This window comes from Cibotium barometz, chromosome 12 (assembly GCF_041138505.1).
Source record: "Cibotium barometz isolate CiBa-2024 chromosome 12, ASM4113850v1, whole genome shotgun sequence".
NCBI classification, from domain to species: domain Eukaryota; kingdom Viridiplantae; phylum Streptophyta; class Polypodiopsida; order Cyatheales; family Cibotiaceae; genus Cibotium; species Cibotium barometz.
In genome coordinates this window covers 14,599,479-14,671,567 of record NC_141057.1, presented here as the reverse complement: position 1 = coordinate 14,671,567, position 72,089 = coordinate 14,599,479, and the positions used below count along the sequence as shown (strand labels likewise).

Below are 72,089 nucleotides of genomic sequence, written 5' to 3'. Positions count from 1 at the left end.
AATTTTTTTGAGAATTTTTGGAGCTAATGGCGGTGAGATATGAATTTTCTATTGGACCCCAGTCTGCCCACTTTTTGGCAAGGTACACCTAGTCTCTTCTCACCTCCCTTACACATTCATCACCTACACACTTACTCATTCCTTTCTCACTCCATCAAACCTGCAAACTTCATGTCCTCTCTCACCCTCTCCACCTTTGCCCTCTCCTTCCCTCTCCATTTGCTCTCATATCTACTCTACATCCATACCTCATCTCCATTTCTCTCCCTACTACTCCCATATTACTAAATTATTTTCCCAATCTCAAAAAATACATAAAAATTCAGCATGAATGTATCCTATTAACCTCTGAAAATATGGGGTTTCCATCTACAAAAACCCCCATGTTCTTCACCTCAATCAACTTTTGTGGCGTCAAATGCAAGAAGGAGACCGGTGGTTAACTTAAAGATCTACACATGGGAGAATCCAAGCTTCTTCGAGCTTTCAACCACACAAAGGATCTTTCCAAATCTTTACTCCTCTTACTCAATCTCTCAGTCCTTCTCACCCATTTTGTACATTGTATTACTAATCCTATGTGATGGCTACTCGGGTTACTTTCAAATTGGGATTGCATTGGAGGATCAATTGAAAACAACCTTCATTACTCCTTGGGGTTGTTATGCTTTCAAAGTCATTCCATTTGGTTTAACCAATGCTCCAGCGACATTTCAACATTTCATGAACATGGTGTTTCAAGCATTCTTTGGGAAATCCATTAGAGTGTTCATAGATGATTTTTGCATCTATAGCTCTAAGTCATTGCATGTGCAGAGGGTGGAAGAAGGCTTGAAGAAACTCTACGACATGGGGGGCCAACTCAATCCCGACAAATGTCATATTGGTGAGGATGAAGTAATCTTGCTTGGTCATAAGGTTTCTTCCAAAGGCATTGAGGTGGATCCTACAAAGGCAAAGGCTCTTATCGACCTACCATCTCCAAAGAGTCTCAAGGAGGCCATCTCATTCATTCAAAAGGTGAAGTACATGTCACGCTTCATTCACCTAGCCTCAGAGTTACTTCACCCCTTACAAAAATTGACTCAACAAGCAGAGTTTGCATGGTCTAATGAGCTTGAGGAGTACTTTTGTAACATTAAAGTCATTTTGTCAGAGCTACCAACACTCATGCCTCCCTGTTGGGAGTACACTTTCTTTGTTAGCTCTAGTGTTGGAAAGGAAACAGTGGGTGCAGTTTTGTTACAGCAAGATCCGCACAGTACTAGGATGCGGCCCATCTACTTTGTTAGTAGGGTCATGAATGTCTTGGAGAAAGGCTACACGGAAGCAGAACTCATGATGCTTGCTCTCATCTTTGCGGTGAGAAAATTTAGATCCTACTTGTTACCAAAACCTTTTGTAATTCTCACTATAGAAAATTTGTTTCCTTGGGTGTCTTCTCAAATGACTATCAGTGCTAGAATTACAAAGTGGGTTATGGAATTACAAGAATTCCAATACTCTTTCAAGGTAGAAGATAGTGTGCGTGCACAATTGGCAGGGATTCTCACTTATAGAGTGCATGAAAAGTAGATTAAGGTGCCTGAAGTAAAGACCCTACCATTGCCACCACCCAAAACTATAGCTAATGCATTTACCTTGTTCTTTGATGGAGCTTTTAGAAAAGCCACAGGTAAAGCAGGGGGAGGGCTGGTGCTGCTCAACCCAGATGGAGAGGTGGTTATGAAGGAGAAGGTCAACTTGCCAAGTTCTACTAGCAACAATGAAGCAGAGTACGACATACTACTTCATGGTTTGAAGGTGTGCATCAATCAAGGGATACAACGTCTCCTGGTAAAAGGGGATGCACTTCTATCCGTAGGCTGTTTAATCAATTTGAGGAAGTGCAATTGTATCATATTCCTAGGAAACAAAATGAGGACGCTGATCTACTTGCACAACAAGCTGTTGCATGTGTTAAGAAGGAAATGCAAGTAGTCTTGGCTGCAGTGGCTATTAAGCAACCACGGTATCAAGGAATGGAGACACTGGCTCCCATTGTGAGCTACATCTTGGAAGGTGAATTCCCACAAGACTTCACAAGGGCACAAAAGAGGAGGCTGATGAAGAGGGCAAGTTCTTTCTTGTTCTTAGAAGTTGCCCTCTACCAAAGACGAAAAGATCAAGTGTGCAGAAGAGTACCAACAACCAAGGAGATTCCAGCCATTTTAGAGGGTTTGCATGAAGAAGCTTGTGGTGGCCATTTTGCTCAAGAACTAACTGTGAAAAAAGATTTTGCTTGCTGGGTATGTTTGGCCAAGCTTACATGTGGATGTCCAACATTGGTGTAGGAGCTATCATAACTGCCAAGTCAATGGTAATAAGAGGTTGCTACATGGTCCACGCCAATTAGTCATTGCAAGTGGTCCATTTGAAAAATGGGGCATTGATGCTATGGGTCCACTACCTAGAACTAAAAATGGAAAATTGTACATCTTAGTGGCCATAGACTACATGACTAGGTGGGTGGAGGCTCAAAGTGTGGCAAGGGTGAATGGAAAGACTGTAAGCAAATTTGTTTGCACTCATATATGTTGCAGATTTGGAACCCCCTTGGAGATTGTTTCTGACAATGGTCCAAGTTTTAGAAAAGGTTTGCTCACCGAAGTTTGTGAAGAGCTTCATATTTCACATCATCATAGCACACCCTACTATCCCCAATCAAATGGGTTAGTAGAGAAGGCGAATGGTATCATTGCAAGAATCATAAGGAAGATGGTGGAGAACAAGACAAAGCTTTAGGATGAGTTCCTTGATGGAGCACTATGGGCATACCGGACTACCTACCGAGAAGCAACGGGGTTTACGCCCTTTCACTTGGTTTATGGTCAAGAAGCATTGCAGCCTATTGAGCTCAACATTCCAACAATGCGGCTACATGGAAAAGGTGGACTAGGAGATCAAGATGCATGGGTAGATCAACTTCTCACTTTAGTTGAGCTAGAGTGGAAAAGAGAAGCTACATATGAGTGTTATAGAAGAAAAGCCATGCAAGCAGCAGAGAAGTTCAATGCAACTTTGAAAGACGAGGGCATCAAAGAAGGAGATCTTGTGCTAAGGTATGACAATCGACTTGATAATCGGTTTGATGCCAAGTTTGAAACTAGATGGCAGGGACCATACATTATCAAGAAGGTTTTCAACTCTAGCTATTATCAGCTCATGGATTTGGATGGCAAAGAACATTCTAAGAAGGTTAATGGCTACAGACTCAAGCCATACTTGAGTCGCATTCTACCGACAGACTTACAAAAGCAACCACAAAAAGGAGATAAAAGGGCATGTAAGTTATGTGGTTTGAGGGATGGATGTGGTGCAAAACACAAGGAACAGAAGAAAGATGGACAAGAGAACCACATTACACCACTTGCTTTAGAAGGCCTACATTATGATGGTACATGAATATACCATCATCTAGGGGGAGGGCTAAATGATAGCCGTTTTTTCGGCTATCCACATTACCACAAGGAGCTACCTCGGCCAAGGAAAATCACATAAACTCTTTGTCATAAATACCTTTCCACTGTAAATAGGCGTGTGTGCGTTAGGGACTTTACCCATATCTTCTATATATTTTTTATATTATTTAAGAAATTTTTTTTTTGCTAAGCTACTCATCAAAAATAAATAAAATTATTACGGTCCATTTTGTGTAAATATTTCATTTTATATAAGGGCCTAAATATGGGGGTCTCTATTTTCTCTAGTTATGTAAATACTTCATTAGTGTGTGTATTACAAAACCTAAATATATTTTTATTTATTTATTACTATTATTTATATTCTTCATAATACTTTTGGACCATCATTGTACATATGCTTCAACTTCACCATGTATAAGTAAATCCTGTGCCCTCACATTTCTACCCACACCATGTAGAAAGCCTACTACCCAAATCACTTTTTCCCCTAGACTATTTCATCTTTTATTCTCTCATCTACCCTAAAATAATGAGGGTCTCCCTCCTTTTTGACTTCTATAGTTTAGTATTTTTGTATATATTTTTTACTATTAAATATTTTATATATTTTCATTAAATACTTTTTCATATATCAATTATTTTTGTATATTTTATTCACAATTAGATCTCTTTGTTTATTTTATTTTCCTATCATAATAACCATATTGTCATGATATGTTGACTAGTTAAATACTAGCTTGTTTTTTCTTATTATGTAAATCCTTTATAAAATAGAAAAAATCTCCTCCATGCAAGTGTCCACATACACTTGAGTCTCTAAGGTCAGGGTATGATGTATTGGGGGGCTTACTCTTGGAGCTATCAAGAAATTCCACCAATGGGAACCCACACAAAGATTTTAAAAATTCAAAAAATACATGATTCTGCTGAATTTTTTGCGCCCGCCTCCACTCCGAATTTGGACTGGTCATCAAAAAACATAAGTTAGCTCGCGAGCTCAAAAATATGCTCAATTTTTTTGAGAATTTTTGGAGCTAATGGCGGTGAGATATGAATTTTTTATTGGACCCCAGTCTGCCCACTTTTTGGCAAGGTACACCTAGTCTCTTCTCACCTCCCTTACACATTCATCACCTACACACTTACTCATTCCTTTCTCACTCCATCAAACCTGCAAACTTCATGTCCTCTCTCACCCTCTCCACCTTTGCCCTCTCCTTCCCTCTCCATTTGCTCTCATATCTACTCTACACCCATACCTCATCTCCATTTCTCTCCCTACTACTCCCATATTACTAAATTATTTTCCCAATCTTAAAAAATACATAAAACTTCAGCATGAATGTATCCTATTAACCTCTGAAAATATGGGGTTTCCATCTACTAAAACCCTCGTGTTTTTCACCTCAATCAACTTGTGTGGCGTCAAATGCAAGAAGGAGACCGGTGGTTAACTTAAAGATCTACACATGGGAGAATTTAAGCTTCTTCGAGCTTTCAACCACACAAAGGATCTTTCCAAATCTTTACTCCTATTACTCAACCTCTCAACCCTTCTCACCCATTTTGTACATTGTATTACTAACCTTTTATAGTGATTACTAACTACTAATAACCACTAACATTTGTAAATAAGCACCCACTCTACTACTTTTGGAGTAGGCATTACTACAAGTTATTTGCTCAAACCTCTACATCACACTCTCCTCTCATCTTCAATAATTCTCTCACCTTGGGCCCATATCCATGTGACTCAAGGGATAAGAAGAGGCCCACTCTCATTTCAAAATAAAAAATCCATAATCTATGATTTTCCATAATAAGATTGATTAGGCTTAATCCTAATTGGGGCTTCTCAAACCTATAAATAGAGCCCCCTCCATTCCTTGTAAAGAGGGGAGATTACACACACTGTACACCACTCCCAACTCTAGTGTGTAAGGAGATAGTGAACTTGTGAGCTCTCTCTATACATCAATACCTTTGATTGCATAGAGAAGCTTGAAACTTGAAGCTAGTTATGGCATTGTGAGGGCTTGAGTGATGCCATACTCCCTATCATAATTGTATCTTGCCTTTGTGCATAAATAAGATTAGTAGTTTGGGTGCAATTGTATACAAAATCTTGGACTCCTACATCTCCAAAGTTGATTTAGCAAAGCGGTCCGATGTTTGATTTAAGGTAAATTCGATCCTTGTATTTTTGTGGTGTGATTTTATGCTTGGCGACTTGAAGGCATGTTTTTGATTTGTTGCCTTGTATGGTGAGAGGGCTCCCGTAACCTTAAGACCATGTGTATACCGACAACAAAATCAAGCTTATATTGTGTCTCTAAGTTCTTCTCCAAGTTTGGTATGCATCTATTTGTGTTATGCAAATCTCCTCCACACACGATACCATATGTTATGAGTGTTTGTTGAAGGGGTGTGTGCCTTCTGATTGATGTATATGGTTAGCTTGTATTGATTGGCTACAAGGAAAGATCTTTGGTGTCCTAGTTCACACACATAACTAGGTGGTGCCCCTGTCTTGTTGAGTGTGTGGTTTTGGGGTTCTTATGTTTGTGTTGCGTTGTGCCCCAAGCCCATTGAGCAACAAGGGAGCCTTGAGGAGTGCTTAGAGACCGCTCTTCTTGTTGCCTGCCCCGGACTGCCTCAATTTTGGTGCCCCCACTGAGGATCGAGCAGTTTTTGAATGGGTATTTAAGGTACATCGATCTCTCTAACACATAAATTTCCTTGTTTGCTTGTTGGGTATCATATTTTAAGAAGGAAAGTGGTACTTTTGTGTGATCTTTCATGAACAATCCACCTCCTCCTAATCCTCTTAGGATTCAATTCAACCAGTTTCATTGGGTGCACTCCATTAGAGTGAATGTTTGCATTGATAGAAAGATTTTCTACCAACAACGCATGGTTCTTCTTTTTGGTCCAGAAAGACTAAGTGAGATTTTAGCATCACCTAATCCTGTCATACTTCCCATTGTAGATTACACCATTTCCTTTGATGTGCATATTTTCATCTTGTTTTAGCTTAGTTTTATGAATCAAGAAGACTTATACCGTAGGCCAATCTCTTATGCTAGGCAAGAAATACACATAGTTGTTGGTAGTAAGTTACAATTTCAGCATGTCATTCGTCGTATGTTTGGACCTAGGCAAGTAGCAGCCATTAATGCCTCAGTTAATCCATTTATTTTGCCTTTTGACATAAGCTTTGACATCTACATTTTCATTCTACTTTGAAAAAGAAAAAAAAAGAAAAAAAGAAAAAAGAAAAAAAGGAGTGAGAGAGAAAGAGAGTGAAGGAAGACCTTTGTGCAATCATATTTGTGCTTCTTCTTCTTAAGCATGGATACAACTAGGCAAATGAGTGGCTACCCCTGATTCTTTGGAGAGCCCGGTGAGGATGCCGAGTTGTTCTTATCAAACTTTAGAATGGCACTCCACATAAAGAGAGTGGTAGGAGACCAAGAATGCTTAGACATGTTTGAGTTGGTCCTATGAAGAGATGCTTCCACTTGGTTTCAATCTCTACCTGCACCCGCACGAGTAGATTACAAGGAGGTCATGCAACTTTTTAGAGACAATTACTTCACTCCTTTGAACACACAAAAGCTATGGCAAGAAATAGTTGCTCATAAGCAAAAGGATCTAGAGGACTACTTGAGTTATAAGCAGTTGTGGAACAGAAGGGCCAAGCTAAAAGGGTTGAAGAACGAGAGCAATGACCTAGGCGACTCTTGCAATGTTGGAATTGCGGAGAGTCAGGGCATGGGATGTATTATTGTCCTTGGCCTCAACAACAGCAAAACAAGTATTGCTGCATACTGTGCACAATTGTTTGCCCCATATACTGTGCACAATTGTTTGCCCCATCATGCATGTTACTAGCGCCTAGCTATGGCCTAGCGATCTGGAGTGGACTCCCAAGCGCCAGCTCGCTTATTAGGACTAGTCGAGTAAAATCATTGGCAACGTCCTATCAAAAGCCTTTGTCCCTTATATGGGACTCCACCGTCGCATTCGCGGGCTCCAATATTGGCTAACGCCGAGTAGAATTATTTATTGACAACTCCCTGTAAAGAGCTCTTCCTACTACAAAGGTTACACACAAGTATACCTTTACCACCACCACTAGTCAAATATCGCTTCAAAACTATAACCATTCACTCTAAGAACATCCTTCAAAAAGCCTCTCTCTTTCCTACAAAAGTTACAAGTACACCCTTACTACACTCATAGATAGAGTTTCAAGAAAAAACACGCCATTAATTTCAAGGCGAACACACCTGGAGAGAATTACATTACCTTGCTTTGCTTTCTTGGAATTCTTAAAAATCGATAGTTATTAGCTGATGCTTGACAATAGTTTAATCTTCTATTCCATTTGTGCCATCATGCATCTCTTATTATTAGGAAATTAAATAATTCAATAGTGTATGTAATTTTGCCGTTTCACTTTTTAAATGACAAATCAATCTTGTTACTAAATGTATGTCAATATCTTTGGAATGCCTCCTTAGCACATGATCCTTCCGCTTTGATTAGACAAGCTAAGAGAAACGCACATGTATCCTCTAGTGTCTACCTTGGAGCTATCTAGTTATACCAACCATACATGATAGCCTTGAGAACGACCTCATTTAAAGTTTTGAACAAAGACATAAATGTTTTTAGTTTTGCCTTTTCTTTCTTTCCTTTCACTACAAGGGAATGGCCCACATAGTGATAGTGCAATATATTATTTTTGGCTTAGTGCATATGTATGCACCATTTTGGAATTAATATAGTTGGGATCATTGTACATAGTTATTGGGAAAATGATTTATTATCGTAAATACCTTAGACTTTGGAAAAAAGTCACTCTTGTAGTAAAAAAAAGCCCAATCTTGGAAAATGCATTCTTCTAATAGCTTCAAGGGCTATTTTTGTTAATATGATCTAAATATTGTGTGTGTGGCAGGAGGAGCCACACATGTCGAGGAGGATATTACATCCAATATTATGTTTCTTGTTTAATATCTTGATTTTTGGATTATTCTTTTAGTTTATTTGGACAACATGAATCTCCATGTGCAAGATCTTTTACATTCGTATCAAAGCATAAACAAATTCAAAGAAGAATTTGAGCATGGAGGTTTGTGAAGAAAAATAGAAAAAATATCTTTTGGAGGAAGCATTATAGGCGGACTTCAAAAATTTGGGAGCTTCAATATATTTAGAATTCTATGTGAAGGGAAGAAGCCTGCAAGTTATGTAAAAAGTGAGTTCTCTTGAATTTTGCTATAAGATTGCTGTGCAAGATTATTATTTTTGTTCATAGAACATGGATTTCTATTATTCTATTAGTTTTCTTGGGCGCCACAAATCTCCATCTGCAAAACCTTTTACACTAGTTATTATTAACACTCATGTTGATGCTTATACAAAATCTATTGTTTTGCTGTAGAATGGGATATATTGGGGTTGGTAGAGTTGCTAGCTTAGTCTATCTATTTTTGCCACCATTGGTACCACAACATGTACTCAAATTTAAGAGATACTGAAGGGAAGGTGTTCGAAAGAAAGACATCCTTATACACACAAATTTGATTATATTGATATTGCTAAGAGCATCATTTACATCACTATGTTGCAAAAAAAAATCACAAAAAATAGACTATCTAATCGTCATTATTTCCTCCTTCCTCTTTTGGAATTCCCTACAAAAATATAGGTAGACCATAAGCTTTATACTACCAAACCACACACATCAATCCACATTCATTTCATAAGTATTCCCATTCTCATCTAATCACATCTTTTTCTATCTCATCCAAGTTATATGCTTTCAAATGTAGTTAGCAAATCATTATTCTTATGGGCCCAATTAATTGAATGCCCTTTTCGCTTCACAAACTTCTTGAGGAGTGGAGATGTTATGTGCCTCCATGTATAGTCATACTTACATCTAGGCACAACCGGTGCTTTCTTTTATACACATTCATGAAAAACAATTGAGCACACATATGGTACAAGGCTATGCATAAACCCACGGAGTAACTATGAGGGATTCACTCACGAAGCATGCATAGAAGCATCCAATGTTGTTGTTGCCAAGGTGAGAAGCCCCCAAACCTTTGAGTCACGCTCTAGCTATCTTCAAATGTTGCTTATAAATGGCTAGGCTTATACAACATCGAGATATGAAAAAGGTTGTGGATAACACAGATTTTCCAATCCAAACAATATCAATGGAAATTGTGGAGAATTCGAAGGCATCATTGGGTGTTGTCAAATGAGTGCAAAGTGGTGATAAGTTAGATGCAAAGAGAGTAGAACACCGCATGATTGCCAACAAATCAATGGTAAAATAATATAGTGGTAGAGCAAAGTCGCTAAAGCCCTTGGTATTTAACCACCATGACATTGGAAGAAGCATCATGTCGACATAGAAGGAGCAGATTTCAAATGGGCTAATGGAGGTGGAAAGCATAGGAAAGATTTTATGAGTTTCAAGGTTGTTCAATGTGTCATCAACTTCTAGAAAGACAACACTAGCACTACTACACAATGATCCATTTTGGACGCCTAGTTTGGATGGTGGCTACGCCTTCGAAATGAGCATCAATATAAACATATCCAATGTACGCACATAACTCTAGTGTCTACTTTGGAGCTATCTAGTTATACCAACCATACATGATAGCCTTAATACAACCTCATTAAAAGATTTGAAGAAAGACCTAAATGTTTTTAGTTTTGCCTTTTCTTTCTTCCCTTTCACTACAAGGGAATGACCCACATAGCGATAGTGCAATATATTATTTTTGGCTTAGTGCATATGTATGCACCATTTTGGAATTAATATAGTTGGGATCATTGTACATAGTTATTGGGAAAATGATTTATTATTGTTAATACCTTAGACTTTGGAAAAAAGTCACTCTTGTACTTAAAAAATCCCAATCTTTGAAAATGCATTCTTCTAATAGCTCCAAGGGCTATTTTTGTTAATACAATCTAAATATTGTGTGTGTAGCAGGAGGAGCCACACATGTTAGGGACGATATTATGTTCAATATTATGTTTCTCTTTTATTATCTTGAATTTTGGATTATTCTTTTAATTATTTGGACAACATGAATCTTCATGTGCAACATCTTTTACATTCGTATCAGAGCATGAACAAATTCAAAGAAGAATTCGAGCATGGAGGTTTGTGAAGAAAAATAAAAAAATAATCTTTTGGAGGAAGCATAGGAGGACTTCAAAAATTTGGGAGCTTCAATATATTTAGAATTCTTCTTTATGTGAAGGGAAAAAGCCTGCAAGTTATGTAAAAAATGAGTTATCTTGATTTTTGCTATAAGATTGCTGTGCAAGATTATTATTTATGTTCATAGTACTTGGATTTATATTATTCTATTAGTTTTCTTGGGCGCCACAGATATCCATATGCAAGACCTTTTACACTAGTTATTATTAACACTCATGTCAATGCTTATACCAAATCTATTGTTTTGCTATACAATGGGATAGATTGGGGTTGGTAGAGTTGCTAGCTTAGTCTATCCGGTTTTGCCACCATTGGTACCACAACATGTACTTAAATTTGAGAGTTACTGAAGGGAAGGTTTTCTAAAGAAAGACAACCTTATACACACAAATTTGATTATATTGATATTGCTAAGAGCATCATTTACATCACTATGTTGCAAAAAAAATGACAAAAAATAGACTATCTAATTGTCATCATTTCCTCCTTCCTCTTTTAGAATTCCCTACAAAAATATAGGGAGACCATAAGCTTTATACTGCCAAACCATAAGTTATATGCTTTCAAATGTAATTAGAAAATCATTATTCTTATGTAGTTAATAACATGGGCCCAAATGATTGAATGTCCTTCTCGCTCCTCAAACTTCTTGACCAATGAGATGTTATGTGCCTCCATGCATAGTCATACTTATGTCTAGGCACAACCGGTGCTTTCTTTTTTTCACATTCATGAAAGACAATTGAGCACACATATGGTACAAGGCTATGCATAAACACATGGAGTAACTGTGAGGGATTCACTTATGAAGCATGCATGGAAGCATCTGATGTTGTTGTTGCCAAGGTGAGAAGCCCCTAAACCTTTGAGTCATGCTCTAGGTATCTCCAAATATGGTTGGCTAGGCTTATACAATATCCAGATATGAAAAAGGTTGTGGATAACACAGATTTTCCCAGTCAGTCAATATCAATGGTTTGGAAATTGTGGAGAATTTGAAGACATCATTGGGTGTTGTCAAAGGAGTGCAAAGTGGTGATAAGCTAACTGCAAAGAGAGTAGAACTCCACATGATTGCCAACAAATCAATGGTAAAACAATATAGTGGTAGCAAAGTCGCTAAAGCCCTTGGTATTCAACCACGACATTTGAAGAAGCATCATGTCGGCATAGAAGGAGTAGATTTCAAATGGGCTTATGTAGGTCGAACGCATAGGAAAGATTTTCTGAGTTTCAAGGTTGTTCAATGTGTCATCGACTTCTGGAAAGACAACACTAGCACTACTACAGGATGATCCATTTTGGACGCCTAGTTTAGATGTGGGCTACGCCTTCAAAATGAGCATCGATTCAAACGACGCCAATTGACATAAAAATAGGTGTTGAAATAACTGTTGGAATAACAGTCAAAGTAATCGTAGAAAAGCACGTCAAAACATTTTTTGACTTCTAAACAAATTTCAAGTGTGCACTTATTCTCACAGTCCTTATCAACCCAGATTTTAGGTACTTTTCAAATAATAGAATATTTATAAAATTAAAAAGCTAATATTTGTTTGCCAAATCGTGCACTAATGATCCTAAATACAAGGATATATGTAGAAATAATTATAAAAAATATGGCAATTCTCTCCTAAGGCCCCCATTAATAGTCCCAAACAAGAAAATAGTGACAACAACCAAGTATTGCTTGGTAAATAAAAATGAAATAAAATGTTATAGCTCATCATTGACTCAACTAGATCCATGACTCCACATACATCTATTTCTAGAAATACCTCTCCATCTACATTTTGTCAAATTATGGGTGCAGCCACCTTTATTAGAGTAGAATGTAGTTCATCTGTATCGTCCTCTTCTATTTTAGGCATGAGAGGTGGTTGTGTTGAAAGCTGATCTTTTATTTCTTCTTTAAATTCTAGATTAGCTGTTGTGTTTGAATTTGGTTCAAGTTCTAGTTATTGAATAACTATACCTTCATTTGATCCTTCTTCTAGTTGTTCAACTAGATAAATATATGTTTCATGTGCTTCCTCAACCTCTACTTCATGTGATGTTTCCATATCTTAAAATATTTGTTTATTGTGTTGATCAATTTGGATTACAAATAACCACCAAGGATCTCTTGGGTCCACCTTAAAGACGAATTTCTCATCACAATGCTCTGGTAGCACAAATGTGTCCCTTTGGTTTGTCCATATCTTTGTGGAGTCTACTTGAAAAAATTTGTTATTATCTCTGCGTATGGTTGCTTATGGTCCTTGAGACACTACCTTGAACCACTCCACATCAAAAATGAATATAGAAAACTTTATGAACCCAACCTTGAGAATGTCTTATATCGTTCCACAGTAATCGAGCATGTTAACTTCACTACTTAGGTCAGTTGCACTTGAGCGACTTTCTTGCATGAAAATTTCCTTGACACCGCAATCAAATATTGTTCTCTTCTTATCTATTCACTTCACTCGAAAGTGACAACCGCATGACCAAAGTGTAACAAGTTTGTGATATTGTAAGAAAAAGAAGATCATAAAATTGCATCAAGAACAAAAACTTTTACAAGACCTATGTCTTACAGTTTCTTGTTTACATATAAAATCTCACTTACATGGTAACAACAACCATATGCAAGATCCTCCTCCTCATTGCTTATAACCTCGCCACTATGCTTTGCTTGTTGTATGGTTTGCTGAAGCCATCTACTAGAAGGAAAGTCTAGAAGCTGAGTGAGTGAATATAGCTATTGCAATGCTCTAGTCGTTTGACTCTTTCTAAAATTCAAACAATCTTGGTATCTTTCCCTATTTGCTAGCTTATACCTCTCGATCCATTTATCCATAGCACATGAGTTGAGCATGCAAAATTTATTAATCTTCTCTCGCAACGCCATATCCATTGTTTGTTGAGTTTGCTGACGGCCTTTTACTTGATGAAATGGTTTTCCATTTCATCAAGCATATGCTTTGAGTCTTCTACCCTTAATTAAAGGGTATGACCAGCTAAAAGGTGTAAGGCATTCATGTCCTTGATACATGATAACCTGGATAGCGACCTCATTTACAGATTTAGACAAAGGCCTAAAAGTTTTTAGTTTATCCTTTGCTTTCTCCCATTTCACTACAAGGGAATGACCCATATACCAATAGTGAATTATATTATTTTTAGCTTAGTGCATATGTGTGCACCATTTTGGAATAAATATAGTTAGGATCATTGTATACAGTTATTAAGTAAATGATTTATTATTGTTAATAACTTAGACTTTGGAAAAAAGTCACTCTTGTAAAAAGAAAAGCCCAATCTTGGAAAAACCATTATTTTAATAGCTCCAAGGGCTATTTTTGTTAATATTATCTAAATATCATGTGTGTGGGTGGAGGAGCCACACATGTCAGGGAGGATATTATGCCGAATATTATGTTTCTTGTTTATTATCTTTATTTTTGGATTATTCTTTTAGTTTATTTAGACAACTTGAATCTCCATTTGTAATACCTTTTACATTCATATTGAAGGGAAGGTTTTCAAAAGAAATACATCCTTATACACACAAATTTGATTATATTGATATTCTATCCATCATCATGTCCTCCTTCCTCTTCGTCTTCATTGCAAGCCTCTTTCGGAATTCCCTACAGAATTATAGGAAGACCATAAGCTTTATACTACCAACCATAAGTTATATGCTTGCAAATGTAATTAGCAAATCATTATACGTATGTAGTTAATAACATGGTCGCGATTAATTGAATGCCCTTAGTGCTCCTCAAACTTCTTGAGAAATGGAGATGTTATGTGCCTCCATGTATAGTCGTACTTATCTTACGTCCAGGCACCTGATGCTTTCTTTTACACACATTCGTGAAAGAAACTTGAAAACACATACGGTAAAAGGCTATGCATAAATGCATGGAGTAACTGTAAGGGATTCACTTACGAAGTATGCATGCAAACATCCGATGACGTTATTGTCAAGATGAGAAGCCCCCAAACCTTTGAGGAACGCTCTAGCTACCTCTACATATTTCTTATACTTCGCTAGGCTTACATGATATCTAGATATGAAAAAAGTTGTGGATAAGATAGATTTTCCAAGCTAGTTAATATTAATGGAAATTGTGGAGAGTTCAAAGATATCTTTGGGTGTTGTCAAAGGAGTGCAAAAAAATCGAAGCACCATGTTGACATAGAACGAGAATATTTCAAATGGCCTAATGGAGATCGAAAGTGCAGGAAAGATTTCCTAAGTTGTTAGGTTATTCAATGTGTCGTCAACTTCTAGAAAGACAACACTAGGATGTCTCCAAATAAGAAGGATATTTCCAAGTAAAGTCCTAGCCCAGAAAAGTATAAAGAGCATCCCACCCATTTCTTGGAGCTTAGAGAGGTACATCTTCCTTCATTTACGTAGGTACATCATCTTGTAGTTAATTAGTACTATTAAAAAGTACTTATTAATATTATTTAAAACTATTAATATTAATTTTACGTAGGTACATCATCTTGTAGTTAATTAGTACTATTAAAAAGTACTTATTAATATTATTTAAAACTATTACAATTAATTGCTACTATTTAGTCAAGTGTTTACTAGTCAACGAACTAAATAATACTATTTAGAATTGTTTAGTATTATTTAGAACTTCATATTCACTATTTAGTTCACTGAAGTCCTATTTAACACTTAACATTAACTTGATGCATTTAGTACTCTCCACTATTTGACCAAGTACTATGTATTATTTAGAAGTATGTAGTACTATTTGATACTTAGTAATTAGTACTATGTAGTACTATTAGTATTATATAGGAGTACTAGTACTGTCTCATGAGAATATATTTTAAGTCCTCTAGAAAAATATTATTTATTCCCTCTTGAGTAATTTGGGGATGCCTAGGTTACTCTTGCGTCATGCCGGCTAGGTTAATATCATGGGTGACACCACTATAAATATTAATACGTGCAGTATATGACGTATGTTTGAGGCCATCTATGATTATTTCAGTTAGGTTTGTATGGCAGGGTGATTCCTGGGATACTTACGCCTGGTAGTCATGAGTTGGTTATGATTTGTGCCTGTTTAATATTTGTGGGATTAATTTAATTATTAATTGGGCTTATATTTTTAGGTGATGAAGACTATGGGAAATGAAGAGTTTACTTTGGAAGAAATGTCTTGGTTCATCACATTTAATTTTTGGCAAGCATAGTAGCTTGCAACCTTAGCAAATGATTTTTCCATTTCGAACTTTAGGAAAGATACATTTATCATGTGGAATTTATTAAAGCCTATGGCTTTATCCTAGTCCCAATATTTGACACTCTATTTTTGTAAAAGAAGAGTGTCGTGCTCTCTAAAAAGCACATTTTGTATATTTTGGGGCTATGGCCTAATTTTGGTGAAAAGAAAGCTAATAAAGAAATACTCTTGTGTGGGGGAAGGCCACGCACAAGGGGGGGGAAAGATTGCACCCAACATGGTCTATTGAGCTAAGTATTTTAATTTTGTTAAGTGTTTGAATTTCAATTAATTTGATTTAGTTGAAGCTTGCAAGGCATTGGTTTTTATGGTTGAATCAATTCTTGTAAATTCTCTACTCTTCCACAATCTATCCTAGAGTAAGATTCCGGTTGCAGTGGTATTAGAGCTTCGGCTAGGAGATTTGTGGAGAAGGTAGGAAAGGATTTCATCTTCTCAAAAATCAAGAAAGTGCAGGAATTTATCCATTGGACAAAAGGGTGTTTTGTAGGTCTTTACCCAAAGGTAAAAAATTCAAAACTAGATCTACTCACAAACCCACTCATCACCCTGCAAAACCACGCCTCTCTATCAAAAAGTGGTTTTTCTAAATACTCAGAGAAATCAAAATCTGACCGCATGGATGAAATCCCCATAGCCAAAAACCTCACAGGATTTTCTCAGAAATCAGAAAGCTTCAAGCACTAGCAAATCTATAATGGACGGAGCAAGTTTATCTGTGGAAAAGCCATTAAAAAAAATCACAAAAACCATGAGGAAAATAGGCGCAATGCGGCAGCCTGGCGGCGCAAATCGGCGCATGGTTTTGATTAAAAAATCCCATAGGCTTAATCCTCCATAAGCTTAATCCATCTTTAATCTAATCCTACTTTTCCCAAGCCCCATGCAAGTCACATCACCTTTTTGAGCTTTTACTCCTCCTATTTTCAAATTTGAAGTGAAATTCAAAAAGGTTTCCTATTTTAAAATTTCTGGGTGCAGAAAAGTGATTTACAGGTTTTAAAAGGCTTAAAAATTGCCTAGAAAAGGCCAGAAAATTCCAAAATCATTTCTGGAAAATTCTAAAAAATTTTAGAAAATATTACAGAGATTGGGCAAGGTTTACAGGACTGTTTCAGTAGGTTTCAAAGTGCAAAAAATTATTTCACTATGCTACCACTATGCTGATAATAAATCGTGATATTCTTATTGGTGTTTTTATGTATAACTGAATAATAAAAATATTGCTGAGAAGTTAAAATGCTTACAAACAACATCCCTTTCATGCAGCAGCACTGCATTCTGAGGGGGGAGTTGCATAGCGTGCGTGGTCTGTGCAATAATTGTACACCATATAGTTTCTTTTTTTTTATAGTTAAAATAGAGGAATATATTAAAAAAAGGTGTGGTTACAAGATCCCATGCGGAAGGTCCATGGGAAGACACTACGAACTGTTGAACCCTTCAGAAAAAAGGGAATAACTCTGAAACATCTAAGACAAATGCAGCAAGACTGAAATTTTGATAAACCAGATCATGAGACAACTCATGATGAAGAGCTCGGCAGAGGCCAGCCAGCCAGCACCAGTAACTGTTAAAACCTTCAGAAAAAAGGAACAACTCTGAAACTTCTACAGCAACACTGTAACAGTAAAACTTGGATGAATCGGTTCATGAGATAAATCATGATGAACAGCCTGAAGCACTCGACAGTGTCCAGCCAGCACCAGTTGGAGCTTGACTGTCTTCTATTCTGGGAGAGAGGATGGGAAAACATCATGAGCAAAAGATTGAGACCGTGAGGGTTTAAGGGACCCCACAGAAACTTTCCGATGCCTAGACGTAGTACTCGGAGTGCTGTAGCCTTCTTTGACATTCCAGATTCAGTCCTTGTATCATGGATTCCTTTGTTTGGCAATGCGAGGAGCCATGGAATTTCTTCCATTTCCTCCAAGGTAGGTCTTGCCAACGGTCCACCTCCATAGGAACACCACTCGGCTGAAGCTGGTGGATTAGCTTGAGTACACTGTCAAGAAAAAGATAAAAGTGGTGATTAGTTTTTATTTCATACAGCGCTTCATTCCGTTGCTTCCATACATGCCAAAGAAATAGAATTCTGACGGACTGCCACGTTAAGGGGTCCAGAGAGTGGCATTCTCCTAGGAGGACTTCTTTCCAACTTAGAGGGGTGTTCCTAATTTTCTTAAAGGCCTTGTTCAGAACATTCAAGAATTGTCTAGTGTCTGGACAAGAGAAGAAGAGATGGGGGATAGTTTCCAGCTTGGTATTACAACGGGGACAAAGACCGTTCCCATGCCCAAACTTCAAAGCCTTCTCAAGGGTCCAAGTCGCTTTGTGCATGACCAGCCACGCCAAAATGGCGTGTTTTCTTTCTTGAGCGAAGGCCCAAATAAGCTTGAAGCGGAAGGCCCATTGATGTTTGTTCCAGGACAAGGACCATCTCTTGTTAAGCTTAAGAATCAGATTTCCTGCATGAAAAGTGTTAGGTAACTTGACAAGGTTACTAGAGTCGCCCCACCGGATGGCTTTAGAAAAGGTTATACAGTCACAAATCAGCCCCGGGGGAATGGAAACCTTAAGAGCATTACACCTTTGCATTACAAACTCAACTCCACCACGGGACAAGATGAATTTATTGCTGATTTGTTCCCTGTTTAACATGCCAGCTGAGTCACATAAGTCACCCCAAACCTTTATACCAGCTTTGAAATAAGAAAGACTGATTTGGACCTGTTCATTGGAGATCGAAAACATGAGGTGTCCAAACCACACAGAGTCTGCAGCATAAGCATACCTACCTCTCTTAGTATAGGTTTGGAAACAGAAGAGCTTTTTGTATTTCATCCAAGACTCCCACATCCTACAGCACAGTTTACTGCCTATGGGGGAGAGATAGGCCTTTGAGAACAACACTTCATTGAGAGAGAAACCCTTCCAAGATCTTTTACCTTTGAGCCAAAATTTACTAATATCCCTTTTGAGCAAATCTGCCCAAACATCATTAGACAAGATGGCTCTTTGCACCCATTTAGCTACAAGCTTCTCAGCAAGCAAACCAATATAGATGATGCCAAGACCCCCTTGTTCTTTTTCCAAGCAACATGCCTGAAAAGCTACTTTGCTGATCCTCTTACTTTCCAGAGACCCCCCCACAGATAATTACCCATGATAGAGTTAAGGGATTGGAGTTGGGTCTCGGAGGGTCTCCAATAGGCCAGGAAGTAAACAACAGAGGGGATGATGAAGTGATTGAGGACAAAGGCTCTTGATGCCACCCCGGTGTTAATGTGACTCCATTTCTTGACCTGAATCTTGAGTTTATTAAGCACATAGTCCCACCTTTGTTTGGAAGAGATGTTAAAGCCCATGGGGATTCCTAAAAGTCTGAACACAACACCATCAGGGATAATCTTACAACCAGCGGACAGGATCGAGGGAGGGGGCACACCTTCAAACACTCTGAAGCTAGTCTTGGAGTGGTTTATTTGCAAGCCACTGGCAAGGCAGAAGGTTTCAAGGCAGGTCATGAAGTGGGCAGCAGTCTGCACTTCATTCCGGAGCAGCACATTCGTGTCATCAGCAAAAAGCTGCAGGCATAAAGGATCAGCCCTGTTGGGGATCTCAATACCCTTGATATTATTGTTTGTTATCTCCTTGTTAACAAGCCACCCCAGGGCATCCGCAACAATAGCAAAAAGAAGAGGGGAAAGGGGGCAACCTTGCCTTATAGATTTCCTAAGAGGAAAGGCATCAGTGAGAGACCCATTGACAACCACCTTTGAAGAAGCATTCCCCAGCAAGGTTTGGACATACTTTATGCATTCCCCAGCAAGGTTTGGACATACTTTATGAATTTCCTATTGAGGCCAATATCTTGAAGGGATTGGAAGAGGAAAGACCAGTCTATTCTATCATAGGCTTTATCAAAGTCTATTTTGAGGAAGATGTAGTTCTGGCCCGAGTTTTCAGCATGCTCCATACCCTCCCAAAGACTAATGATAGCATCAAGAATATACCTTCCCTTGATAAAGCCCTTTTGCTCCTTGAGGATCCACTCATCCATATAGGGGTTTATTTTGCTAGTCAGGATATGAGCAAAAACTTTGTAAAGGGACGAGAGACATGTTATGGGTCTCCAGTTACCTAGATCTTCTTTCTCGTCCTTTTTGTGAATCAGCTTGATAACCCCCATATTGGTCTTTTCAGCTAAACGTCCCTTCCTCATGGATTCCCTCCAGATGTTAAGGATGTGAGGGGTCAGTTCGTCTTTGAAAACAAGAAAGAATTCATTTTTTGGAATCCCATCTTTACCCGGAGATTTGCACTTTTTGAGATGAGAGATGGCCTCCTTGACCTCCTTTTCAGTGAAGGGGGAATCAAGCTTAAGGGCTAAAGAGGGGTTAACAACCTTTCTCCTAATGCGGGCAATTTTGGCCCTAGCAGCAGAAACTTCCTGAGAGGGAGGGAGGGCTGTGGAGAACAAGTTAAAAAAGTGGTCCTTAATAACCTGCAAGTTTTCCACATCATCTAAAGCAGGATGACCATTGGGCTTCTTGACCATAGGAATGAGATCTCTACCTTTTTTCCTTTTAAGGAGAGCAAACATCTTAGGGTGAGGTGTGTCAATCTTCCCAGACCAAACCTCTCTGTACCACAATCTAGTGGCCTTAGCAGCCAACAACTCCTCAAGTCTGAGTTGATTCTTTAGCTCAATCAAAGAGTGGTTTACAACACAATTTTTAGACAGATAAATGTCCTATATCTGGTTCCTGATCTGAACTCTACGATTCAGATGGATCGTAGAAACTTTCAGCTTATACTCCTTGCAGATAGAATGAACCTTGTTTACCAGACATTCCCATCCTTTGGATGGGGAAGCGAACTGATTAAAGGCATCAGCAATGGAGGCTTTGATCATATGTTGGATACATGGGAGACGGAAGAGGGAGGGGTCAAGATGGGGCCATCCAGCCCTTCCTTTGGCCTGGCCTAAAGAAAGATTACAGATCAGAGGGAGGTGATCTGAGATGGTTAGGGAGGAGTCAGTGGTAAATTTGGTTTTTAAGAACATATCAATCAAGCTCCCCGAGGCATAAAGTCTGTCCAATCTGGCAGCTCTGTGATAGAAGCCTTTTTGATTGTTAGACCAAGAGAATCCAGTTTTCATAGAAAGGTCAGAGAGGTCGTTCTCCACCTTCAGCACGTCCCATTTAACCTTTTCATGACCACTAATGGTACTGCCCAGAAGTCTACTTCTGTCCACCTGGGCCTCTACCATGTTAAAGTCACCAATGAGCAAGATGGGTCCCACAACCTGAGTGATAGACTGCCAGGTAGCAGCTCTCAAACTGGCCAAGCAGGGGGCATACACAGAAACCAAAGTGAAGTTGAAAGGGTTGCCCATCCTAACAGCAGTCCAACAGTGGTTAACATCAGACCAAACATCTAAAATGGCATGCTCCCACTTCATGTGGATGCCAATCGTAGCCCCACCTTTCCCAGAGTGATGATTGGTAAAAAACCATCGAGCATTCCTAGAGATTTTTTGAAGGTTCATGTGCAGCTGAGGACCCCCGATTTTGAGCTCTTGTAGACTAAGAAGGTCAAATTCAAAAGTTAAGTCCCTTAACCACATATTGATGGCCACAGCCCTATCCGGGTTCGTGAGCCCCTTACAGTTAAAAGAGAGAAGGTTAATAGAATTCATTTTTTACTAGTTTTGGAAGATTTCCCCACGCAGACACGGAGGTTCTTAGGACATCTTGGCTTTTTTCCTTTTTCCTCTTCATTTTCGAACCCATAAGAAGGGGAGAGAAGTCATCCTCCTCATGCTGTTTCATTGGTGAGAGGGACATCCTCTTCATCAAAGAAGCATCTTCTTCATCAAGTTGGGCTTTGAAAACTTCATCGATACGCTGAGTTTTGTCAATGAAATCCTCATCTGATTCCATTGGGGAATCAAGATCTTGACTTAAGAAAACACGGTCCTTGTTGGGGACTCTTCCCGGGGATGGTTGATCAGCCCCTATAAGGGCTGAGCTAATAGCCTCTTTGGCCTGAAATTGCATTTCTAGACCATCTTGCACCTCAGCTAGGAGGGGGCATATCTGGCTGGGATATGCCAATTAGATTTATTGTTTTTAACCTTGGAAACATGTTTTCTCTGGGGCAGGACACAAGCCTCCTCTTTGGCAGGGGTTTTATCACTAGTAGAGATCAGGGCAGTCCCTGATAAGATGCCCTTGCTTATTACAATTAAAACAGGCGTTCGGGAGGTTCTTATAGGTCAGGGTTTGCTCATAAATAATCTGGCCCTCTCTGTTTTTCAAAGGAACTTTCTCTTTGAGGGGTTTGGCAGTGTCTACCTCAATAAGCATTTGGTGTGCCCATTGAGGATTAACAACTTGAAAAGGTTTTTGTCCTAGAACCTTACCTACAGAACCCCCTATCCTCTTAGCCTATATTGAATACTTGGTTGGCATATCTGTAAATTCCACCCAGACAGGGATTTTGGTGGGTTTGGGTCCTTTGGGATCAAATGAATCATACCATCTAAAGAAAGAAAGGGGGTGTTTCTGATTATCCATTGCCCGCTATTGATAACAGAAGAGACGCTTACCTGGTCTTCAAACAGGAACATATAGTACGCATTAGGAAGATGTTGAACAGAGGCTACTTTAATTCCCTTCTGTTCCCAATTCGATTTAATCCAGAATTTCAAGGTGTCTACTGGCGGTCTCGCACCATGACAGAGACCTATCAAGGCGTGTGAAGACACGTGGTCCTGCCATGCTGCCAATTCCTCATCATCACATATTACAGCACCATCATCGTCAACATCAAAATCACCAGTTTTTTCCTCAAAAGTTGGGTTCTGTGACAGATTAATCAGTGGATTATCAACAGATTTAGGAAGTAGAGATGGAACAACATGACATGATAACGCCCGAGGGCCTGACGGAAGACGAACAGCTTCCACGAAAGAAGTCGGGTGACCCGAGCGAGCATGACCAAAATGACCCTGTGGGAGGCCGTCGAGAAGGGACCCCCGAGTTCCTTCAGCTTCACACAGGCCTCCCGGTCCGTTATGATGACGAAGGAGAGGAGTAGAAGCCTTGGGCATGGTGAGCGAACCATCGAGGGGCCTTAATGGTACTTGATGCAGGACCAGAGACGGAGGAACAGCTCCTTCACGTGCGGAATGCGAGGATGAAGAGGCTCCAGCAAGCACAACGTCCTGCAGAGACATCTTAGCACAGCGTTCCCCCCTCTCGGGGGGAGGGGGAAGAGCGAACGGATGTTCAGCAGGATGGACGGAAAGGGGAAGCAGGGCAGGGGCGATGGAGGCTTAGCATGCAGAGGAAGGGGTGCATGGGCGACACCTGGTCGCAAGCAGCGGCTACGCGTCGTTCATGCAACGGTTACTTTTCCCCTTGGTGTATTCTGATATCTCCTGCGGCTGCTTTAGCAAACAGCAAGTGAATCATCAAGCAGGCGCTGACACCATATAGTTTCTCTCCACCCAAGCCAATTTAGCAGCGTCGAGTGTGACAGGGGGAGCGGGGCTACCGACGGTGTTACAAGCGGCTATACCGCTACTACTGCTGGACGTGGCGACACAGGCATTGGCATTGAAGTTACGGTAGCTGGCGACGAAGGGGGCGTGGGTCCAGTCGATTTTGACCTGGCCGCCACGAGTTGCCCACTGGTCGCCGTTCCAGATGCTGGAATAGACGCCCATTGTAGAAGTTGAGAGGGGAGGCTACAGCCATGCTGGTGTTGCCATGGCTGCAGCATACACGAGAGCCAGAGCGAGAGGGAGAAGGAGACGCGCTCACAGTTGTGAATCGTTGTTGATTATTAATGAGAGAATACATTTATTTATAGTTATTGAGTTGTGCCTCTTCGTGTGTCCGTTCATTGCTCACATGCGTTCACACACATGCGGGCATTATAGCATTAATTCCTACACTCCCCCTTAATGCGAATGTCCGCATAAGGGTAAGTGAGAGCATGCTATGTGTCTAGTGATGTATGTATTGTGAATGCATGAGATATGCTATATTTTGTTTACATCATGAGTGAACAATTGAATGTGGTGAGCAAGGTTTAAAAAAAGTATATGAGTGTTGATGTCGATGTTGATGATGACGAAGACAACTTTAGGTACTCCATTGGAAATAATGATGTCGGTTATGCTTTATAGCCGCAACACTTTGATTCTCTTTGTGAGCTTGAACCATCCATTGAGCTCTCCCCCTCAAGCACATAAAGGGAATGAAATGTAGTTGCATTTGTACATGTCAAAAGGAAATTAATATATGAGTATAAGTTGAATTATAAAAAATATAGATGTGAAACGATGTTATTTACAAGTGTGTATGTACAATTAAGTTTAATTTGTCATCGCTCAGAGGCTACATTAAGGTAGCTTGTCAAAGACAGCGGTATTCTTATTAAGGATATAGCGTCACACCTATTTGTCCTTTTTAAGAGAGATTTTGGGTGACCTTTATTAACACCCTTTTGTGTTTCCATGCCTCTTGGGCTTCGCCAAGTTTCGGCGTTTTAGTTTGTTTTTTTTTTCTTTCTGGGATTGGCCACGTGGGTGCTGCAGACACTCAAACGGGCTCAATTGTGTTTGTTTCCCTCTTGGGGATTCCTTGCCGCTTTTGGGCTTTAGAGATGATCATTGTTAACACCTCATGTGTTTTCGTCCTCTTTGGGACACTGGCCACGACTTTTTGGGCTGTTTTATGGGTCATTGCCCATTTGGTAGGTCTTTGCCTTTTGTGGGTCTTTGCCCATTTGTGTTATTTATTTGTTTGTTTTAATCATTATTATTATTATTATTATTTGAAAAGTTTTTATCATTTTTGTATAAAATGTCATGTGTGCACGCAAATAGCCTGAAAGAGTAGGCATGTTTGCGCTCACGAATAGCCTGAATGTTTAGGCATGTTCGTGATGTGAGTAAATTATTAAATAAAATTATTTTTTGATAGATTATCAGTAAAATATTGATTTGTGTTAAATTTTTTGTGTTATTATTGGTTGTTCATAAATAAAATATTGATTTTTAAGTATTGTGGGTTTTTTTTAATAAAATAAAATTTATGGTTATTGTTAGTAAAAAAAAGTTTAGTATAGTTATTAAAATTATCTATGTTAAAGTTATATTTTTTTTAAATATTAAAAAAAAGGTTATTGTTAGTTGTTGCTTTTGTTGTTTAATTTTAAAAAAAATAAAAAAATACTTTTAAAAAAAACGTATGGTAGTTGGTTTCACCTTGCAGTGCGCACTGTATGTGGCTTCGCGAAGAGAGACGACATTTCCATGGACTCTTTGTGGGAAAACGAGAGGAAGCAGGAGAGACGCACAGGCCAGCACTTAGAGAAGGTAGAGGATAGGAGATGATGGGTGTGGAGAATCGTTGTGTTGGAGTAGGTGAGAGGAAGCGAAAACTTGGAAACCTTGGTGGGCTACAGGCACGCGATGGCAGGATGGTGATCTTGAGACGACGGAAGCGCGCAAGATTCGGCCCAGCACAGGCACTCCAGAAAAGGAGGCGTGATACCATGTAGAATTAGAAGGAGAAGATGCTACAGCCATGCTGGTGTTGCCATGGCTGCAGCATACACGAGAGCCAGAGCGAGAGGGAGAAGGAGACGCGCTCACAGTTGTGAATCGTTGTTGATTATTAATGAGAGAATACATTTATTTATAGTTATTGAGTTGTGCCTCTTCGTGTGTCCGTTCATTGCTCACATGCGTTCACACACATGCGGGCATTATAGCATTAATTCCTACACCCATGGGCTGCTTGTCCAAGTAGGCCTTCCCAGAACTCTCCTGGTTAGGGAAGGCGCGGATGGGCGTGCCATCCACGAGGAACCTACAAGTAATTATGCAGGCAAAATGAGATGAGAACGCACGTATCTTTCTTTCTGTATCCAAAAAGAAGAAGAAGAAGCGAAGGGCTATCTATATAGGTAGGCTTAATTTTTGTGCTTACAGGATTTGTTGTTTGGTCCAGGAGACGGAGTACGTGTGGAAATCGGCCGTGGGGTCGAACCACAGGAAGATGCGCTGTTCCCGGCCCCCCACTCCGCTGGCAAACACATTGGTCTGCAGAATGTAAGGCTCCCCAGACACGTTCCCCAGAAACTCGAAGTCCAGCTCGTCATGGTACGCCGATTGCGAGGAGAGCTGCACCACCACGTACACACGAGAAGCATATTTATCGTCATATAAAGCTCATGAACGTGTACACGGCCACGTTTCAGCTCAGATAATCAATGATAAAACCAGATCATTAAAACAATATAATCAATGTCCTCTTACACAGATGCACATTTAATAATACACTTATTTCAGCTGATGAACACACGGCAACCTGAGTATTCCTCACAGCTAACCATATCATGAACTAAAACAAGTATGCACATTTCTTTAATACACTTACGTAGTAGGCCGTCACAGTCCCTGCAGAGTCTCCCGGAACCAGCTTGATTTGCATGTCGATGTTGCCAAACAGATACTCCTCCTTAGATTTGAACCCGGATCCTGCCAACGTTAGACGCATCAACTCAACGGAACGATTTATATAAAGGCATTCATTAAATACATTAATGAATGACAGGTCAAGCTCGCAGTAGACGCTAGCTTATAAGACATATACTAATTGGACTATAGATCATCAATTATCTGAGACTCGTAATGCTCGCAGTAGTCGCTAGCTTAGAAGACATATAATAATTGGACTATAGATCAGCAATTATCTCTAGCTCGTAGATGTACATTATTAATGAACCTGCCAAATCAGCAAGACTAGCAGCTGCTCTACTGCATTGCATTGGACATTTGTTTGATTAAGTGCAGCCTGCAAGGATATTAACCTTCATGACATCTCGATATTCGATATCAAGCTCTACAGAATTATAATTGGTAACTCGATCACCACCATTAAGGCTATAACAACATATGATTCGATTAAATACACGTACGGTTGATAGAAACCTTCACATTTTGGATGGAGATAATATTGTACCCGAATTGCTATCCAAGAGTAGCTGAAGCTGCTCTCCTCCATTCAATACCTTCACTTTGGATGGGCTCCAAGTGACTTGGAAGTCACGGAAGAAGTCACCGGTTGCAGCAGGCATGATGAGCTCCGCTAGCAAGCCCAGAATGAGGAAGACGATTCAAGTCGACATTCCTTCTATCTTTGCTTTTGAATCAAAACAACGTTAAAAACACACTGTACCCCAAAGAATGTGATGAATGAGAGAGAGAGATTGAGAGAGAGAGAAAGAGAGAGAGAGAGAGAGAGAACGCCTAATGGCTTTGCATTTGTGGGCTGAGGATGGAGTCAGTCCCTTCAATATAGCTCAGCACCTTATTCACAACACTCGACCAAACACATCATAGAGTGAGATCAAATCAAGGTGACACATCACTCTCAAAACACACATCATAGAGTGAGATCAAATCAAGGTGAGCCATCACTCTCAAGGCACCAGCCCATTTATAAGGGATACATAGTCATGTGCAGTGAGTAGAAAAGGCGAGCTATCTCCCTTATTCATATCTCAACAACAGCAAAACAAGTATTGCTGCATACTGTGCACAATTGTTTGCCCCATATACTGTGCACAATTGTTTGCCCCATCATGCATGTTACTAGCGCCTAGCTATGGCCTAGCGATCTGGAGTGGACTCCCAAGCGCCAGCTCGCTTATTAGGACTAGTCGAGTAAAATCATTGGCAACGTCCTATCAAAAGCCTTTGTCCCTTATATGGGACTCCACCGTCGCATTCGCGGGCTCCAATATTGGCTAACGCCGAGTAGAATTACCCTGTAAAGAGCTCTTCCTACTACAAAGGTTACACACAAGTATACCTTTACCACCACCACTAGTCAAATATCGCTTCAAAACTATAACCATTCACTCTAAGAACATCCTTCAAAAAGCCTCTCTCTTTCCTACAAAAGTTACAAGTACACCCTTACTACACTCATAGATAGAGTTTCAAGAAAAAACACGCCATTAATTTCAAGGCGAACACACCTGGAGAGAATTACATTACCTTGCTTTGCTTTCTTGGAATTCTTAAAAATCGATAGTTATTAGCTGATGCTTGACAATAGTTTAATCTTCTATTCCATTTGTGCCATCATGCATCTCTTATTATTAGGAAATTAAATAATTCAATAGTGTATGTAATTTTGCCGTTTCTCTTTTTAAATGACAAATTGATCTTGTTACTAAATGTATGTCAATATCTTTGGAATGCCTCCTTAGCACATGATCCTTCCGCTTTGATTAGACAAGCTAAGAGAAACGCACATGTATCCTCTAGTGTCTACCTTGGAGCTATCTAGTTATACCAACCATACATGATAGCCTTGAGAACGACCTCATTTAAAGTTTTGAAAAAAGACATAAATGTTTTTAGTTTTGCCTTTTCTTTCTTCCCTTTCACTACAAGGGAATGGCCCACATAGTGATAGTGCAATATATTATTTTTGGCTTAGTGCATATGTATGCACCATTTTGGAATTAATATAGTTGGGATCATTGTACATAGTTATTGGGAAAATGATTTATTATCGTAAATACCTTAGACTTTGGAAAAAAGTCACTCTTGTAGTAAAAAAAAGCCCAATCTTGGAAAATGCATTCTTCTAATAGCTTCAAGGGCTATTTTTGTTAATATGATCTAAATATTGTGTGTGTGGCAGGAGGAGCCACACATGTCGAGGAGGATATTACATCCAATATTATGTTTCTTGTTTAATATCTTGATTTTTGGATTATTCTTTTAGTTTATTTGGACAACATGAATCTCCATGTGCAAGATCTTTTACATTCGTATCAGAGCATAAACAAATTCAAAGAAGAATTTGAGCATGGAGGTTTGTGAAGAAAAATAGAAAAAATAACTTTTGGAGGAAGCATTATAGACGGACTTCAAAAATTTGGGAGCTTCAATATATTTAGAATTCTATGTGAAGGGAAGAAGCCTGCAAGTTATGTAAAAATTGAGTTCTCTTGAATTTTGCTATAAGATTGCTGTGCAAGATTATTATTTTTGTTCATAGAACATGGATTTCTATTATTCTATTAGTTTTCTTGGGCGCCACAAATCTCCATCTGCAAAACCTTTTACACTAGTTATTATTAACACTCATGTCGATGCTTATACAAAATCTATTGTTTTGCTGTAGAATGGGATATATTGGGGTTGGTAGAGTTGCTAGCTTAGTCTATCTAGTTTTGCCACCATTGGTACCACAACATGTACTCAAATTTAAGAGATACTGAAGGAAAGGTGTTCGAAAGAAAGACATCCTTATACACACAAATTTGATTATATTGATATTGCTAAGAGCATCATTTACATCACTATGTTGCAAAAAAAAAACACAAAAAATAGACTATGTAATCGTCATCATTTCCTCCTTCCTCTTTTGGAATTCCCTACAAAAATATAGGTAGACCATAAGCTTTGTACTACCAAACCACACACATCAATCCACATTCATTTCATAAGTATTCCCATTCTCATCTAATCACATCTTTTTCTATCTCATCCAAGTTATATGCTTTCAAATGTAGTTAGCAAATCATTATTCTTATGGGCCCAATTAATTGAATGCCCTTTTCGCTCCACAAACTTCTTGAGAAGTGGAGATGTTATGTGCCTCCATGTATAGTCATACTTACATCTAGGCACAACCGGTGCTTTCTTTTATACACATTCATGAAAGATAATTGAGCACACATATGGTACAAGGCTATGCATAAACGCACGGAGTAACTATGAGGGATTCACTCACGAAGCATGCATAGAAGCATCCAATGTTGTTGTTGCCAAGGTGAGAAGCCCCCAAACCTTTGAGTCACGCTCTAGCTATCTCCAAATGTTGCTTATAATTGGCTAGGCTTATACAACATCGAGATATGAAAAAGGTTGTGGATAACACAGATTTTCCAATCCAAACAATATCAATGGAAATTGTGGAGAATTCGAAGGCATCATTGGGTGTTGTCAAACGAGTGCAAAGTGGTGATAAGTTAGATGCAAAGAGAGTAGAACACCGCATGATTGCCAACAAATCAATGGTAAAATAATATAGTGGTAGAGCAAAGTCGCTAAAGCCCTTGGTATTTAACCACCATGACATTTGAAGAAGCATCATGTCGACATAGAAGGAGCAGATTTCAAATGGGCTGATGGAGGTAAAAAGTATAGGAAAGATTTTATGAGTTTCAAGGTTGTTCAATGTGTCATCAACTTCTAGAAAGACAACACTAGCACTACTACACGATGATCCATTTTGGATGCCTAGTTTGGATGGTGGCTACGCATTCGAAATGAGCATCAATATAAACATATCCAATGGTTGTCAAAATAGGTGTCGAAAAAAATGTCGGAATAAGAGTCGAAGTAATCCTTGAAAAGCACATCAATTTTTTTTCTTATGACTTCTAAACAAATTTCAAGTGTGCACTTATTCGTACAGTCCTTATCAACCTAGTTTTTAAGTACTTTTCAAATAAATACAATATTTATAAAAATTAAAAAGCTAATATTTGTTTGCCAAATCATGCACTAATGATCCCAAATACAAGGATATATGTAGAAATATTTAAAAAAAATATGATAATCGTCTAGTAAAGACCCCATAATAGTCCCAAACAAGAAAATAGTGACAACAACCAAGTATTGCCTGGTAAATAAAAATTAAATAAGATGTTATAGCTCATCATTGACTCAGCGCAATCCACGACTCCACATACATCTATTTCTAGAAATACCTCTCCATCTGCATCTTCGTCAAATTATGGGTGTAGCCTCCTTTGTTAGAGTACAAGGTAGTTCATCTATATTGTCCTCTTCTATTTCAGGCATTAGAGGTGGTTGTGTTGAAAGCTGTTCTTTTATTTATTCTTTGAATTCTGGATTAGTGCCGCTATTGTGTTTGATTTTGGTTCAAGTTCTAGTTGTTGAATAACGATACCTTCATTTGATCCTTCTTCTAGTTGTTCAATTGGATAAATATATGTTTTGTGTGCTTCCTCAACCTCTACTTCGTATGATGTTTCCATATCTTAAAATATTTGTTTATTGTGTGGACCAATTTGGATTACAAACAACCACCTAGGATCTCTTGGGTCCACCTTAAAGACGACCTAGATAGAGTTTCAAGAAAAAACACGCCATTAATTTCAAGGCGAACACACCTTAAGAGAAAATCACATTACCTTGCTTTGCTTTCTTGGAATTCTTGAAAATCAATAATTATTAGCTAATTCTTCAGAATAGTTTAATCTTCTATTCCATTTATGCCATCATGCATCTCTTATTATTAGGAAAATTAAATAATTCACTAGCGTATCTAATTTTACCGTTTCTCTTTTTGAATGACAAATCGATCTTGTTACTAAATGTATCTCAATATCTTTGGAATTCCTCCTCCTTAGCACATGATCCTTCCCCTTTGATTAGACAAGTTAAGAGAAACGCACATAACTCTAGTGTCTACTTTGGAGCTATCTAGTTATACCAACCATACATGATAGCCTTGATACAACCTCATTAAAAGATTTGAAGAAAGACCTAAATGTTTTTAGTTTTGCCTTTTCTTTCTTCCCTTTCACTACAAGGGAATGACCCACATAGCGATAGTGCAATATATTATTTTTGGCTTAGTGCATATGTATGCACCATTTTGGAATTAATATAGTTGGGATCATTGTACATAGTTATTGGGAAAATGATTTATTATTGTTAATACCTTAGACTTTGGAAAAAAGTCACTCTTGTACTTAAAAAATCCCAATCTTTGAATATGCATTCTTCTAATAGCTCCAAGGGCTATTTTTGTTAATATAATCTAAATATTGTGTGTGTAGCAGGAGGAGCCACACATGTCAAGGACGATATTATGTTCAATATTATGTTTCTCTTTTATTATCTTGAATTTTGGATTATTCTTTTAGTTATTTGGACAACATGAATCTTCATGTGCAACATCTTTTACATTCGTATCAGAGCATGAACAAATTCAAAGAAGAATTCGAGCATGGAGGTTTGTGAAGAAAAATAAAAAAATAATCTTTTGGAGGAAGCATTGCAAAGAGAGTAGAACTCCACATGATTGCCAACAAATCAATGGTAAAACAATATAGTGGTAGCAAAGTCGCTAAAGCCCTTGGTATTCAACCACGACATTTGAAGAAGCATCATGTCGGCATAGAAGGAGTAGATTTCAAATGGGCTTATGTAGGTCGGACGCATAGGAAAGATTTTCTGAGTTTCAAGGTTGTTCAATGTGTCATCGACTTCTGGAAAGACAACACTAGCACTACTACAGGATGATCCATTTTGGACGCCTAGTTTAGATGTTGGCTACGCCTTCAAAATGAGCATCGATTTAAACGTCGCCAATTGACATAAAAATAGGTGTTGAAATAACTGTTGGAATAACAGTCGAAGTAATCGTAGAAAAGCACGTCAAAATGTTTTTTGACTTCTAAACAAATTTCAAGTGTGCACTTAATCTCATAGTCCTTATCAACCCAGATTTTAGGTACTTTTCAAATAATAGAATATTTATAAAATTAAAAAGCTAATATTTGTTTGCCAAATCATGCACTAATGATCCTAAATACAAGGATATATGTAGAAATATTTATAAAAAATATGGCAATTGTCTCCTAAGGCCCCCATTAATAGTCCCAAACAAGAAAATAGTGACAACAACCAAGTATTGCTTGGTAAATAAAAATGAAATAAATGTTATAGCTCATCATTGACTCAAGTAGATCCATTACTCCACATACATCTATTTCTAGAAATACCTCTCCATCTACATCTTTGTCAAATTATGGGTGCAGCCACCTTTATTAGAGTAGAATGTAGTTCATCTGTATCGTCCTCTTCTATTTTAGGCATGAGAGGTGGTTGTGTTGAAATCTGATCTTTTATTTCTTCTTTAAATTCTAGATTAGCTGTTGTGTTTGAATTTGGTTCAAGTTCTAGTTATTGAATAACTATACCTTCATTTGATCCTTCTTCTAGTTGTTCAACTAGATAAATATATGTTTCATGTGCTTCCTCAACCTCTACTTCATGTGATGTTTCCATATCTTAAAATATTTGTTTATTGTGTTGATCAATTTGGATTACAAATAACCACCAAGGATCTCTTGGGTCCACCATAAAGACGAATTTCTCATCACAATGCTCTGGTAGCACAAATGTGTCCCTTTGGTTTGTCCATATCTTTGTGGAGTCTACTTGAAAAAATTTGTTATTATCTCTGCGTATGGTTGCTTATGGTCCTTGAGACACTACCTTGAACCACTCCACATCAAAAATGAATATAGAAAACTTTCTGAACCCAACCTTGAGAATGTCTTATATCGTTCCACAGTAATCGAGCATGTTAACTTCACTACTTAGGTCAGTTGCACTTGAACGACTTTCTTGCATGAAAATTTCCTTGACACCGCAATCAAATATTGTTCTCTTCTTATCTATTCACTTCACTCGAAAGTGACAACCGCATGACCAAAGTGTAACAAGTTTGTGATACTGTAAGAAAAAGAAGATCATAAAATTGCATCAAGAACAAAAACTTTTACAAGACCTATGTCTTACAGTTTCTTGTTTACATATAAAATCTCACTTACATGGTAACAACAACCATATGCAAGATCCTCCTCCTCATTGCTTATAACCTCGCCACTATGCTTTGCTTGTTGTATGGTTTGCTGAAGCCATCTACTAGAAGGAAAGTCTAGAAGCTGAGTGAGTGAATATAGCTATTGCAATGCTCTAGTCGTTTGACTCTTTCTAAAATTCAAACAATCTTGGTATCTTTCCCTATTTGCTAGCTTATACCTCTCGATCCATTTATCCATAGCACATGAGTTGAGCATGCAAAATTTATTAATCTTCTCTCGCAACGCCATATCCATTGTTTGTTGAGTTTGCTGACGGCCTTTTACTTGATGAAATGGTTTTCCATTTCATCAAGCATATGCTTTGAGTCTTCTACCCTTAATTAAAGGGTATGACCAGCTAAAAGGTGTAAGGCATTCATGTCCTTGATACATGATAACCTGGATAGCGACCTCATTTACAGATTTAGACAAAGGCCTAAAAGTTTTTAGTTTATCCTTTGCTTTCTCCCATTTCACTACAAGGGAATGACCCATATACCAATAGTGAATTATATTATTTTTAGCTTAGTGCATATGTGTGCACCATTTTGGAATAAATATAGTTAGGATCATTGTATACAGTTATTAAGTAAATGATTTATTATTGTTAATAACTTAGACTTTGGAAAAAAGTCACTCTTGTAAAAAGAAAAGCCCAATCTTGGAAAAACCATTATTTTAATAGCTCCAAGGGCTATTTTTGTTAATATTATCTAAATATCATGTGTGTGGGTTGAGGAGCCACACATGTCAGGGAGGATATTATGCCGAATATTATGTTTCTTGTTTATTATCTTTATTTTTGGATTATTCTTTTAGTTTATTTAGACAACTTGAATCTCCATTTGTAATACCTTTTACATTCATATTGAAGGGAAGGTTTTCAAAAGAAATACATCCTTATACACACAAATTTGATTATATTGATATTCTATCCATCATCATGTCCTCCTTCCTCTTCGTCTTCATTGCAAGCCTCTTTCGGAATTCCCTACAGAATTATAGGAAGACCATAAGCTTTATACTACCAACCATAAGTTATATGCTTGCAAATGTAATTAGCAAATCATTATACGTATGTAGTTAATAACATGGTCGCGTTTAATTGAATGCCCTTAGTGCTCCTCAAACTTCTTGAGAAATGGAGATGTTATGTGCCTCCATGTATAGTCGTACTTATCTTACGTCCAGGCACCTGATGCTTTCTTTTACACACATTCGTGAAAGAAACTTGAAAACACATATGGTAAAAGGCTATGCATAAATGCATGGAGTAACTGTAAGGGATTCACTTACGAAGTATGCATGCAAACATCCGATGACGTTAGAAGCCCCCAAACCTTTGAGGAACGCTCTAGCTACCTCTACATATTTCTTATACTTCGCTAGGCTTACATGATATCTAGATATGAAAAAAGTTGTGGATAAGATAGATTTTCCAAGCTAGTTAATATCAATGGAAATTGTGGAGAGTTCAAAGATATCTTTGGGTGTTGTCAAAGGAGTGCAAAAAAATCGAAGCACCATGTTGACATAGAACGAGAATATTTCAAATGGCCTAATGGAGATCGAAAGTGCAGGAAAGATTTCCTAAGCTGTTAGGTTATTCAATGTGTCGTCAACTTCTAGAAAGACAACACTAGGATGTCTCCAAATAAGAAGGATATTTCCAAGTAAAGTCCTAGCCCAGAAAAGTATAAAGAGCATCCCACCCATTTCTTGGAGCTTAGAGAGGTACATCTTCCTTCTTTTACGTAGGTACATCATCTTGTAGTTAATTAGTACTATTAAAAAGTACTTATTAATATTATTTAAAACTATTACAATTAATTGCTACTATTTAGTCAAGTGTTTACTAGTCAACGAACTAAATAATACTATTTAATTAGAATTGTTTAGTATTATTTAGAACTTCATATTCACTATTTAGTTCACTGAAGTCCTATTTAACACTTAACATTAACTTGATGCATTTAGTACTCTGCACTATTTGACCAAGTACTATGTATTATTTAGAAGTATGTAGTACTATTTGGTACTTAGTAATTAGTACTATGTAGTACTATTAGTGTTATATAGGAGTACTAGTACTGTTATGAGAATATATTTGAAGTCCTCTAGAAAAATGTTATTTATTCCCTCTTGAGTAATTTGGGGACGCCTAGGTTACTCTTGCGTCATGCCAGCTAGGTTAATATCATGGGTGACACTACTATAAATATTAATACGTGTGGTATATGACGTATGTTTGAGGCCATCTATGATTATTTCAGTTAGGTTTGTATGGCAGGGTGATTCCTGGGGTACTTACGCCTGGTAGTCATGAGTTGGTTATGATTTGTGCCTGTTTAATATTTGTGGGATTAATTTAATTATTAATTGGGCTTATATTTTTAGGTGATGAAGACTATGGAAAATGAAGAGTTTACTTTGGAAGAAATGTCTTGGTTCATCACATTTAATTTTTGGCAAGCATAGTAGCTTGCAACCTTAGCAAATGATTTTTCAATTTTGAACTTTAGGAAAGATACATTTATCATGTGGAATTTATTAAAGCCTATGGCTTTACCCTAGTCCCAATATTTGACACTCTATTTTTGTAAAAGAAGAGTGCCGTGCTCTCTAAAAAGCACATTTTGTATATTTCGGGGCTATGGCCTAATTTTGGTGAAAAGAAAGCTAATAAAGAAATACTCTTGTGTGGGGGAAGGCCATGCACAAGGGGGGGGAAGATTGCACCCAACATGGTCTATTGAGCTAAGTATTTTAATTTTGTTAAGTGTTTGAATTTCAATTAATTTGATTTAGTTGAAGCTTGCAAGGCATTGGTTTTTATGGTTGAATCAATTCTTGTAAATTCTCTTCTCTTCCACAATCTATCCTAGAGTAAGATTCCGGTTGTAGTGGTATTAGAGCTTCAGCTAGGAGATTTGTGGAGAAGGTAGGAAAGGGCTTCATCTTCTCAAAAATCAAGAAAGTGCAGGAATTTATCCATAAAGATAAGTACTTTCATTTGCTTTATTTATTTACATCAAATAAAATAAAATTTTATTTATCTACATGATTTGCACAAGCACTATGGCAGATTTTCCTATCTCGCCATCAATTCAAGAGCAACTCCTTTCTTTACAACATCAAATTGTAGAAGAAAGAGAGAAGTGTATTGAATTGGAGAGACAGCTCACGAGTCGTAGACACAAGCGTGACTCTAAGCGTGACTCTTCGCTATCTTTTGATGACGAAGATGACACTATCCAAAGGACTGTAAATGCTACATTGCAAGCACAAAGGTCACAAAAAGAATCCAAGATTAGTCGGAAAGCTTTCACATTTCAAAATTATGACGGAAAGAAGGATGCTAGGGTCATTCTAGCTTGGCTTAGTCAACTAGATGACTATTTTTTAGGAGAAAAATTTTCAGAGAGTGATAAGATTAAATGTGCAGTCAATCATTTGGTAGACAGCACAGCTTTATGGTGGAGTGTAATAAAGCAAGGTCGTGACAAGCCAGATTCCTGGAAAAGATTTCAACGGCTGGTTAAAAAGCACTTTTTATCCTCACAATTCAAGTCTAAAGTTAGGCACCAATGGGACACTTTGCATCAACTTGAAAAGGAAACTATGTCACAGTATGTAGAAAAGTTCTGAAATACTTTATTACAGGTGCAGGTTGTGGAGAGAGTCAGCGAGAAGGACCAAAAGAGGAAATTCATTTCGAGCCTTAGATCTACCATTAGAGCCGATGTGAATATGTTTCGACCTCATTCACTATCTACTGCAATATCTTTGGCAACTAATTCTGAACGCAAAAATGGTTTTCCTAAAGAGATTAAAGCACATGAGGGTACTTCTTCTAAACCATTTACTAAATCTTTTTATGCTCCAAAGAACATATATAAACCAGGTTATGACAAAGGCAAGGAGGACGTTAAAGGCAATATGAGTACCAATAAGAAAGTCAATGGTGGAAAACCGAAGGCACCTCCTATCAAATGTTTCAAATGCCACAAAGAAGGTCACATAGCACCGAATTGTGCAGAGCGTACCAAGAGTTCGACACCAGCTGCAGTAGCTGCTCGAGTCAATATGATTGAAGAAGACGAATCATTCAAGCAAGAGGGTAATTCCGATCCAGACTACTCAGAACAAGAAGGTAAACCTCATGTTCATTCTTTGCTTAAAATAAAAGGAACAATAAATGGACATGAAGTTCTTATTTTGCATGATGATGGTAGTACACATGATTTCATTTCTGAAAAGGCACTTAGAGCATTAAATCTTCATTCTTCACCTACGCACTATAAAGTCAAAGCAGCATTTACTGGAACAAAGTATAATTGCATGCAAGAGGTGAAAGGTTTGGATTTATGCATCAAGCCTTTAACAGAAAAGAGGGATTTCTTAGTTGCACCTTTACAAGGGGTAGATATAATTTTGGGTATGCCTTGGAGACACATGTACAACCCTTTTATAGACTATGACACTCATAGCATTTGTCTAAGGAAGGACAATGAAAATATTTTCCTCCAGTGTCTAGTCAAAGGAGAAATGAGTCCTTTGTTGAGTCACACTCAAGCAAAGAGAGCTCTAAGAAAAAGAGACAAGACTTATATGGTATGGGTTAACCAGCTTGATGCTGAGTCTGACACATCCAAAAGTCCAAAGTTTGATCTTTTTATCTCCAAATTTAGTGACTGTTTTATGGAAGATCTACCTCCAGGATTACCTAAGTCTAGACCTGAGGATCATATAATTGACTTATTGCTTGGAAATTCTCCGCCTTGTAAAGCTCCCTATAGAGTCAACAATTTAGAGCAAAAAGAAATCCAAAACCAAATCGAAGACTTGCTAGAGAGAGGCCTTATTCGACCTAGTAGTTCACCTTTTGGAGCTCCAGTCCTTCTTGTTAAGAAGAAGAACGGAACTTTTCGAGTGTGTATAGACTATCGTGCATTGAATAAGATTACTGTCAAGAACAGATATCCTATTCCTAGGGTAGATGATCTTCTTGACAAGCTTAGAGGATCAAAGGTCTTTAGCAAGATTGACCTAAAGTCTAGGTATCATCAAGTTCGCATGACTGAATCTGACATTTTTAAGACAGCTTTTAGAACACAAACTGGTCATTATGAGTTTTTGGTTATGCCATTTGGTTTGACCAATGCTCCAGCTACTTTCAGCCGTATGATGAATTGCATATTCCTTAAGTTTCAAAGTTTTGTTATAGTGTTCTTTGATGACATTCTTGTTTTCAGCAAGGATCGACAAGAGCATGAACAACACTTGGAACAAGTGTTCAATCTTTTGAGAGAAAATGAATTGTATGTCAATCCTGAAAAGAGTTCTTTCTTTCAAAAAGAGATTGAATACTTAGGTCATATAGTGTCGGCTAAAGGGATTCGTGTAGATCCTAACAAAATTGAGTGCATAGCTTCTTGGCCTATGGCTAGAAACATACATGATCTTAGATCTTTTCTTGGCCTATGTAGTTATTATAGGAAGTTCGTCAAGAATTTTGCTTATATTGCTCATCCTTTGACTGAACTCCTTAAGAAAGCTACAAATTTCAATTGGACTGAAAAGCAAGATAAATCTTTTGCAACACTCAAGAATGCTTTAACACAAGCACTAGTTCTAACACTACGTGATTTTCAAAGACCATTCTTTATAGTACTGACTGATGCTAGTGGCAAAGGATTTGGAGCTGTTCTTATGTAAGACAACCATCCTATTGCTTATCAGAGTAGAAAGCTCAAGCTTGCAGAGCAAAATTATAGCACATATGACAAGGAATTAGTAGCAGTAGTGCATGCTTTGAAAATTTAGAAACATTACCTAATGGGTTCTGAATTTCTTATCAAGACGGATCAACAAAGCATTAGGCATTTGCTTACGCAACCCCTTATTTCAGATAGGCACATCAAATGGGCATCTTTCATTCAAAGTTTCCAACCTATGATTCAATACCAACGTGGAAAAGAAAATGTTGTTGCCGATGCTTTGAGTCAAAGACCAAATATCAACAACATTTTCATTATTGAAAGTGAACCATTTGTACTTATGAAAGAAACTTATGAAGTTGATCCAGATTTTTCTGAAATATGGATCAAATTGCGTGAAAACAATTGGACACCTCAAGGAAGTTATTCTCATAATGATGGCTATCTTTTCTTTGAGAAAAGATTGTGTGTTACTCAACCTTATAGACAACTTGTCTTGGAAGAGATGCACCAACCACCATTTGTGGGACATAGAGGAGTTTCCGCAACACTTCAAGTAGTTTCTCGAGAATTCTTTTGGCCTCATTTGAAGAATGATGTAGCTAAATTTATAGCTGAATGTAACATTTGCCAAGCAATTAAAAGCTACAAAGACAAAGCTTTAGGATTGTTTATGCCTCTACCCATTCCAAATAGACCATGGGAACAAGTGTCTATGGACTTCATTACTGGCTTTCCTACTACTTCCAATCATCATGACATGATTTGGACAATAGTGGACAGGTTTAGTAAGCAAGCCTATTTCATTCCATGTAAAAAGACACTAACTTCTCAGCAAGCCGCGAACATATTTGTCAAGCAAATCTTTGTTCATCATGGACTACCCAAAGTGATAGTTTCTGATAGAGATTCTAAATTTTGTAGCCACTTTTGGCTTGCTCTTTTCTCAAACTTAGGCACTAAGTTAGATTTTTCCACGGCTTTCCATCCGGAATCGAATGGACAGACCGAAGTCACAAATAGCACTATCTTAGATATGCTTAGAGCCTATGTTTCCCAGCAACCTAATGCATGGGATAAGTACATACACCTACTCCAATTTGCTTATAATAATACTCCTCATACTGCTACTGGTCGAGCACCATTTGAGATTATCTATGGTAGAGCTTTGCCTATTCCGGCTACTAGACTCTCCCATAAGATTGAAGCTGCTGACCAATATGTTAGAGACTTTGATCGCATTTTATCTGAAGTGCGTGATTGTATTGCAAGAGCTCAAGAGAAGTATACATCTCAAGCAAATAGGAAGCGTAAAGATTTTTCATTTCAAGAAGGTGATTATGTACTTTTGAGAATTGAAAAATGGCGATTAAAGAGTGTGGAAAAATTCCCTACAGTTAAGCTAGCGCCTAGATATTATGGGCCATTTAAAATCTTTCATAAGATTAATGATGTGGCCTATAGACTAGAGCTTCCATCTAATTGGAATATCCACAATTCTTTTCATATCCATCTCTTGAAACCCTTTCGAGGAACACTTCCTACTCACCCAACATATGAGGAACCACCTCTTATTGAAGGAGAGGAAGAAGTCTTAGTTCCTGATGCTATCATTGATCAAGAGATAACAACAACAAGAACAGGTAATCAATACTTCAAGTATCTTTTGACTTTCAAGAATCATCCTCAAGAAGATGCTAAATGGATGCCTGAGAGATTTTTTCGAGTTTACCTTGAAATTCTTCATTCTTTTCAAACCCAACAAATCCGCAATTGAGGACAATTGCAAACTCAAGCAAGAGGGATGTCATAAGAATATATTTTAAGTCCTCTAGAAAAATATTATTTATCCCCTCTTGAGTAATTTGGGGATGCCTAGGTTACTCTTGCGTCATACCCGCTAGGTTAATATCATGGGTGACACCACTAAAAATATTAATACGTATGGTATATGACGTATATTTGAGGCCATCTATGATTATTTCAGTTAGGTTTGTATGCCAGGGTGATTCCTGGGGTACTTACGCATGGTAGTCATGAGTTGGTTATGATTTGTGCCTGTTTAATATTTGTGAGATTAATTTAATTATTAATTAGGCTTATATTTTCAGGTGATGAAGACTATGGAAAATGAAGAGTTTACTTTGGAAGAAATGTCTTGGTTCATCACATTTAATTTTTGGCAAGCATAGTAGCTTGCAACCTTAGCAAATGATTTTTCCATTTCGAACTTTAGGAAAGATACATTTATCATGTGGAATTTATTAAAGCCTATGGCTTTACCCTAGTCCCAATATTTGACACTCTATTTTTGTAAAATAAGAGTGCCCTGCTCTCTAAAAAGTACATTTTGTATATTTTGGGGCTATGGCCTAATTCTGGTGAAAAGAAAGCTAATAAAGAAATACTCTTGTGTGGGGGAAGGCCACGCACAAGAAGAGGGAAGATTGCACCCAACATGGTCTATTGAGCTAAGTATTTTAATTTTGTTAAGTGTTTGAATTTCAATTAATTTGATTTAGTTGAAGCTTGCAAGGCATTGGTTTTTATGGTTGAATCAATTCTTGTGAATTCTCTACTCTTTCAGAGACACTATTTAACACTATTAGAGACACTATCTAGTTTTAACAAGTACTATTTGACAATACTAAAGTAGTGTTTAGTATTAGTTATAATAGCTGTAGTTCAACCCTATGTATATAAAACTATTAGAAACACTATTTAGTACTACTAAAAATATTATCTAGTTCTATCAAATATACTCGTTATTACTGAATAGTGCTATTAATAGTACTTTTTTAATAATAATATTATACAATACTATTATTAGTACTCTGTAATACTAAATAGTATTGTTTAGTATTTTTAATAATTGTTTAATAATATTGGTTGTAATAACATTCAAAACTTCTTGAAACTCTATTTAGTAATATTAAACAATAGTATTTAGTAATATTATTGAGTAGGACTTAGTATCGAATAGTATTGTTTAATATTCATAAATAGTTATTCTTTTCCATGTACCAACTCTTTTGATTATTGATTGTATAGGCAAACCTCTTCATGAATTTCATAGAGGAGGGGAAGGATCAAGTGCTAAGGATGAATTCCAAAGATATTGACATACATTTAGTAACAAGATCGATTTGTCATTCAAAAAGAGAAACGACAAAATTAGATATGCTAGTGAATTATTTAATTTTCCTAATAATAACAGATGCATGATGGCACAAATGGAATAGAAGATTAAACTATTCTCAAGCATCAGCTAATAACTATCCATTTTTAAGAATTCCAAGAGAGCAAAGCAAGGTAATGTAATTTTCTGGAGGTGTGTTCGCCTTGAGATTAATGGCGTGTTTTTTCTTGAAACTCTATCTATGAGTGTGCTAAGGGTGTACTTGTAACCTTTGTAGGAAGAGATTTTTGTAGGATATTGCTCATAAAGTGAGAACGATTTTAGTGTGAGGGACAAGCTTGAGTACTTTTGAAGCAAATTGACCGGGGACATACTTGTAACCTTTGTAGAATGAGGCATTTGAAGGATGAATGTGAATGATTTTAGTGAGAGGGAGAGGATTGAGTTTGCAAGCAATTTGACTAGTGGTAAGTGTACATACTTGTGTACCCTTTATGTGGGTAGAATGTGTACCCGCTTGACTAGTTTGGAATCAAATTCTCTAGGGATATACTTGTAACCTTTGTGGAAAGAGAGGCTTTTTGAAGGATGTTCTTAGACTGTGAATGAGAGGCTTTTTGAAGGATGTTCTTAGACTGTGAATGAGTATAGTTTTGAAGCAATTTGACTAGTGGTGGTGGTAAAGGTAGACTTGTGTAACCTTTGTAGTAGGAAGAGCTCTTTACAGGGCGTTGTCAATAAATAATTCTACTCGGCGTTAGCCATTGGAGCCCGCGAATGCGACGATGGAGTCCCATATGAGGGACAAAGGCTTTTCATAGGATGTTGCCAATGATTTTACTCGACTAGCCCAATGCTGCAATAGAGAAGATCAGGACGTCCAAATATGCGAGCTGGCGCTTGGGAGTCCAGTCCAAATCGCTAGGCCACAGCTAGGCGCTAGTAACATGCATGATGAGGCAAACAATTGTGCACAGTATATAGTTTTGCTGTTGTTGAGATATGAATAAGGGAGATAGCTCGCTTTAGATGTCCACCCACCACTACACACAACAAGGACAGGGGCTAGTACTCTAGCACGCCTTCTCTACTTTCACTGCACATGACTATGTATCCCTTATAAATGGGCTGGTGCCTTGAGAGTGATGGCTCACCTTGATTTGATCTCACTCTATGTTGTGTTTCGTCGAGTGTTGTGAATACGCTGCTGAGCTATATTAAAGGGACTGACTCCATCCTCAGCCCACAAATGCAACGCCATTAGCCGTTCTCTCTCTCTCTCTCTCTCTCTCTCTCTCTCTCATTCATCACATTCTTTGGGGTACAGTGTGTGTTTAACGTTGTTTTGATTCAAAAGCAAAGATAGAAGGAATGTCGACTAGAATCGTCTTCCTCATTCTGGGCTTGCTAGCGGAGCTCATCATGCCTGCTGCAACCGGTGACTTCTTCCGTGACTTCCAAGTCACTTGGAGCCCATCCAAAGTGAAGGTATTGAATGGAGGAGAGCAGCTTCAGCTACTCTTGGATAGAAATTCGGGTACACTATTATCTCCATCCAAAATGTGAAGGTTTCTATCAACCGTACGTGTATTTAATCGAATCATATGTTGTTATAGCCTTAATGGTGGTGATCGAGATACCAATTATAATTCTGTAGAGCTTGATATCGAATATCGAGATGTCATGAAGGTTAATATCCTTGCAGGCTGCACTTAATCAAACAAATGTCCAATGCAATGCAGTAGAGCAGGTGCTAGTCTTGATGATTTGGCAGGTTCATTAATAATGTACATCTACGAGCTTGAGATAATTGATGATCTATAGTCCAATTATTATATGTCTTCTAAGCTAGCGAGCATTGCGAGCATTACGAGTCAGAGATAATTGATGATCTATAGTCCAATTAGGATATGTCAATTAGTATATGTCTTATAAGCTAGCGTCTACTGCGAGCTTGACCTGTCATTCATTAATGTATTTAATGAATGCCCTCATATAAATCGTTCCGTTGAATTGATGCGTCTAACGTTGGCAGGATCCGGGTTCAAATCTAAGGAGGACTCAGGAGTATCTTCAAAAAAGGGGCTAGTATATTAGTGAAGAAAGGAGGAATCCAAGATACAATTGCCACGTGTCCAACATGCAGTGGACAAGTGGCTGGAGAGAAACGTGTAGTCGCATGTGACTACACGTGTGACTACACGTGCTATTTGTCTCTCTACTGGCTATCTGTCACTTCCTCTCGATTGAGGCAACTCCACCCTGCATGCATCCTTATCTCTCGTTCGGTTCTGCGCCTGGGGGTGGCTTGATGAGGCTCATCTCTTCTCCCTTTCTGGCGCACAGCTACCTCAGCTCGCGGGGATCTGCCTTCATCACGATTTTCCTCCCGGCGAGAGCTTGGTGTACTTTGAGAAGGTGCTCCTGGTGAGGTGGAGGAGGCAAGCTCTCAGGTAATTTTCTCAACTGAAGGGGTTTTCCTGGTTGTTCTACTTTATTCATTATGCTGACGCCTCGAGGGATGGGAGGCATCCAAGGTGCGTCTCCTTTGTATGGCGGTCTCCCCGGTCAGCCTGGAACCTCTGGTTCTTCTACACAGACTTGCTGGTGGGGTGATGAGATCTGCGAAGCCTCCGCTGAGCTGGACCGCTTCTCCTCCTTCCTAGTGTCGATCGGTCAGCCTGGAACCTCTGGTTCTTCTACACAGACTTGCTGGTGGGGTGACGAGATCTGCGAAGCCTCCGCTGAGCCGGACCGCTTCTCCTCCTCCTTCCTAGTGTCGATCGGTCTCCTCTCTCTTCTTCCCCTCGCAAAAGGTCTGCCTAACCGAAGGGTCCTTCTTGCTCACCACTCTGAGCGACGGATGGGGCTTTGCTGGGGAGCATCTTCTTGCTATTGGTATCACTTCCTCTCCCTTTTTAAACTATTTCGATCCATGTGTAGGAGCCCTTAATGGGGCCAAAGGGGGATCTCCCTCAGTATGGTACCTTCTTTCATCTAGGTTCACCAGCACGGCAGGAGGCGGGCAGGCACCCTCTCTCAGGTAACGGTTGAGCAAGTTCAGGGTATCTCTGCTCTGATTCTTTTCCCTTCCTTGCAGGTGCATCAAAGGGATGTGGGGCTTTACCTGGTTGTTCGAGTTCGTCCCTTTTGCAGGCTCCCTCAAAGGGATGCTGGAGGACTTTCCATCTGTGTGGTTCCTTCTTCTTTCTTGATCCACGAGTCCGACTGGAGGAGGAACAGTCTGCCTGGAGGAGGAACAGCCTGTCCTACAGGTCACTTGCCGAGGCTTATCCCTCATTGTCTCTGCCTTCTTGCAGGGATCTGGTTGGCATTTATATTGTACTTTGATAGCATCCTGAATTGTACTTCAGATGTCTATTGTAACCTACTGTGGGGGTTCGCATTGAAAATACTGATTAGAGGCATGATAACTGCATGTAGAACATCTTTACAGACTACAGATTAAGTCAATTAGTGATCTGTCTTTGGTCATGACTAGACTGATTTTTTCTCTGATTGAGTCCAGTTTGAACTTGGTAAAGTCTGAGGCTTTCTTGTTGTATTTGATTTCTAGCTTTTTCTCAGAGCTGATTAGAGAAGGCATTCTTTTAGACCAGTATCTGCTGCATGTTGTGCTTAAACTAACTGAAAGCGGAGGTCCTTTGATTTCTGGATTGTTGAACGTTGCTGCTATTCTCAACATCCATGCATGCCATAGATATTCGCTTCTAATGACGTTCCAAAGAGTATCTGAACATCCTAAGGCTTCTCCCAGTAAAATCTGTTTCCAGGTTAAAGCTTTGCCCCATTTAGATACTATGTTTTGAAGTAGATTGAAAGATTGAGAGATGTGGTGGCACTGTAGGAAAATGTGTATATCATCTTCTGGGAGTCCACATCTTGCACATTGATTAGATGTCACATTGAATTTAGCTGCCTTAACTTGGGTCCATAGGGCTCTATAAGCAATGAGCCATGCTAGGCATGACTTCTTGGGGTCAGTGTGGGGGTTCCAGAGGTTCTTAAGGATATTGTACCATTTTTTCCGGTCCCACTGAGTGTTCCATCTACGATTGAGGGGTAGGTGGATGGGTGGAGCTTTAGTCATCTTAGGGATGGGGAGAAGAGGTTTATTGCTTGTCCATTGGTAAGCACATATGTTGAAGGCAGAGGGGTTGTTTAGCTTCCAGGTCTCCTGCTGATCCCATTTCGAGGTTCTGCTTTGCACGAGGTCCAGCTCAGGGGTCCTGCAGTCGAATTTAGCCACAAGTTCAGCTCTTGAGAGCCAGGTTCCGAACTGTTGATCTCTGAGATCTGCCCAGGTTACAATGCCTCTCTTGTGAAGGTTTAGCGCTATTTGGGCTTCCTCTGGTTGAAGGGGAGGGAAAGGGAGAGTGGACCACCAGCATGAGTCCCAGGCCAGAGCGCCTTTTGAAATGCGGAGGTTTGGGACTGGGTTTAGGAACATTTTGATGTTATTCCAAGCTTTCCATATTGAGGACACTAGTTGACTGCCTTTGGGAGAGATGGGGAACTTGGAAATAACTATGGTTGAGAGGGGCAGGTTGTTCCATTTATTGAGGCCCGTGATGACAAACCTGGGGGTATCCTTGAGGAGAAGTTGAGCCCAGTCTCCAGAGGGGTTAGCACATGCTCTTATGATCCACTTAGCTGCCATTCTATTGGCAGTGATCCTGATATCCTGAAAACCTAGTCCTCCCTTTGCTTTAGGGGTGGTGCAGATGTCCCACTTGACTTTGGGTATGCTCTTGTTCCAAGGGTCGCCGCCCCAGAGAAAGTTCCTACACAGCTTGGTAAAGTTGTTGAGGTCAGAATCTGGTGGCCTCCAGCAGCTGATAAAATAGATGGTATAGGGCAGAATGAAGTGGTTGAGAACCATGATCCTCCCTGCCAAAGTAAGCTGTTTTCTTTTCCATCTCAGAAGCTTGTTGTCTATTTTTTCCATGACCCACTGCCATCTTTGTCTTAGAGTGACCTTAAAGCCCATAGGTATTCCTAGGAGCCTGAAGATCTCACCGTCCTGGATGAGATTGCAGCCTGCTTCCTTAAGCCAGTCAGGCGGTGGTTCTATGAGTGATTTGATACCTGTTTTATAATGGTTGATTGAAGAACCTGAGGCCATGCAATAGATAGCATTCCCAGAGAGCCTTTATACTTCCTTCTTCATTAGCTATCAAGCAATTAGTGTCATCAGCAAACATCTGTGTGCACATCTGGTCTCCATTAGGGAGCTTTATTCCAGTTATCTCTCCTTTTTTCATCTTGTCCTTGATGAGCCAGTTGAGGCCGTCTGAGGCTATGGCATATAAGAGGGGGGCTAACGGGCAACCTTGTCTGATGCTCTTTTGAAGCGGGAAGGGGGCAGAGAGCTCTCCGTTGTAGATTATCTTGGCTTTGGCATTGCCGAAGAGGGTTTTGACCATGTGGGTGAAATGGGGTCCCAAACTCATATCCCTTAATGATTGGAGGATGAAGTCCCAGTGGATTCTGTCATATGCTTTTTCAAAGTCGATCTTTATGAAGAGAAAATCTGTATTGGTTTTCTCTGCATATTCAAAGCCTTCCCAAAGTGCTATGCTGGCGTCTAGGATGTATCTGCCCTTCATGAATCCTTTCTGTTCCTTATTTATCCAGCTATTCATGTGCTCGGACAGACGGTGGGCAAGGGCTTTGGCGATGATCTTGTACACACTGTTAAGCATGGTAAGAGGTCTCCAGTTTCCTACGTCCTCCTTAGGGCCTTTTTTGTGAATAAACTTGATAAGGCCTTGATTAGATTGGGTGGGCAATGCTCCGTATTTGATCGCTTCTTGCCACACTTGGAGGATGGGGTCTACTAATACCTCGCTGAAGGTTTGGTAGAATTCAGCAGCCAAGCCGTCTTCCCCTGGGCTTTTATTAGGTTTGAGAGATAATATTACCTCTTTTATTTCCTCGTGGGAGATGTCCCGCTCCAGAACTTTTGCTAGATTAGGAGGAATAGTGGCTTCCCTTGCATCTTTGATGGTCTGCATGCATCGACATGCAAATCAAGCTGGTGTGCATACTTGTTTTAGTTCATGATATGGTTAGCTGTGAGGACTACTCAGGTTGCCGTGTGTTCCTCAGCTAAAATAAGTGTATTATTAAATGTGCATCTGTGAAAGAGGACATTGATTATATTGTTTTAATGATCTGGTTTTATCATTGATTATCTGAGCTGAAACGTTGCCGTGTACACGTTCATGAGCTTTATATGACAATAAATATGCTTCTCGTGTGTACGTGGTGGGACGTGGATGTGGTGCAGCTCTCCTCGCAATCGGCGTACCATGACGAGCTGGACTTCGAGTTTCTGGGGAACGTGTCTGGGGCGCCTTACATTCTGCAGACCAATGTATTTGCCAGCGGAGTGGGAGGCCGGGAGCAGCGCATCTTCCTGTTTCAAACCATCAAGCTGTCCAAGGAAATCCATAATAATAGGATCTTCTTCCACACTCTCCACATCCGCATCACAAACCATCTTCACTTCATCACAAGTCTCTACCCCATCCTCCTCCCTTTCTGTATAATCCGGCAAAAAATCTTCCTCAAAGCATTCTATATCCAGCTCCTCTTCCTTCTTATCATTAGCCAATCCCAAGGCATCATCCTCTTTGCTTCCATGTGCATGCATATCATCCAGATCACTGTCATGTACAGCCACGACTTCCAAATCCAAAGAAGAATCCACTGGCAACTCCTCATCTTCACTTTGCTCCTTCACCTGCTTTTCATCCACCTGCACATGCTTCAAAGACTCCGTCTCCTGGACCAAACAACAAATCCTGTAAGCACAAAAATTAAGCCTACCTATATAGATAGCCCTTCGCTTCTTCTTCTTCTTTTTGCATACAGAAAGAAAGATACGTGCGTTCTCATCTCATTTTGCCTCATAATTACTTGTAGGTTCCTCGTGGATGGCACGCCCATCCGCGCCTTCCCTAACCAGGAGAGTTCTGGGAAGGCCTACTTGGACAAGCAGCCCATGGGCGTCTATTCCAGCATCTAGAACGGCGACCAGTGGGCAACTCGTGGCGGCCAGGTCAAAATCGACTGGACCCACGCCCCCTTCGTCGCCAGCTACCGTAACTTCAATGCCAATGCCTGTGTCGCCACGTCCAGCAGTAGTAGCGGTATAGCCGCTTGTAACACCGTCGGTAGCCCCGCTCCCCCTGTCACACTCGACGCTGCTAAATTGGCTTGGGTGGAGAGAAACTATATGGTGTACAATTATTGCACAGACCACGCACGCTATGCAACTCCCCCCTCAGAATGCAGAGCTGCTGCATGAAAGGGATGTTGTTTGTAAGCATTTTAACTTCTCAACAATATTATTATTATTCAGTTATACATAAAAACACCAATAAGAATATCACGATTTATTATCAGCATAGTGGCCAAGTTAAATGTTGCTAACGGAATACGGATTTTTCTACAAATTGAGTCTACTTATGTAATCATTAAATACACCAATATTATTTCTCACACAAGGTAAAGCCATGTAGAGGACAACTCGTTTAAATGCTTAAACAGACTTAATTCTTCAAATTATGTCTCTGGTTATGCAATCATTAAATACGCCATTTGTTGGTACAGCTCTTGAAAGTTAACCTTCCACCTAGAGTTCAAGCTCTCATCATACAAGAGAGGGAGAGAGAAACCAATATAGCTGTCCAAAACACATGTGAGATTTTGGACTATCCACTAAAAGACTCGCGTGCTCCAAGCAAATGTCTAGACGTCTCAACTTTTTTACCTTCTTCGACGTGCACCTTATAAAAAAATAGAACCTCGACTCTCCAAAGGTTCACAATCATCTCCCCACACACAACACTAATTAATTAATGTTAAAAACCGTTTCAGACCCTTATTAACATAACTGAAGCATATTTTACATTCCAACCAAAGCGTGCCATTAAATGTTAGTGACGTAATATTGATTTTCCTATAAACTAAGTCTATTTATGTAATCATTAAATACACCAGTATTATTTTTCACAGAAGGTAGATAACATGGATTAAGTCTGTTCATGTTATCATTAAATACACCAGTATTATTTTCCACAAAAGTTAGGACTCAATAGTTTCTAAGAGTTCTACCATACTCCGAACGACTTTTTCCGAGCAAACTCAAAAACCGAGGCAGGGCATGGCAAAAGGCCTCCTATAGAGAAGTAGATGGATAGTGAGTGAAGACTAAGTGAGCAATAATGGTAGAGGGAGCAATAGAATAAAAGAGAGCATAGTGGTTTTACTTCAACACATATCTTTTGGCACATTTATAAGTACATTGACACCAAACCATATAAATATTGATTGTGAGTTTCAAGAAGAGAGAGTCATAGGTAGTGCACATACTTGCCAATCAAGCGGCATTTACAACACAAAACTGGGAACTCAAGATGGATTCACAACTTAAAATTGGGTGCCAAAAACTAGGGAAGACAATACCTAGAAAAGGGGCTACAATCAGCATAGCATTGCTTGGTCATTTTTGTTGATGAGCACATGACATCACATGAGAGCTTGTCATCATAATGATAAGTTGTGGACTCCCGAATACATCTTATGTAGATCATCAAAATTCGTTGAGGGCAACCATGTACCATGGCCTTCAATTGACACATGTTGATGATTAAAAGTGTCCCTCTCCCATCATAGGAATTTAACCAAAGTCTACAGATGTATGAAGTCTGCATTTTGTTGAGCTAGAAAGGGGCCAACATGTGAGGGGTTAAAATGGGATGTGTGATGTCACACATCACATTTTAATTCTCTACATGTTACCACCATCGGGCCTTACAAGGAGGCCTACTTACACCCTTGTTTGTGTAGACGTTTTCCTTAACCTTCCCTCCTTGATAGTTGTGGTCATACGGAGCCCTTGTGATTATCTCAGGTTTGTTCCCTACACCCAAAGATGATGGAAACCTCAGCACTGCACTTTTTAATCTAGTAAGATGATCATGAAATGTGTTGGAAACCATTGAATTCAGAAGTAAAATGTAAGTTTAAAGATCGAATATTTTCGCAGTTACAAATAGTGCCACGTTTGTTTTTAGGACTTGGCATGTGAGACAGTCAATTCAACGAGTGGGCAAACTTAAGCCATCTTGGTTTAATGACCAAGAGATAGGTTGTGATTTTTAATCCTAAGGTACCCTTAGAGAAATTTTGTTGATGGTTGGAGGCCAGGGATATCAATTTAGAAACGTAACTCATAAAGCAAGGTCTTCTGTCACAACATAGCATCTTCTTTGAATTTAAACTAGGAACTCAAAACACCTCCATAGAGAGTGTTAAAAATGAATACATGGGCCTTTATGTGAAAGACACATTATGGCAAAAAATGAAAAAAAAGAGCCCTTTGAGGTTTTGATTAAAACACTAATTAGCTGAGGTTTTAGTAGAATAGGACCTCCAAATTTGGCCGTTCAGAGGAACTTTTGGTGCATTTAAGAGACGGGCCACAATAAATGCTTACATTCCTTAAATCATGTTAGAGGTACTTTTTGGTCGTTATTCTCAGTATTATTTCAACTTTTGAAACGTCTATTGTACAAATCTTCCCACCAAAACACATCCATTTTTCCTCTCGTCATCATTTGAGTGCACTCTTTCTCTCTCTCTCTCTCTCTCTCTCTCTCTCTCTCTCTCTCTCTCTCTCTTCTTTTCTCTTCTCTTCTATTCTTTTATGTTATACCCTTGCACAGTGGATTATACTCTAATCTCTATCATTAACTCTTTACTCAATGCAAAAGAACACAGATACAAACTTGCTATTTTTTCTTATTGAAACCATGAATAAGGTAGATGTGGTCAAAATTCTTCAATCTCCAGAGAATACAAATTTGAGAGATCTTACTCTTAAAGAGTTGGTAAGAGACTTAAGGACCATTGTGAAACCAGATGAAATAACATTTACATACCTTGTATAATAACAAATCAGGGAAGGCCACGTGGAATGTACTATTGATGAAGGATCCAATAAGAATGTGCCATGTGTCACTAGTCATTGGAGACAATGAATGGCAATGTGTCGCATGTCCAACGCTCAGTGAGGTGTATATAGAGATGTGGGACCACATTATTCATTTTCGACTTCGAGAGATCTGTGTCCTTCAGTGCAACCACATTATTCCCAAGTGAAGGCTCAATGTGCAAAAATTGAAGGTAATCCCTTGTGATCTTCTTGCTTCCGATGGCACGCAAGCATCTAAAGTAGCATGCGATTTTGCATCTATCGCGCTGTTGCGGACAAGGTTGTACGGGTGAGACGATAGTTATCCATCCATAGTGACTCTTCGGTGAATTGATGCTTGAAATCTGGGGCCCTTGAGTTTGTCATAGAAATAAGATTACAAATCCAGAAAAGATCCCATTAGACCTGATAAGACTTCAATGGAAAGCCTTGTTCTTGAGTCCTCCACTCAAGAGCAACAACAATAATGTCTTCAATTGTACCCATGATTGGTGTCTTTCCACAACACGACGCCCCCTACTTTTTTTAATTCTTAAAAAAAAGTTTTTCCTCTATGTCTCATGGGAAGGAGGAAGACTAACTATTCATCGATCATTCATTGAAAATTAGTGGAGGACAGGTGCTTCATTGAACTTCTACCAGGTTGGAGATCATAAGAGCCTGATGTTGTAAGTGGCCCCCTTGGCCCATCCAAGTCTTGTGCTAGTGCTACCAGAGAGAGAGAGTAGTGTTTTTAGCCATCCGTATGGTGCAAATTGCGTGCATCCTTAAGGGACTTTACCACCTACTCACGTCGTACGGATTGTTCTACATGTCTTTTATTGGAAGTACCTTATTCATTGATCATCCATTGAAAATATATGGAGGACATTCCCAGAAGCCATTAGTGCTTTATTGATTTCCTACCATGTTGGAGATCACAAGAGCCTGAGTTGTAAGTGGCCCCCCTAGCCGATCTGGTGCTAGTGCTACGAGAGAGAGAGAGAGTCGTGTTTTTAGCTATCCGTAATGGCATGAATCGCCTGCATCTTCAAGGGACTTTACCACCTGCTCGTGTCATTTATGGCATGTCTTTTATTGAAAGTATCTTATGCAACCTCCTTATTGGTCTTTTGTTTTGAGATGCTGTGTTTGCTTAGCACTTTAGTACTCCTTTATTGTCATACCTTATGCAACCACTTTTTGGTTTCAAGAGATGTGTGCTTAGCACTTTGGCAAGTCATTTATTAAGTCATACCTTATGCAACCACTTTTGAGACCTCCATATGTCCTATGTGCTTAGCATATAAGTATATGGACAATTTTTTCTTGCTTTTGTTTGGGACATCCTTTTGTGTGCCTTTTTGTAACCACTGGCCATGTACATCCTTTGTTTATTTCATCTTGTTTGAGGGTCTTCTATTAATATAGAAAGGATTTTGGCTACTGTTGTAGGGTTTCTCAAATTTTTTTTAGTTTGTAATCTATGGCACTACAAGAGGCGGGGCCATTATACATGCTTTTTTCGACGCTTTAGAACTAAACTTAAAATCCCCGAAACGTCAAATACGCATCAAAAAAAGCATCAAAATGGAAACGTCAAAATAAACGCCGATATATGCGTCCAAATAATGGTCGAAATAATTATGTTTTCCACGCTTTTTTGACGCCCTTGCCGATGCTGATTGCGAGACTAATATTTCCACTCCGATTTCGATTGACATTTTGACACTGATTTTGACTGACATTTCGACTCTGATTTTGACTGACATTTTGACTACTATTTCAATGGATGCATGAAACTTTTGACGCTATTTTCGACGAATGCAGGGGTGTGTGAGACAATCAATTCAACTTGAGCGAGCTTGGTTTAATGGCCAGGAGAGAGGCTGTGATTTTGAATCCTTAGGTACACTTAGAGAAATTTTGTTGATGGTTGCAGGTTAGGGACATCAATTTAGAAACGTAATTCATAAAGCAAGGTCTTCTTTCACAACCTAGCATCTTCTTTGAATTTAAACTAGGGACTCAAAACACCTCTTCAAAGACACCCTATAGGGTTACTCATACACGTTAAATATTAAATACACCAATATTATTTTCCACTAAAGGTAGGACTACATAGTTTCTAAGAGTTTTTCCATACTCCGAGTGACTTTTTTCGAGCAAACCAAAAAATTGAGGCAGGGCATGGCAAAAGGCCTCCTATAGAGAAGTAGATTGATAGTGAAGACTAAGTGAGCAATAAAGGTTGAGGGAGCAATAGAACAAAAGAGAGCATAGTGGTTGTACTTCAACACATATCTTTTGGTACATTTATAAGTACATTGACACCAAACCATATAAATATTGATTGTGAGTTTGAAGAACAGAGAGTCATAGATAATGCAAATACTTGTCATTTAAGTGGCATTTACAACACAAAATTGGAAACTCGAAATGGATTTAAAACTCAAAATTGGGTGCCAACAATCAAGGACGACAATATCTAGAAGGGGGAAAGATGGAAACCTCGTCACTTTTTAATCTAGTAAGATGATCATGAAATGTGTTGGAAACCATTGAACTCAGTAGTGAAATGTAAGTTTAAAGATTGAATGTTTTCGCAGTTACAAATACTGCTACGTTTGCTTTTAGGAATTGGCACGTGAGACAGTCAATTCAACGAGTGGGAAAAGTTAAGCCATCTTGGTTTAATGACCAAGAGATAGGTTGTGATTTTGAATCCTAAAGGACCCTTAGAGAAATTTTGTTGATGGTTGGAGGCCAAGGATATCAATTTAGAAACGTAATTCATAAAGCAAGGTCTTTTGTCAAAACATAGCATCTTCTTTGAGTTTAAACTAGGGACTCAAAACACCTCTTCAAAGACACCCTATAGGGTTACTTATACACGTTTGTGTGGCCCACTTGTAGTTCACATTCCATAGAGAGTGTTTAAAATGAATACAGAACACTATATTCGTGAGTTTGGGAATTTCCCAACTCCCATTTTTTGAATACTAAAAAGGTGGGACCTGGATAACATGCCTATAAGTTTCTCAAAACCATATCATGTGACCTATTGTTGGAAAGCGCTTGGAAAATGGACTCTAGTGAGCTATAGGGCGCTCAATTTGGAGTAACGGTGTTCAAGTTATCATTAATCCAAAGATTTGACCACGTGTCCCAAACTACGAAGAAATTCCCATATTTCCCAATATGGTGTTCATGGGCCTTTATGTGAAAGACACATTAGGACCAAAAACAAAAAAAAGGGCCATTTAAGGTTTTGATTAAAACACTAATTAGCTGAGGTTTTAGTAGAATGAGACCTTTAAATTTGGTCGTTCAGAGGCACTTTTGGTGCATTTAAGAGATGGGCCATAATAAATGCTAACATTGCTTAAATCATGTCACAAGTACTTTTCAGTCGTTATTCTCAGTGTTATTTGAACTCTTGAAACATCTATTGTATAAATATTCCCACCAAAACATGTTTGGTTTTCCTGTCGTCATCATTTGAGTGCTCTCTCTCTCTATGTGTCTTCTCTTCTCTTCTATTCTTTTTTGTTATACCCTTGCACAGTGGATTATACTCTAATGTCTATCGTTAACTCTTTACTCAACGCAAGAGAACACAGATACAAACTTGCTATTAACATAGATCAGGTCTATTCATCTTGGAGAAGTATTCATCACCAAGCATGGATATAGATGAGGCAAACAAACTACGACTACAGGGAAGATAGCACATTGATTTGTGGGTGGATAGAAGTATTTATCCCAATGATCCTTCAACTGGTAGACCTCCTCCATTTGTAAATGTTTATCACTTGATTAGATTTGTTGGAGATGGTTTTGATGGTCTGCTTGGTTACTGTATGAAGTTATATTCTGCATATTCTTTGTGCTAATAAGTCCAAATGCATCAACTGAAAGAAACTTTATTAACATCTTAGAGAACTATTTTAGAGCTTCATGATAAGATTAGAGAGCTAGAAGTTGTAAACCACTCCTTGAAAGAGAAACTAATAAACTTGAAAGAAACCCCAGGAGGATTCAGAGAGAGGAAGAGAACTTTAAAGAATATAAATGAGTTGTCTGAAAGTAGTGGGGCTAAAAAGAGGAGACTCAACCTTGCAAAGAAATGTGTCTCTCACGTTTCAGGTATTAATATCCGTCTAAATGAGGAGAGAATCAAGTTTCTCATTAAAACCATAAACAAGGCAAACCTGGTCCTTCCTTAGGATCTCAAGAACTCTTCTAACATGAGCTTCATGGTGAGCTAAATTGTTTGAGTAAATCAAAATATCATCAAAGAAAACAAGGACTAAAATTTTCGACTTCGATAGCTTCACTGAATTTTCTCATTATCATCCTAGAGAATATGAAACGGTATAATTTTCTTTCACTGAGTATTTACTTATTCATTTTCCAATATTCATTGGATTTAAACATAGGATTAAAGAGAACTCTTATTTTGATAATAAAAAATTATATATGCATCTATTTATGCATAAAATCCAACTTCTATGGAAATAACACTTTTATATAAAAGAAAATCCTTTAATGCATCTATTTATGCATAAAAACCAAAGTAACACTTTTATAATAAAAAAAATTCTTTTATGCATCATTTTATGCATAAATATCGATATTAGTGAAAGTAACACTTTTACAAAAAAAATCTTTTATGTATCATTTTATGCATAAAAATCGATATTAGTGAAAGTAACACTTTTACAATTAAAAAAAATCTTTTATGCATCATTTTATGCATAAAAATCCATTTTGATGAAAGTAACACTTTTATAATTAAAAAATATTCTTTTATGCATCTATTTATGCATAAAAATCAATATTAATGAAGGTAACACTTTTATAATAAAAAAAATATTCTTTTATGCATCTATTTATGCATAAAAATCCATTTTGATGAGAGTAACACTTTTATAATAAAAATATTCTTTTATGCATCTATTTATGCATAAAAATCCATTTTGATGAAAGTAATACTTTTATAATAAAAAAATATTCTTTTATGCATCTATTTATGCATAAAAATCCATTTTGATGAAAGTAACACTTTTATAATAAAAAATATTCTTTTATGCATCTATTTATACATAAAAATCAATATTGATCAAAGTAACACTTTTGTAATAAAAAAATTAACCAATATGCATCTTTCTATGCATAGAATTTATATCTAATGAAAATCACTCTTTTATAATTAAAAAAATAACCAATATGCATCTTTCTATGCATAGAATTTATATCTAATGAAAATCACTCTTTTATAATAACAAAAAATAACCAATATGCATCTTTCTATTTATGCATAAACACCTATAGGGTTACTCAAACACGTTTGTGTGGCCCACTTGCAATTCACATTCCATAGAAAGTGTTAAAAATGAATACATGGGCCTTTATATGGAAGACAAAGGCTAAAATAAAAGCTGAAACAACATAGTATGATACTAAATTGATGTATGCACAAGCCCACTGCCATCCACAACCTCTGGTAATACCTCAAAAGCAAAGTTTAAAGATGCACAAAACATTGAGAATCGCTCAACACGATCACCTAGTACAAATACACGCCTAGAAAGAGATGAGAGAAGTCACAAGAGATTACAATGCGTACCTAAAAGAAGTGTGAGACTCCTATCTTTTGAACCTTTGATAAATACGCAGCAAAAGATCCTATAATAAGGTAGAGAAGCTCACTGAGGGCCTCATAGTGCAATGACCTAATGTTTGGCTATTCCACTTGACTATCAATCGTTGATTCTAGAATAGATCCTTACCCAGGGAATACATTTGATTCCTCCAAGAGGGTGTTGAACAAAAAATATCTAACTCATGGTTCTCATGAGTAAAAGGCATATTGGTGGCTTCGTACTACAGAACACACTAATGTCTTACTCCTTGATCGTAAGGTTAGACCTCTCCACATGTAAATCCTAGGTCATTGATGATCCTAATTCCCCATTTTTGAATTTTCCCTTCATAATTATCAAAAAAACAATTTTTGGTTTTATTCTCGGATCAACCTTGCCACCCATGTTCTAGTAGGGTATCCATTTTTCTACTCCGACATATCCATAAGCTCAGCCTAGACCCTGACCAATCCCAATGAGTCTAGCCTTTCACCCTACTAGTGGGCATACGAAGCTAGTTGATAACTCACACACCCGTAATTAATATTCCGTATTCATTACTCACACACTCCACAAAAGTAAACAATTATAGGCAATACTCACACACGCACCCCACTACGCTACACAGTACTTTATTGATTATAATAACTGCATAAAAATATGGAATATTTACAAAACATCATAATATCTCCTCGCACTACCATTGTGGTCATGGGATAGGATGATGTGCAGCATTGAGCCCGAACACTCCTTGAGCACTAAATCGAAGTCATGTGGATAGATATTGCTCAGAGTCGCTTGTAATGGCCACACCAATCCTAAGGCACCAAACAGTCTCGGTCATCATGGTGCAACCTTTCTGCCATCACACGAACATAAGGTAAACTTGAATGCCTAGCCTTTTCCAGAGCCACCTCTTGTCCTACCACTAATCGTACACCAAGAGCACACCCACATTCAACTGAGAGGGGTCAAGATCTTGGATGAAGAAATTTGAGGTCTGACTCATCACTCAAATGCCATCTGGCTGGAATCACTTCCTCGTATGTGGTACCTTCACAGGATTTACATAATGAAATGAAAACAATATTCAAACAATGGAAGCATGCTCAAGGAATCATTCACTCATGCACCCAGCATATGGTAAACCAAAAGCCAATCGAGGCTCAATCAACGTCAGCCTTGAACTCTCCTTTTCTAGTATTTGTGACATCTAGCACACCACTTACACACCCAATATGAAATTGCCTTTTTTCCAGATTCAACTGTATTTAAATCAGTCATTTAATGAAATCATAGTGTTACTGATCATAAACTTCCAAGTATCCGATTGAATCTTAATTTCCAATCATTCCTTCATCAGAGTATCTATGGCATCATTGGCAACCAAAACGCTCACCACCTGTTCACTCAGGGGCCTTTTCGATAGTTCCTAGCTCATAGTACCCGACAAATATTCACTTATAAAAATCAAGATGGAATCCTCGTTGAAGATCAGCAAGATCAACCAACAAATCCATATAAGAGAGATATGGACTCATCAGTTTAGGACCAGCAAGGTCGCTCAACCAAATCCATACTCGGTTTCAGAAAACAACTCTTACTCCTTGTTCCAATATCTTCCACGATGCACGTCTGGGTATCTTCGGCGATCCAGAGCCCGAGCACCGTAGGGTCAGCACCCTCTAGGATCCTTCGCAGGTCACCTAGCACTTCACTCATAGGCCGCTTCCTTGGTCCCTCATCCACCGTACCGAAAGCTCACCATTTAAATCGAACCGAGTCTAGTCAAGACCTCGACCGACCTTGCTACGCGAGACGTCCTCCATTGACTCTCCGTCTCTCAGCTGTTGCAACTTTAGCAGGTAGGTCTCCACGACCACATTCTCAAGACAGTCAAAATGCTTCCCCAACATTCTTATGCATAAATAGATGCGTAAAGAAATCTTATATCAAAAATAAGAATTCTCTTGTATTCTTTAAATAGATATGAGGATGTGAAATGAATCAGATAGATGAAAATGAACGAAGAATAGATGGAGATGTATAAATGTGGATGAAGATATGGATGTGGATGTATGAATGTGGATGTGGATGTGGATGTATGGATGTATGGATGTGGATGTGGATGTATGAATGTGGATGTGAAAATGGATGTATGGATGTAGATATGGATGTGGATGTGGATGTGGATGTGGATGTGGATGTGGATGTATGAATGGGAATGTGGATGTGGATGTGGATGTGAAAATGGATGTATGGATGTAGATATGGATGTGGATGTATGGATGTAGGTGTTAATGTGGATGTGGATGTATGGATGTGGATGTGGATGTGGATGTGGATGTGAAAATGGATGTATGGATGTAGATATGGATGTGGATGTATGGATGTAGGTGTGAATGTGGATGTGAAAATGGATGTATGGATGTAGATGTGAATGTGGATGTATGGATGTGGATGTGGATGTGGATGTGGATGTGGATGTATGGATGTGGATGTGGATGTATGAATGTGGATGTGAAAATGGATGTATGGATGTAGATGTGAATGTGGATGTATGGATGTGGATGTGGATGTGGATGTGAATGTGAATGTGGATGTGGATGTATGGATGTATGGATGTGGATGTGGATGTATGAATGTGGATGTATGGATGTGGATGTGGATGCATGAATGTGGATGTGAAAATGGATGTATGGATGTAGATATGGATGTGGATGTGGATGTGGATGTATGAATGTGGACGTGAAAATGGATGTATGGATGTAGATGTGAATTTGGATGTATGGATGTGGATGTGGATGTGGATGTATGAATGTGGATGTGAAAATGGATGTATGGATGTAGATATGGATGTGGATGTATGAATGTGGATGTGGATGTGTATGTATGGATGTATGGATGTGAAAATGGATGTATGGATGTGGATGTGGATGTGGATGTATGAATGTGGATGTGGATGTGGATGTGAAAATGGATGTATGGATGTAGATGTGAATGTGAATGTGGAATAATGAATGCGAATATGTATGTGAATGGATATGAAGTCGATATGAGAGAATGGAAGAGATGAGATGTCATGTGAATCAGAATGTGAATGAATAAAATAAGATGTGAACGAATGAGATGTAATGAGAAATGGATGTGATGAGACGTAATGTAAATTAAGAAAGATAGGAATGGATGTTATGTGAAGTGAATGAATCTGATGGGATGGGATGGAAAATGATGTATCTGGTCAACAATGGATACACATATGATTTGGATTTGGGTTAAGTAATATGGATTGATGTGGAACAATCTAGAAAGATGTGAGTTCGTTATAGAAACTGTATTTGTGAACTGTTTGTAAATGACTGTTTTATGTCAAGAATGCTGGGCAAGCATTTTGACTGTCTTGAGAATGTGGTCGTGGAGACCTACCTGATAAAGTTGCAACAGCTGACGGAGAGTCAACGGAGGACGTCTCGCGTAGCAAGGTCAGCCGAGGTCTCGACTAGCCTCGGTTCGAGCTTCCGGTATGGTGGATGAGGGACCAAGGAAGCGGCCTATGAGTGAAGTGCTAGGTGACCTGCGAAGGATCCTAGAGGGTGCTGACCATACGATGCTCGGGCTCTGGGTCGCCAAAGATACCCACACGTGCATCGTGGAAGATATTGGAACACAGAGTAAGAGTTCTTTTCTGAAACCGAGTATGGATCTGGTTGATCGACCGAGTATGGATCTGGTTGATCGACCTTGCTGGTCCTAAACTGATGAGTCCATAGCTCTCTTATATGGATCTGTTGGTTGATCTTGCTGATCTTCAAGGAGGATTCCATCTTGATTTTTATAAGTGAATATTTGCCGGGTACTATGAGCTAGGAACTATCGAAAAGCCCCCTGAGTGAGCAAGTGGTGAGCGTTCTGGTTGCCAATGATGCCATAGATACTCTGATGAAGGATTGATTGGAATTTAAGATTCAACTGGATACTTGGAAGTTTATGATCAGTTACACTATGATTTCATTAAATGACTGATTTAAATACAGTTGAATCTGGGAAAAAGGCAATTTCATATTGGGTGTGTAAGTGGTGTGACTGGAGTTAAATTTGCATGAATATCCAACTAGAGGACCTGGGAACTCTTTTCCCTGGTACCCGGGACAAAACCTAACCAAATTCTAAAGTGGATCCCATCACTACAGTGGTTGGATGGTTGGTTAACCCATGGGACTGGATGGGGTTAGGCTGAACTGATGGATCCGTAAAATGAGACTCAATTCTGTTATAATACGATAGATGAAGTAAATCTCGGATAGTAATTGTTCTATGGATAAGAATCAACGGCTGTGCCTCTCGATGGGAAAAAAAGCATGGATCTCTATGATCCAAGTGCTAGTTTCTTCCTTGATCTGACCGAGTGTTTTTTTTTTGTTCAGTCGGATCAGTTTGGTCAGTAATAACCTTGACTACGTTAGGGAAAAGTTATCCTGGTGAAATCGCCCGTGCTTTCCAAGCAAAGGAAGTTTTTTCGGGTTCGGTTTTGGAAAAACCGATGGATTAGTCTCTTGTCCGGATATCCGTGGGGACAAGGCCCCGAGTGTGAGACCCTGCCGCGTGCAAGAAGTGCTACTTCCGTTGCTAGTACCCCTCAATTTGTTGCGCGGTGGGGACGGGGATCTTACAGTTGGTATCAGAGCTATTTGGCTAATGAGGATCAACCGAGAAGCCAAATATGTCAAAAATTTATCAAGAACCACTAAAAGGTTGTAATTGTGTGATAAAATTCATACGATTTGATGTTCAAACTGAAATTCGTAATTTGGTAATTGGGTCTTCAGATGGAAGTAACGCAATTGTATAGAACCCCTGACTTTAATATAAAAAAATCTTTTATGTATATGTTTATGCATACAAATCATTCATGATGATGAAAATCACTCTTTTCATATAAAAGAATTTCTTTTATGCATCTAATTTATGCATAAAATCCAATTATGATGAAAATCACACTTTTAATATAAAAAGTCTTTTATGTATATGTTTATGCATACAAATCATTTATGAGATGAAAATCACTCTTTTAATATAAAAGAATTTCTTTTATGCATCCATTTATGCATAAAAATCATTTATGATAAAAATAACACTTTAATCAAAACAACAATTTCAATATGCTTCCTTCTATGCATAGAATTTAATTCTAAATAAAGTAACACTTTTTTAATAAAATATTTTTAGTATGCATTTTTCTATACCTAGGATGAAAAATAACACTTTAAGAATACATATACGATGGTAAACTCTTTTTGAATAGTAAAAAGTAAAACTTATTTTACACAATTTTAGAAAATTTTGCCATAACCTCCTTTGTATGGCTGACCATTTTTCATTTTTTAGCTCTCTAAAATTAATTAGAATTTCACCAAGAGTATTTAAATCATTCTAATGTAAACATTTTCTACTTATTTAAGAGGAACATTATGAAAAAACTTGATTTTATTGGACATTAATCATTCATCTAGGATAGAGAATGGTTGGATTTACTAAAGAAGAGAGGGGAATGCCTTTTTTCAATGAGGCATAATATTATATTCATTTTAGAGAAGACAAAAATCATAAAAACCATTTAAATTAAGCATAAATGGAAATTTATGTATTTCCTTGCTACCATTCATCAATTAACTTCAATAACGTTAAAAAGACATTCCAATTAAGCTTCTCAAGCTTGAGAGGGGTTGAGAAGAGAGAAACATTGAGAAATTATAGAAAAAGATCAAAATTCACCCTTTACCTTACAAATTGCTTGATTCTTTGATCACGGTAGAGTCCCCCAACCAATCAATTGGTTTGGTATGTTGATGGAGCCACCAATGGAGATTGAAGAGGGAGGGAAGCTCCAATTTCTTCAATTTGGAGAGAATTTTAGAGAATAGTAAAAATTATCATAATTTCAGCATAATTCTGGCATAGTATAATTCTCCTATTTTTTTACAAAGGGCTCAGGTTCTATTTATAGGAGAGGGAGGCTCTAACCAAGACCAACTGACTTCTAGAATTTTCCAAATTCAGTTTGGTTGAATTTGGACTAGATTTGGACCTAGTTTGGTTCCTTTTTTATTCGGTTTGATCCAAGAGAGAGGAGAGATAAAAATATCACATTATTTTTGAGTTTAAAACTCATTGAAGCATGTGAAGTAGGTGCCTCCTTGAAGGGACTCCCCTTCCTTACACGTGTCAAAATGGAATCATTATACCCAAAAGTCCCACTCATCCTCATTGAGGTTTTCCTTAGTTATTACAATTCAGCCAAAATTAAGAAATCTTCATTTTTCAATCAGAATCCAAATCAACTCATCATTTCTCAATCAAAATTCAAAATCATATCAACCGCATTCAAATTCATCATCTAGATAGCATTAATGCTTATAATTTCAAGTCTTACATTTACTCGTATATACTGCCAGTAAAGAGTTGCAGTTATACCCTCGGTATATATGGGTAGTCATGGTTCTTGGAACTATAAGGTAAATACCATCATGTCTAGGCCTCAAGCAAGTCAGAGGTTCTATACAATTGCGGTACTTCCATCTGAAGACCCAATTACCAAATTACGAATTTCAGTTTGAACATCAAATCGTATGAATTTTATCACACAATTACAATCTTTTAGTGCTTCTTGATAAATTTTTAACATATTTGGCTTCTCGGTTGATCCTCATTAGCCAAATTGCTATGATACCAACTGTAAGATCCCCGTCCCCACCGCGCAACAAATTCAGGGGTGCTAGCACCGGAAGTGGCACTTCTTGCATGGGGCAGGGTCTCACACTCGGGGCCTCGCCCACGGATATTCGGACAAGAGACTAATCCATCGGTTTTTACAAAACTGAACCCGAAAAAACTTCCTTTGCCCGAAAAGCACGGGTGATTCTACCAGGATAACTTTTCCCTAACGTAGTCAAGGTTATTACTCAATCACCAAACTCACCAAACTAATCCGATCGAACAACAAAAAAACACTCTGTCAGATCAAGGAAGAAACTTGCACTTGGATCATAGAGATCAATGCTTTTTTCCCCTTCGAGAGGCACAGCCATTTGATTCTTATCCATAGAACAATTACTGTCCGAGATTTACTTCATTTATTGTATTATAACAGAATTGAGTCTCATTTTACGGATCCATCAGTTCAGCCTAACCCCATCCAGTCCCATGGGTTAGCCAACCGCTAGCCAACTGTCCAGCCACTGTAGTGATGGGATCCAATTTAGAATTTGGTTATGCACAAACCCAAGACTTGGACTATGATGAAACATTTAGTCCAGTTACAAAGATGGGAACAGTGAGAGCAGTCATTGCTATGGCTACAGCAAATGGTTGGGAAATGCATCAAATGGATGTGAAAAATGCATTTCCAAATGGTGATATGCAAGAAGAAGTTTATATGGCACAGCCAGAAGGATATATACACCCAAGATATCCCACTCATGTATGCAGATTAAAGAAAGCATTATATGGTTTGAGCAAGCACCTCGTGCTTGCAATGATAAGATGAGCCGATATCTTATCTCCCTTGGATTTTAGGTTTCTATAGCAAATTCTTCACTCTATGTGAAGAAAACATATCATGGGATTGTCTTACTTGTCATCTATGTGGATGACTTGATTGTCACAGGAGATCATGCTACAGATGTTATGCATGTCAAGAAGGCATTGAGTGGGCAGTTCGACATGAAAGACGGGTGAATTAAGATATTTTCTTGGGATTGAAGTGATCAAAGACCATGTAGGTACATGGTTAGTGCAACGCCAATATGCATTGGATATGTTGGCAAAATATGGGATGACAGGGTGTAAGCCAATGAGTACACCTTTGGAGTAGAATGTGAAGTTGCGGGCTGATTTTGGTGAAGAGTTGGATGATCCATCTATGTATAGAAAGATGGTTGGAAGCCTTATTTACATGACTATCACACGCCTGGATCTCAGTTATGCTATGGGGCTAGTAAGCCAATTTATGCAAAGCCCTAGAAAACCTCATTTGGATGCAGTGAGATGCATTATGCAATATGTAAAGACCACTGCACATTATGGTCTTTTTTATAAGCATGGTAAAGGCTTGGATATACATGGCTACACAGATGCAGATTGGGCAAGTAGCTCATATGACAGGAGGTCTACTAGTCGGTTATGCCTTTACACTTGGAAGTGCCGTGGTGAGTTGGAGTAGCAAGAACCAACCTACTGTTGCTTTATCTAGTACAGAGGCTCAATATAGGGGTGCAGCCATTGCTACATGTGAAGGAGTATGGTTAAAGAATCTCTTGGCTGATTTGGGTGAGCCTATTGATGGCAAGGTTATCATTCATTGTGACAACATGAGCAGCATACAGTTGGCCAAGAATCTAGTTTTTCATGCGCGCGGACCAAACACATAGAGGTCCACTATCACTTTGTCAAAGAGAAAGTGTTGGATGGTACAGTGGATCTGTAGTATGTGAAGAGTGAAGAGCAGGTGGCCGACATCTTTACAAAGCCACTTAGTAGGCAGGGAGAAGTTTGAGTACTTCCGTACTATGTTGGGAGTACGTGGGATGAGCTTGAGGGGGAGTGTTGAGAGCTTTGATAGCCCAAGCTCATCTACATCTTCATCTATGGCAGTACATCATGAGCTTGAGAGGGGCTATTGAGATGCAAGCTCGATGTCAGCGTGTGCCAGCTATGCTATGTGCTGGCATGTTAGGTAGCAGCATGTGTGAGACATAAATGACCGTGTCTAGCTGGTCATAGTGTGTGGACATTAGCTAGGGTTAGCTGTGTGTGGACACAACACAGTGTGTGTGTTGTGTATTATGGATTATGGCTTTATGCATTGTGTGAGAAGGGAGATGGCTTCCCTCTATGGTTAGGGTTTGCAATATACATTAGGGTTTGCTCCTCTGTGTGTGTCTCCTCTCCCTCTACCTATTTTTCATCACAATTATGAGGCTTGAAATGGTGCACTCAAATGTTGTACATTTGCATAAATCCTTCCACAAGTTCCAAGGCTTGGTTGAGTCCTTGGCATTTCATTAGGACTTGTTTGGGGTCTTATTGGGCCCTTTTATTTGGACACTTAGTGAAATGCTTAAAATGCTAATCAAGCTTTGACCAAGCTAGTGGCCTAGGCCTGAAAATGCATTTTTCCTTTTCTACAAAAAAGAAAATAGGCCAAAAGGTGATCTAATCATTAGATCTTCTGTCCTTGGGAAGGAATATGGACCTAACTGCCTTTTTGTCTTGTAGTGAAGTACCTTTCACAAAGAATGTTTGAAAATTTTCGTCACTTTGTTCCCTCCCTTTTTGGAGGTGTTACAGATCCCACTCCCTCTCTACACTCTCTCTCTAAAACGAGTTTAGGATGTTTTACTTGGGTAAGGGCTTCTTTTTCTCTCTCTAGGAGACATGGCCTGCAGATCTGGACCTCCTACTCCATCATCCCCATCTAGCAGTCCCATGGGTTAGCCAACCGCTCACCAACCACTGTAGTGATGGGATCCAATTTAAAATTTGGTTTGGTTTTGTCTCGGGTACCAAGGAAAAGAGTTCCCAGCCCCCCTAGCCGGATGTTCATGCAAATTTAACTCCAGTCACACCACTTACACACCCAATATGAAATTGCCTTTTTTCCAGATTCAACTATATTTAAATCAGTCATTTAATGAAATCATAGTGTTACTGATCATAAACTTCCAAGTATCCGATTGAATCTTAATTTTCAATCATTCCTTCATCGGAGTATCCATGGCATCATTGGCAACCAGAACGCTCACCACCTGTTCACTCAGGGGCCTTTTCGATAGTTCCTAGCTCATAGTACCCGGCAAATATTCACTAATAAAAATCAAGATGGAATCCTCGTTGAAGATCAGCAAGATCAACCAACATATCCATATAAGAGAGCTATGGACTCATCAATTTAGGACTAGCAAGGTCGATCAACCAGATCCATACTCGGTTTCAGAAAACAACTCTTACTCCTTGTTTCAATATCTTCCACGACACACGTGTGGGTATCTTCAGCGACCCAGAGCCCGAGCACTGTATGGTCAGCACCCTCTAGGATCCTTCGTAGGTCACCTAGCACTTCACTCATAGGCCGCTTCCTTGGTCCCTCATCCACCGTACCGGAAGCTCACCATTTAAATCGAACCGAGGCTAATCAAGACCTCGATCGACGACCTTGCTACGCGAGACGTCCGTTGACTCTCCGTCAACTGTTGCAACTTTATCAGGTAGGTCTCCACCACGACCACATTCTCAAGACAGTCAAAATGCTTCCCCAGCATTCTTGATGTATAAACAGATGTAGGGCTTTGGTATTTTGATGTTAGAAGCTTTGGATCATAGCATCCATTTATCACTTCAAACAATCATAAAAATTAGGAAAGCATAAAAATCACTAAAGAAAATTACAAGATCTCTACTTACATAATTTCTTGGAGCTTTCCTTTGGCTTGATAGTTTAAGGGTTCTACTCTTGTTTGTAACAAGAGTGGCCACTAATCTTTGGAAGAGGAAAATGTCAAAAACTAGTGAATTATTAATAAATTCACAGTTCTTGGCTTGGGAGGAGTAGAGTAATAGTGCATAAACACTATTATTTTTAAACAAAGGGGGAGGCTTCTATTTATAGGAAAAATTGAGATCCTAACCAAACAAACTGATTCTAGAATTTTACAAATCAGTTTGGTCAATTTTTGACCATTTTTAGGTTAGTTGAGCTAACTTTTTGGAACTAGACTTGAACTAGGAGAGAGGAGAGATGAAATATCTCAGTTTTTGAAGATTTAACCTCTTTTACACATGTGAAGTTGGTGCCTCATTCATGAGGGGGGAATCCCCATTGTGAGGTGTCAAAAATCCATTGGTTGGTCTTGGTTAGAGCCTCCCTCTCCTATAAATAGAACCCGAGTCCTTTGTAAAAAAATAGAAAAATTATGCTATGCAAGAATTATGCTGAAATAATGATAATTTTTACTATTCTCTAAAATTCTCTCCAAATTGAAGAAATTGGAGCTTCCCTCCTTCTTCAATCTCCATTGGTGGCTCCATAAACATACCAAACCAATTGATTGGTTGGGGGCCTCTACCGTGATCAAAGAATCAAGCAATTTGTAAGGTAAATTCTGAATTTTGATCTTTTTCCATAATTTCTCAATGTTTCTCTCTCAAGCTTGAGAAGCTTAATTGGAATGGCTTTTTAATGCTATTGAAGTTAATTGATGAATAGATGTGAATGAATGAGATGTAATGAGAAATGGTTGTGATGAGACGTAATGTAATTTAAGAAAGATAGGAATGGATGTTATGTGAAGTGAATGAATTCTATGTGATGGGATGGAAAATGATGTATTTGGTTAAGAATGGATACACATATGATTTGGATTGAAGTGAAGTGAATGAATTCTATGTGATGGGATGGAAAATGATGTATCTGGTCAAGAATGGATACACATATGATTTGGATTGGGTTAAGTAATATGGATTGATGTGGAACAATCTGGAAAGACGAGAGTTCATTATAGAAACTGTATTTGTGAATTGTTTGTAAATGACTGTTTTATGTCAAGAATGCTGGGGAAGCATTTTGACTGTCTTGAGAAGGTGGTTGTGGAGACCTACCTGATAAAGTTCCATCAGCGGACGGAGAGTCAACAGAGGATGTCTCACATAGCAAGGTCTGTAAGATTCCTCCCCAGCATCTCTCCTTGTAATCAATTCCCTCTTCAGAAATATAAAAGATCTTGTTTCTACCTGTTTTGGCTAGAGAGAGAGAAAATATTCTAGAGATAGAATATTCAGATTTTGAATATTTTTGGATAAAAAAATCCTCTTCTTATTATTAAAATAAGTTCTCCCAAAATAGAAGTTCAAAAAGATTTTCAGAAGGTGCATTAGAAATTAAGTATAATTTATTTAAAGAGGCCTTAATATCCTAGGGGTCCAGATTTTCAAAAAATTTCAAATTAAGGTTTTGAAGGGCCAATCAAATTCCTCCCAATCTATGAGGAAGATAAATAGAAGAAATAAAGAAAATCACTCCCAAAAATGAGTAAATACTCACATAAGATGAAGATTGGACTAAGGACCAAAGGAAAAGCTAAAAAAATGGATTTTTGACACCTCAGAATGGGGATTCCCCCCTCATGAATGAGGCGCCTACTTCACATGTGCAATTGAGTTTTAAATCTTCAAAAATTGAGATATTTCATCTCTCCTCTCTCCTAATTCATGTCTAGTTCCAAAAAGTTAGCTTAACTAACCTAAAAATGGTCAAAAATTGACCAAACTGATTTGGAAAATTCTAGAATCAGTTTGTTTGGTTAGGAGCTCAATTTTTCCTATAAATAGAAGCCTCCCCCTTTGTTGAAAAATAATAGTGTTTATGCACTGTTGCTCTACTCCTCCCAAGCCAAGAACTCTGAATTTATTAATAATTCACTAGTTTTTGACATTTTCCTCTTCCAAAGATTGGTGGCCACTGATGTTACAAACAAGAGTAGAACCCTCAAACCATCAAGCCAAAAAAGGAAAGCTCCAAGAAATTATGTAAGTAGAGATCTTGTAATTTTCTTTAGTGATTTTTATGCTTTCCTAATTTTTATGATTGTTCAAAGTGATAAATGGACTCTATGCCTTGATCGAAAGGCTTTTCCCCTCTCTCTTCTTAGAATCAATCCTTCTTTATCCTATGCACGTCGAACAAGGTGGCAAAGTGGAGGCGTCTGGACATTTTCTTGGAGCACGCGAGCCTTCTAGTAGATAGTTCAAAATCTAACACGAGTTTTATGGTTACTCTCTCCCTCTCTTGTATGATGAGAGCTTGAACTCTAGGTGGAAGGTACAATTGCAATATTGATGGAGAAAGGTTAACTTTCAAGAGATGTACCAACAAATGGTGTATTTATTGATTGCATAACCAGAGACATATTTTAAAGAATTAAGTCTATTTAAGCATTTAAACGAGTTTTCCTCTCCATGGCTTTACCTTGTGTGAGAAAATAATATTGGTGTATTTAATGATTACATAAGTAGACTCAATTTGTAGAAAAATCCATATTACGTTAGCAACATTTAACCTAGCCACTATGTTGATAATAAATCGTGATATTCTTATTGGTGTTTTTATGTATAACTGAATAATAATAATATTGTTGAGAAGTTAAAATGCTTACAAACAACATCTCTTTCATGCAGCAGCTCTGCATTCTGAGGGGGGAGTTGCATAGCGTGCATGGTCTATGCAATAATTGTACACCATATAGTTTCTTTCCACCCAAGCTAATTTAGCAGCGTCGAGTGTGACAGGGGGAGCGGGGCTACCGACGGTGTTACAAGCGGCTACGGTGTTACAAGCGGCTATACTGCTACTACTGCTAGACCTGGTGACAGAGACATTGGCATTGAAGTTACAATAGCTGGCGACTATGGGGGCATGGGTCTAGTCGATTTTGACCTGGCCGCCACGAGTTGCCCACTGGTCACCGTTCTAGATGCTGGAATAGACGCCCATGGGCTGCTTGTCCAAGTAGGCCTTCCCAGAACTCTCCTGGTTAGGGAAGGCACGGATGGGCGTGCCATCCTCAAGGAACCTACAAGTAATTATGCAGGCAAAATGAGATGAGAACGCTCATATCTTTCTTTCTGTATGCAAAAAAAAAAAAGGACTATCTAGAGAGGTAGGCTTAATTTTTGTGCTTACAAGATTTGTTGTTTGGTCGAGGAGACGGAGTACGTGTGGAAATCACCCGTGTGTGAAGATACTTGAGTGGCTTCTTTGGATCTATAAGGTCTTCACAATTCTTCTCTAAATATGCT

General features: G+C 38.6%; 1 protein-coding gene and 1 pseudogene across 1 annotated transcript; one reads left to right on the top strand and one right to left on the bottom strand.

Moving 5' to 3' along the window:
• Nucleotides 1-23,475: 23,475 nt before the first annotated feature.
• On the bottom strand, nucleotides 23,476-27,341 carry LOC147633103 (xyloglucan endotransglucosylase protein 1-like). Its single transcript, XM_086805683.1, has 5 exons — nucleotides 27,041-27,341; nucleotides 26,456-26,556; nucleotides 26,006-26,199; nucleotides 25,801-25,885; nucleotides 23,476-23,751 (listed from the first exon to the last, which is right to left on the bottom strand). Exons 1-5 carry the CDS (start codon nucleotides 27,153-27,155, stop codon nucleotides 23,476-23,478), a joined length of 771 nt encoding a protein of 256 aa, XP_086661809.1. The 5' UTR covers nucleotides 27,156-27,341.
• A 16,617-nt stretch (nucleotides 27,342-43,958) lies between these two features.
• On the top strand, nucleotides 43,959-49,923 carry LOC147633102 (xyloglucan endotransglucosylase protein 1-like; annotated as a pseudogene).
• Nucleotides 49,924-72,089: the final 22,166 nt, after the last annotated feature.

Excerpts from the sequence above, each read along its gene's own strand:
- LOC147633103 (XM_086805683.1), bottom strand. The coding sequence starts at position 27,155 with ATGCCTGCTGCAACCGGTGACTTCTTCCGTGACTTCCAAGTCACTTGG. Across the intron at positions 26,557-27,040 it reads ACTCTTGGATAGCAATTCGG|GATCCGGGTTCAAATCTAAG; the intron begins GTACAATATTAT and ends TAACGTTGGCAG. Across the intron at positions 26,200-26,455 it reads GGACTGTGACGGCCTACTAC|CTCTCCTCGCAATCGGCGTA; the intron begins GTAAGTGTATTA and ends GTGGTGGTGCAG.